This window comes from Scleropages formosus, chromosome 16, assembly GCF_900964775.1.
Source record: "Scleropages formosus chromosome 16, fSclFor1.1, whole genome shotgun sequence".
NCBI classification, from domain to species: domain Eukaryota; kingdom Metazoa; phylum Chordata; class Actinopteri; order Osteoglossiformes; family Osteoglossidae; genus Scleropages; species Scleropages formosus.
Window position 1 is genome coordinate 3,269,982 of NC_041821.1, and position 60,948 is coordinate 3,330,929.

The following is a 60,948-nucleotide window of genomic DNA, read 5'->3' on the forward strand; positions in this document are numbered from 1 at the left end:
AACCTAACAGCTGGTTATGTCAGGCCAAGTTTACAAGAAGAAAAAGTGGGAAATGCACCAGTTTAAGAAAAAAAAAACCTTTTATAGAATAATTTACCTCGGTTGACTCATTCCATGTGGAGTATTCATGTTCTTCCTGTGTTTACATGGGTTTCCTCTAGATGCTCTGGTTTCCTCCCTCAACCCCAAGACAGTTCAGGTGAACTGGTACCACTGAAGTGGCTGTAGTATGTAAATGGGTGAGTATGTGTGTGGCTACCCTGCGATGGACTGGAATCCAATCCAGGATGTACCCCCACCACCTTGCACACAGTTATTATGTGATAGGCTCTGGACCGCCGCAACCCTGATTGGGACAAGTGGTTATCAAAAGTGAAGAGTGAGAATTTGTCAAATAAGCTCTTTTCCAAGAGAAACAAATATGCCTAAACATAGCAGAATTTTATGGTCTCTACGTAATTGACATTACATTAACTTACATCATTAACTTTTCTCACACCTTTGTTCAAAGCACCTTGCTTGCATGTCAGGTTTGTACAATAAGCTATTTACACCGATTTGCCCATTTATACAGCAGGAAAATTTTTTAAGTATTACTTCAGAGTAAGTGGATCAAGCGTACTGCAGCAGGAGCTGGGATTTGAAAGTGGAACTTCTGAGTGCAACACAACAACTCTAAGCACTACACCACCTTGAACCCTCAGTTCAAAAATAATCCCGAGATAAATAGAAATAAACCATCACTCAGTGAAACAAACTGGAACAGCTAGTGTCCTGTGAAATCTGTACTTAAGAGATGAAAGGAGAATTTGGGCTCATCGGCAGTGGCTACAGGAGAAGAATGAGGGCTTGCATCTTCTGCGGGGACTGCTTGAGCTACTGAGGGATCTGAAGAAGGTGCTTCTTTCTGCGTAGACATGGTCGCATGCATAGTGGTGACACTGTCTCATCAGTGATGTCATTCATTCATTCATAATGGAGCACAGTGGAAGTTTTAAGCGTTAACGTAGTAACCCCGGAGCCGTCTTCTGTCCGATGGGCACATAACACATTAAACACATCGATGCCCATCGTCTCCCATTTTGCACATCTGAAGAGCCGTTTAACACCCTTTAATATTGCTTGCATGAATTATGCATGGCCCTGAAATGCTCTCGGAGGCGGGCCACGCGCAAGAATGATGGGGAACTCACACAGGGGCCACGGAGGGCCGGACTGCAGCAGTGCTTGGCAAAAACAAGGGCCTTCAGATCCTTCATTCGTACCGCCCCGTCTCTGCATAATGTGCTCCTGAGGAGCAATTTACCTTTAAACTGGCGGAATAAGAGCAACGGAATCTCACGTTTCCTCCCATTTGGGAATCTGGAGGTGGTCAAGGACTTTGTAGTCCTTGATTGTCCGGTGTTTTTAATATTTTTATGGAATGATTTGGTTAATGATCACTTGAAGCCCTGCATATTTTTCAAAGTGAAATAACTTGGTTTTGGTTTCTATAAATGTTAATGGTCATTTTAAATTGTCATCTGGCTTCACAGGGTTTTGAATGAAAGCTCATATTTGGAGTGAACAGCAATGGATGACACCCTCACATACCTTCAAGCTGCAGCGCCGTAGGGTTGCTTCTCGGTACAGAGATGGTTATCAGTGAGGGATCACCCAGAATGCTGCGGTAAACCTCAGAGAAGTGTTCCTACCTACGTTATTGACCAAAAACACAAATCACAGAATCTTCAACAAAAACATATCGATTGGTCTAGAGTTGTTGGGGCAAAAATTTGTAAACTTTCGGGTGAGGACGCCTTATGGGCATCTCATCTGTCTCCCTTGGCCTTCCTGGGGCCGTTCCTGCTTCAAGCTCCATGTATTTTTGAACGGGTGAAAGTTGAACGCGGTCTTAACATTTCGAAACTTGCTCACTGCGGTCCCAGGAACTGCGGGTCCTGATCTCATACACGCAAGGCTCTTTTCAACAAGTTTACAGAACCGCAAAAATGTGGTGTTTTTTTTTTTTTTGGGGTGGAAGAAGAATGTGGAAGGCTCCAGCGAATTAATTTCCGCCATATTGATTTGCTATAACCCCCGCTGCTCGATATCGGGGCAACATTTCGAAACAAGTGCCGTCTCGTGGTTTATTAATTTATTTCCCTCTGCATCTCTCCTCCGCAGAGCCGTGTGGGGGATGTGCTGGCTGCTCCGGCAGGGCCCGGCTTTGACAGCTCAGGCGGGGGTGGTCACGGGAGACCGGGGGGGTGTTATGATGCAGTACCCCACCCTGCTCCCAAGGGTCTCAGACTTGTAAAATAGATCTGATAAGACTGTTTTAAGCTGATTTTTCGGCATGGCTGGCTTGACATGAAGGAGACGGCTCAAGCAGCAGAACGGGCGCTCTTGTCAAGCGGGAGGCTCGCTGAGGTGTTTCCTCGCAATGAGCTGGAACTCGGGAGAGCGCCGGCACCATCGCTGCCGCCACCGCCGCTGAATATTCAGAGCCCCTCATCTCCAGTGAAAACTTCGATGATCTTGCTAAGCCGCCGGCTGACAGGCGTGACCGACTCAAGCAACAGTTACCGGTGAACTTAAGTGCAGTGCGCCAAGAGCATGAGGCCCGATCCCTCTGATCCCCTCCCATCAACAAAATCGATGTCAACGCTGTCGGCATCTTGCGACTCGGGACAAAAAGGATCTGCTGCAAGACAAATGGTGTAATTATGCACGGTAGCAATCGATAGAGATTAACTGTTTTATGCTATGTACAGCGGCGCGATGAAAGGGGGGAACCGGCAGTTTCCCAATTTGCTGTAACTGTAATTACTGACACCCACAGGGTGTTTCCGCCTTAAAAACGTGGCACTGGCACGTTGGCAAATAAGTCCTCCAGGCAAGTGCTCAGCAATCCATGGCCAGGGCGGCATGTTTTTCATAATTAAGACATTTTAAAGTAATTAGGCCTCATTACATCCACGTAATTACATCTATTGCTTACTGCTGCATAGCGCTTTGTCATCTGATAAATATGTTCAGCAATGCCGTTTCTGCTGATGTCCTGGAACGCATCCGATTGGTAAACAGCAACGCTTCACAGAGGGGAACGGTTGCATTCAGTTCTGGATTTTAAAGAACTGATCATCTTGTGACCAGTCAGTTAACTGTGGGGTTGGGGATTAGATTCCAGAAGCTCTTTAGGAGTGCCAGCCCCAATTCTGAGATGATGCGGAAGCCCCATGTTGTGGCCGAGTGTAAACCCTTTTCATAACAACCACTCAAACAGACTGCAATGTAAACTCTACAGCACCGATGGATTTTTAGTCAGTCAATAATGAACAATAAACACCGAGCCGAACGACTAAAGTACTGCGAGACGCGAAGAAGCATCTGGTCCAACAGGCAGTGACCAGGACTTCATTACTGGGGTAGGCCTACAGCTGATTGTTATTGTTTTCGCTCATATTAGCCTGTCTTAGAACTTACTGACTGCACCATGTGATATTATAATAATAGTAGTAATATGTTAAAGCAGAATACATTGCCACAATTTATCAATAAACACACACACACACATTTTCAGAACCGCTCATCCCATACGGGGTCACGGGGAACCGGAGCCTAACCCGGCAACACAGGGCGTAAGGCTGGAGGGGGAGGGGACACACCCAGGACGGGACGCCAGTCCGCCACAAGGCACCCCTAGTGGGACTCGAACCCCAGACCCACCCGAGAGCAGGACTGCGGTCCAACCCACTGCGCCACCGCACCCCCTTATCAATAAACATTTGAATTTTTTAATTAATATCAGTGGGCACCAAAATTAGAAAGAGAACAAGGAATTAGGATAAACAATGTAAAATATTGTGGAAAAGCACAAAATTCCTTTGTTCAGTTAAACAGCCAAAGCATTTAAAGTTCATTTCAAAACTGCTATTACTTATTGTGAATACTTAAATTCTCTCTCAACGTCAAGCTGCTTCCTCTCCAAACTCCAAAGTCTGTCTGTGAACTCCCTACTTCCAGAAAGTTCTGTCTCTTTACATCATTGGCTTAATTTGGAGCAATGGCTTATTGCTGAGTAAACAGGGTGACCGACCCTCTTTATTCGCCATACTCCGTACACTCAGGACCGGCCTGTGAAGAAGATAGTAAAATTTTCTACCCCAATATGACCGAACACTGTACTTCACCGAAAGCAGCAAAAAACGGGAACAAACACTCATTTCTTACCACTTCTGCAGTTCCGCCCTGTAGATGTGGGAAAGTGTTCGCCATTTACCACGTTCACAGCAGCTCTGCAACAGCACGTCCTTCGGGGTTTACGCTTACATACACGTTCTGTGTTACGTGCATCATGTCATGTTAGGGTATCGGGTCTCTAAACGCGGAATACATCCGCGCTGCATGAGCTCCACACACCTGGGAAGACATGAAAATTTCACGTGGTCTGCGGACGCGGAACATGAGGAGCCTGAGCTCTGTGGACGACTGTCTTACAGAACTGGGGTGAAGAGCTCAAAGCGGCAGTTTAGCAGGAGCCTGTTGAGCTAAATTAGCCATTAAAGGTGGTGTCACAGCCCAGCCCTTTGTCACACACACTATGGGTGAACCTGAACAGCATGTCTTTGAAGTGTGGGAGGAAACAAGAGCACCCAATGTAAACCCATGCAGACATGGGACAAACACGCAAACTTCACAGAGACTGAGTGGGAATCAAACCCACAGCCTCTCACACTAGCACTGTGAGGCAGCAGCACTACTTGCTGTGCCACCCAGGATTTTTGTGACAGCCACACTTTCCCTGGAGATGTCCCACAAAACTGAGAATAGCAGTATATGAAAACAGGGACCTTTTTGCTCACCTTCCTCACATTGACCACACCGGGGTCTTCCACCCCATATCGCTGTATTTTTGGCCATTGTATTGGCTGTTTCTGCCACTCCACTGAGTTTAACTAGGGCAGCAGGGAAAAGAGTGGGAAAAAAACCCAAAATATTCAGACGGCATTCTAGTGTCATCTGTTTCCTCCGGTCTGCCTTTGTTATCGCCATGGTGAAATACCCTCGTCTCTCCCCTGTCCTCAGAAAAGTAAACTGCCTGTTAAGCTTTACACTGTTTCTTTCCCTTTTTTTAAGGATTTGCTCTAATGTTCACAACTGTAAATTTTTACTATGACATTCATAGTCTGAAATTGCGCTTGTCAGCCTCCTCAATATTTTTATTACAATGTGATAATAACCATAAAAATAAACATCTAATCAGCATCATTCTCATAGCACAAGCATCGAGGCCCAGAATAAGGTATGCAGTGTACATCAGCTGCTGTGATGGGAAAAAAAAAATCCAAGATTCTACTTAACACATATATGATCAAATACGTTGTATGATTATTTTACTGCAGAGGCAACTTTTTATAGTGTTACTTATTTTTAGGTGCCACTTGTGTCTGAATGCATTATTTTACATTGCTATGTATTCAATTATCAGACGCTTTTCTCCAAATTGACGTACATCTCACAGAAGATACAATGTGTTCATTACATTAGGGGAAAGACACTTAGACAGACGTGTGATTCTTAAGTGCAGTTAGTTTCTTTCCACCATATGAACCAATGTTCATCACACAAGCAGCTGCATGAAACTTTATGAGAATATCCACGATTCCTATTCACCTTCCTCATAATGTTTTTGAAAAAAAATTTAGTTACATTACAGGAGTAGCTGTGTGAAGGTTTATCCGTTGATCAGCAGTTACAATCTCAAAGTTATAGCGCATGAACATTTACACCATACATGAACTTAAAAGATCATGGGTGAAGTGAGTCTGGGAACGGTGAGTTTTGAGACCCTTCTTAAATGCTGAGAGGGATTCGGCAGTTCTGAGTGAGAGGGGGAGGTCGTTCCACCTCAACGGGGCCAGAACGGAGAACCTTCGTGCTTTACCTCATGTGCGCGGGACCACCAAGCGGGCACATGGAAGAGCGTAGAAGTCTGGTTGGGGTGTAGCAGATGACAGGTATTGTAGGTATCTGGGAGAAGTTCCATAGATGCTTACAAGCCGTAACCAGAGTGTTGAATTTGATCCAGGTAGCTATAGGAAGCCAGTGCAGAGACGAGTAGAGGAGATGTGTGGGAATGCTTCAGAAAGTCAAACACAACTGAGGCAGCAGCATTTTGTATCACCTCCACCCACCATGAGGAATAATAACTGGACCTCTGTACAACATTCACAGTGTGACTTACAGAAAGGAGAGAACCGTTAGCGGGCAAAACTGCGTCCATGTGAACGTGTGTATTAACACACATAAACACGTATATTAACGCACAAAAACCACGCTGAAAAACTGAAACGAGGCTGTTACTAAGTTAAAATTACTTGCACCTCTGTGTGTGTGTGTGTGTGTGTGTGTGTGTGTGTGTATACACGTACGTACTGAGGTGTCCGGGCGCCGCACATTTCAAATCCAACGTACCTCAACGACTCCCGGCGCGCGGACGGACAGACAGAATCTGCGCTCGTGCTCCGAACGCGTCGCGCCGCTTTGAAATTGAGGTGTGAGCGCGCGACGCGTTCCCGCCATTAGCGCGCGCAGCGGGACCCTGATAAACTATTCATGGAAGCCTAATGTAGCGGTAATTAGAAAACGTCTTATTGGATTTTGGCAGCTTAAACAGAGTATTAATAAGGGTCGGGGAAAGAATGTCAGTTTCGACAAATCGCGTTGGGGAAGCGCAGCGCGAGCACGAGCGCGAGCGCGAGACGGAGCGACGTTCCCGTGTATCTGGGGCACGCGGAGGTATCGAGCGCTCTTCTTCTTTCCACAGAGTCGCTCGTTCCCGCCCGAACGCACGTCCTCGAGATGGGCCTCCTTTGCACTTCCGTCCACCTGCAGCGCGCGCCGCCCTCTCAAATTACCTCAGCGCTGCAGTCGCCTCCCAGGCTATATAATAATAATAATAATAATAACAACAACATGATTATAGCTGAAATTATATTGTCTGTAGTAACCCAACAGCTTTGGTTCTAACAACTCTGGAACTCAAAGGTCACAACGTTAAGGCAAACTTTAGCGCAAAGCCTTAAGCAACTGAGCTTAAGTTTGTGAAGAAACAGTGATACACATCCCAAAGTTAAACTTTCTACTGACAACAACAACCTCTTTTTTTAAATAAAATAAACAAATAATTAGTTAAAACTTTTACTGTCCACTCGGTCTTTTGAAGTGGCCGCGCCTGGTGCTCGTTTCGTCCTACGGAGCAGCTGTGACCCCAGAGAGAGTGGCAGGGTCATGCGTGGGTAACAAATACAAAACCTCCTTTATGTCATCAGTTTTTTTTCTTGTTTTATGCTCCGTTACATATTGTGCTCACAGAGCTGTGCACCGTCACACAGCGAGCGATACACCTACAGCGCACTCGTCAACTCATTTGCAGCCACGCACAGCTCATGAAGACAGGCCATGGACATGGTCTACTATGATTATGATCAGAGCTCCCATCCCGACATACTCCAGTCGCCAGCACATATGGAGCAGTCGTGCACAGCTGTGCTCACTGGATCAGTTATAATTATTGCCGATCCCAAAATCCCTCAGTAACTTTTCCAAACCAGTGAGCGACGATCCGATGTCGTAACGGCTCTTGGCCACAAGGTGGCAGCAAAGCGAAGCGTTTTTCGGCCCCAACGTCCTCGTGGCTTCGGGCCGAACAGCCTCATAATCACAAACGCTTGTCGGATGGAAATTAATTTATCATACGAGCAGCTTGGGCTGAAGTACAATGCCAAAAGATTGTTCTTTGCAACGACACATTTGACCTCTTCGTTGCTCTTATCTGCTGATATTTGAACAGGGTCAAAGTGTTGTGAAGGAGTTTAAGTGCAGAGTTGAAGGCATTAAGCGAAGACAAAAAAGTTGTGCTTCCCACATGGACTCTGCCGAGCGCAGCGCATGGAGCCGAACGAATGGAACCTGAGACGAATGATGGAAAAGAGTCATCTGCGAAGCCGGTTGAGCAGGACTCGCCCGATGACACCTGCTGTGCTTGAGCAGCTGGACCTTCTGGCGCTCGGTGCTTTGAGATGAGCAACGCACCGTTACGACGGTGGCGATAATGATGAGGGGGTGGAGGTGTTAGGACTATGAAGCTGGTGAGAAGGTGTTATGATGACAGCGTTGACGACAGGCAGGTGTTGTGCTGATGAAGATGACGGTGAGATGCAATGTTGATGAAAATGAGGATGATGCCCAGGTTTTATGACGACGAAAATGATGTGTTATTCTTTTTTATGAAGCCAACACCTTTCTCCTAGGCAACTTGATGGGGATGATGAGGGGGAGGAGGTGTCATAATGATGAGCATGAGGTTGAAAATGAGGTGGTGTTATGATGACTATGCTGATACTACTGGTGCTGATGAAGACAATGGGAGATATTACAATAATGACGAAGAGGAGGTGTTATGACTGTGATGACGATGGGCTGGTGTTACGTAGATGAAGAAGATAATAAGATGCAATGATTATGAATATGATGATGACGTACAGGTTCTATGGTGATGCAGGTGATGAGTAGGTGTTATTCTTTTTTAGCCAACATTTTGTTTCTAGGCTTCTTACATGATGATGGAGATGATGAAGAAGAGATGTTATACTGATAAATGTAATGATGAAAATGAGGCAGTGTGATGATACCTGTGATAACAGAGGAGATGTGTTATGATGACAGCGATGATGATGACAATGGAGATGCATTATGATGACAATAATGATGAAGAGAAGGTGTTATGATGATGAAAATGATGATGACATTGAGGTGGGGCTGACATTTACGCAGCAGGTTAGCAAGTGTCTCCAGTCTGAACGACATTTTCCTGTTTTAGTAAATTCAGTGTGAGTGAACGTGAGGGGAGGCCAGGCTCTGCCCCCTTCCTCATGCCCCTCCCCCACCACTCGCACATCCTCAATTTATTACCGAGCCAATTAGGGACGAGGAACCCTTATCTGGTGGCGGCCCTCAGCTCCTGGCTCTCGGAGCGCTTTTCCCATGAATGGACGAGGACGCCGTTTAATTGCACGCATCTCACAGTTCATAGTCTTTTAATAAGGGGGGTGCTCCTCCTGTGGGGGGCTGCAATAAGGAAACAGTTTTTTGGAATTAACGCGACAGCAGGATGAACGAGCTGCAACCTGACAGATATGATGTGTCGAGGACACGTCCACACGGGGGAGACCCCCCCCGGGCTATCAGCGGAACGCCTCTGACGGGTCCAGTGCAAGATTCCGGCACTTTCTGCTATAAATCTGGGGTTCAAGGCCGGGCGCTTCCCGCGGGGGTGACTCATGGTGAGAACCTCCCGGCCGCTTATCAGGGCATTCATCATCCCCAGCGGTTGCTCAACACACAGGCCTATTTTTGGAGCAGGAGACGAATTTCTGTCCGTGACCCGGGAATCGTGGGTATGCTGTCCAGTCCTGTCCGCGTCCAAGGAGAAAAACTGGAGAGTAATGGCTCTCAAGGCCAGACTCTGCTGCATGACTAACTCCGTGTTTGTTTTAGGGTTTCCATCAATAAACATGAACGGACAGCGAAGGATCAGCAGCTCTCTCCCTCTCTGCCAGCAGGGGGCGACACCCTCTTGATGGATGTGGAACAGGAGCGTGACGCTTACGAGGCCATCGTATTTCTACCGGACTTCGACGGACCGCTAATTTGCGCCAGATCCCGAATAATTCCATCCGCAGATGGAGCATCTGCTGAGCTCCATCATACGCAGCTCCCGCCATGCTGATCATACAGTAACACAATAACATACACGGTCTTTCATCTCTGCTCTCTGATTGGTTGTTTTCTTTCCTTGCTAAGTCTCCCTGATGTTTTAACAGCTGCAGCACGGGACCAGGGGTCGCTCAGAGAGGAGACTGCATCACCAGAGGTGCAGATGGTGGGTGTGGTCCATCACCACTGCAACGCTGCATAGCAGTCGGCATGCTGTGGAGCAGCAGACAGGGCGTCATGGCAACGAGTTCATCAAGACCTGCCGTGGCTGCGCTCCATAGTACCTTGTTCATAACACTGGATTCGAACCCGGGTCCCTTAGATGTGACACCTCTACATTCATTCACTTAGATGCTTTTCTCCAATTATCCATTTATACAGCTAATTTTTACTGTATCAACTCAGGGTAAGTGTGTGTGTATAACCTTACTCAGTGGCACTATAGCAGGAGGTGGGATTTGAACCCATGTCTTTTGATTGCGATGCACCAGCTCTAATTGCTACGCCACCTGCTGACCACTACACACTCTTACTCACTCACACTCTGACCGCTCTCACACTCACACGCTCTTTCCAGTTAGTTCAGGTTAAGAACCCACCTCTAAATTACAGCACCTTGTTCTGAAATCAAGGTCCTTAACCGTCACACCACCTGTTGCTCTGTGAAGGAATTACACACAGAAATCTCAGCATACGTTTGACACACCTTCAATGAGGGCTGACACAATAAGGCTTGGCAGTTTTAGCGCCGGCCGGGGTGCGTGTCAAGTTCCTTTTCCCCGATGCTAGGCAGAAGGCTGTTGTTTCTACTTGAGAAACTCATCTGGGATATTCCCCAGAGAAGAAGAGACCCGGAGGTGCAACGATTAATGCAGAACAGGGAGCTGCCGGGGAGTGCGTAAGAGACACCTTCCAACACACGGTGTCCCCAAGAGCGTCGGCTCAAAGGGCAGTGGGAAAGCGCGGTAGTGGGCCACGGTTCGAGAGGCAGCAATCGAACCCAGATGTGGGCCATATAAATGGATCCAGCAACATCGGTTTGAAGCAGTTTTAGCTGCATGGATGAAACGTGACCTTACAGCGTCATGTGGTAAAAACAGGTAACCTGCAGTGTTAGTGGTAACCAGCACCAGTATACTGGTTATCAACCCGTTTCCTGGGTCATACTTCGGTGTTCCGCTTGTAGTAAAGCTTTTCTTTACATCCGGAAGGTTGTTGGTTCTAATCCCAGAAACAGACACTCACTCGTGCAGTTGACCTGAAATTCTCCAGGGAAACAGTTAAATATGTGAGTGTATATGAGAGAAAAGTAATAATAGTTATTGATTTTGGTGAAGCCGAATTCAAATCATCTGCTGTGCAAATAAAGAGCGCAATACAACGTAAGTCCTCAGCACCAGGATGGACCGGCAGTTACTGGAGATCGACTGATCAATTGATGAGCTCCCCGGTCACTTGTCCCTTCCCCGGTTCACCCCCCCAGAGCCCCCCCGGGGTGAGACGGGGGAGGAGAGCGGCCTCTGGCCATGTGATGGGCAATTAGGGGTCGGCTCTGGAACGAGAGGTTGTCGCACGGCGGAATCGCATGAAAAATAGAGAGCTGGGTGAAACCTTTGTTGGGCTCTCGTGGGGAGAGGAAGCAAAAGATCCCTGCATGAGAAAAAAGAGCATTAAAGCAAAACTAAACCCAACTGGTGCTTATTTTAGTTAAAGGTTCAAGAGGAGCCTGGAGGGTGTGTGTTTTCCCAAAGTTGTAATATACAGTGTCTCCAGGTGTCCCCATGTGGACAGACAGCATATTTCTTGATCTTGGGTTTGTTGCTGGGCTTCTAAACCTTGGAGGTCCGTGAACAGGCTTGAGGAGTGGGTATGGGGTCCATGTGGTGCAAGCGAGAGTGTATTACTGAAGAAAAGCTGAAAGTAACATGAAAATATTGCTATGGTATTATTATATACAACATAATTCTGTGTGAAGGCGAAGTTCGTGTGCAACTCACAGAGCGTTGTGTCTTCTCCCAATTTATTGATGGACATTTCTTCTATCTGCCTCTGGACTCTGAGATGACAGGTTCAAATTCCACCTTCTTCTATATAGTTCCCTGGATCAAGGTCATTACCCTAAATTGATACAGTAAATGATACAGTATACACTCCTCTATAAATAGGTAAATCACTGTAAGTTGCTGTGTTGAAAAAAATATATTTGTATAAGTGTATATATATATATATATATATATATATATATATATATATACATATACATACACTTACATACATGTACACAGTGCTGCTTAAAAATATGGTAACCCCTTGTGTACCTTAGTTTTACCACCAAATCAGTATTTAATGAGAATCACTGTTTCTCGTGTGACATGATGGGTGTGTAATGATCAGTTACACATGTCGCTTTAGAGGAAATCGTGTGTGGTAGAAACACACAAGTAGTGCAGGTGTAGTAATAAGTGACCAAGCTGCATTGATTAAAGCAAGTAGGTAAGTAGAATCAGGGGTGTAAATCATAGTAATCTTTTTTCCCTTATAAGTTTAAGATTTAACATTTAGATTTTATAGGTTTATTTCAATATTTTGTACAAGAATAATGCCCACAGGGTGCTGTACTTTCAAGATTAATGTCCTGCCTCTGGAACGAGACATGAACACCAGGACTGATATGAAAGTGTGATATGAAGACCACTCACTTCCCACTCGTCCAGCTCTCCAGTTTCGAATGTGCCCTCATTGCAGGAGCAACAACAGGAAAGGAAAACGTGTTGTGCGTCTACCTCCTGAGGTGATGCGAAACAAACGGCATCCATGGAAAGAGGGAGTCACGCAGTCGGCGGAATGTGCTAGAATGGGACCCCAGCAAAGAGGAAACCAACATTAGATGTTTTGACCAAAAAAAAAACAGGGCATCGCAGCCCTAACCCCACCCCCCCACCCCGGGGGACGACCCCGCGGTAAACAAGCGGTGACCAGTGTAGAATGGCATCCCCGGGCCGCCGCGTGAGAACGTCTCGCCGGGAAAAACAGCAGAATTCCAGAGGAATCCCCATGAGCTGGAGGCCACGCTGACATCCAACATGCGCTCACCGCCGCCAAGGGCACCGCCAAACCCAGCCGAACCCGGCCCCCGATCCCCTTACGCACAAAGGACAAAAGTCTCGGTGCAGGGATTCCACGTGGAATGTGCTGGAACTCACCGCCATACGTCTATATAAGCTGTCAGAAAGGGATGCCTATGAGTTTATATAGGGCACATTTTTTTTCTTTTTTTTTTTTTTTTTAATTGTCTGGGGACTTATTCCAGGGAGCCAGGACTCAAAATGTCCCGTTTATAAACAACTTCCTGTAATAGTACCCAGGGCAGGGAAGAGGGACGAGGAAAAAGGACCTTAATGCGAAACAGCTCGTTCGGGAGGGAGATGATGGATACGAGCGTCACGGAAAAATTTAAAGATAAGAGAGTGGGCTGAGCGGCGAGCTCCGAAACAGCGACGAGCGCCGCGTTCCTTCGAGAAACACCCAGCGGCAACGCGGACGCAAACATTTTTGCATAAATATACAAAGGTAGTAAGAAACATGAAATGAGTCAGTTTTAGCAGGGAGGGGAACCCTGGTATTTTAGTGCTGAATCAGGGTCTTTATAGCTGCACGTGGCTCGACTTCAGCAGCTAATATGAGGTTTATCTGACACTTTTCCCCAAAGCAGCTTCGAGCATTTAGGTACCGACAGCTATTCACCCATCTATACACCACTGAATTTTTTACTGGAGTAATTCAGGGTAAGCACCATGCTCAAAGGTACTGTAGCAGTAGGTGAGAATCGAACTAGCAACCTTCAGCCCCATTACACTATCAGCTGCCCCTGTTCGCCTGATGCTTTTCTCCAGAGTGAAAGACAATGTGAGCTTTGTGCACTGAAGCCACGTACACTGATTTACCCGTTTATACATCAGGGTAAGTTTTACTGTATCAGTTCAGGGAAAGTACCTTAATCAAAGGTACTGCAACGGGGAGGAGGGATCAGACCCCGGCTGATCAAATTTGCAAGGCAACAGCTTTAACTACTGCGCCACCTGCTGTCCGGATTGACAGCCTTATTTACACTTACAAAATGCAAATTTAGTTGTACTTCAGCAACGTTTTTCTGAGTCGTGTCTCAGGAGTAGCTGCTGCTCACCACAGTTTCAGTGTAAGTGTTTTTTCCATTCATTTAAAACTGCCCCCTTTACGATGCAGTGATGTGAAGCCGCCGATCGCCGGTCCACTTCCTACCGCTGCGTGAGCCGTCCATGTCTGCTCTCTGGGTGTCGCATCCCCAGCATCGCTTTGCAGCGCGGTGATTTCACCACGGCCTTTCCTCCCGCTTTGCAAATGCACCACAATGTTTGATTGTGCAATAAAATAAGCTGCGTACAAAGTACGACACATTACATAATGCACATTAAAATGTTACATTTCGACATTTATAGGTTTGCGCAGACACTTTGAGACGTCGTCGACGGGGCCGAGACTCCTCCGCCGGCCCTGGCCTAAGCGTGGTGGATCGGCGAGTGGACCCAGGGCGGATTTTAGGGTTTCTAATAAAAGCCTCGCCTGTCCGTGTGGAATTCACCTCTCTGCGCTGTGGGCTCTGCCGCTATTAAGACGCCCGGGGACCCAGTGGAACGGCGCTTCGCTCAGCCCGGTCCAATCTGGAACCGATTGACATTCCATTACATTAATGAACCACTTGTCCTCTCTCTGTTTCTGTTATTTTAATGTCAGAGAGCATAAAAGTATAAAGACTTTTCTTTTCTCCTAACAATGCTCTGGAAATTGGTCATGGTTTTCCAGCGGTCCTGGCTGGGCTGTGTTTCAGGCCATTACTACCTGTTGCAAGAACCCTCAATTTAATGGAACAACGAGACAGAAAAAACTCAAGTCTTTTAAAATTGAGGCCACGGATATTAAACGGAATATCTGATGTGATGTAAGACTCTTTGGCATCTCTTACGCATGAAATTTCCTTGGCTGTGTCACATTGCCATCACACAGCCCGCTCTCCCAATATCTCGGCTTACTGAATTGCACTATGAGGACACTGCAGCATTGTGGGTAGTCATTCCAGTAAGTAACCGTTACAGTCAAATATGTAAACAGGCATCTATAAGTCTTAGGATGTGCCTTGGTACTATTCATTTATGCAGCTTAAATGGGTGATGTTAGAGTAAAAATGTTTTAAAAAAAACTGATGCCAGTAATCACATTACAAATGAAATTAAAGGAGTAATTGTATTTAAAATATAATTACATTTTGTCAACTTTTGAAACACAAGCAAAAATTAAATGCAAACTCGGTTGAATCTGACTGTCTGTGAAAAACACGGACAAAGGTTTCGAACGATAAACTTGCAAAAAGCTGTTTGTTGCTCTTCTGCGGGCAGCGGCGCCTTTGAAAACTTATCCATTTGTGGCAGTGTTTCGAAAACGGGGACGTCTTCACGGTGTCTGGCCTCGAGATCGCCTGGACGTCCAGTTTGTACAGTGGCGGTGTGAGTTGAGTTCACTGGAAATGAGCCAGAGCGGCCGAGTTTCGACAGTCAACGCCCTCAACGTTGCCCTGATGTCGGGTTTGGATCATCAGAACTCAAAACCTGTAAAAAGAGGAGAAATTCAAGTGGACCACAAAGCCTGGTGCTCCTATCCTTACTTTGAATGTAAGACTGGCCAAGACTGGCTATCATTCACCCTTCACCAAGACACTACAACATCACCATCATCATCACCAGGGCCCATCATATGACTTGGAAAAATAAACCCAGTCTAACCAGTAAGACACAGTACAGTTCCTTGTGTGACCCCCCATCCCCACAACCTCCGCACCACCGATGGGGTTGCATAATGTCTGCTAGCATGGGGCAGTATAGCATCCCGACGCCAAAGAGCCCCAGGCCACAATTGCAGACTCCCTGCATTGCAACATGCCCCACTGGGAGTGCAAACTGCCCTGCCCCCGGCCTCTTGGCACGCTCGGCGAGTGCCTGAAATCACATATTTATCAACCTTTTGAAGGAAAGAAAGTCCACGAATTTTAGTGTCGGGGGTGGGGTGGGGTGAGGGGGGGGTTTGACGGGAGGTCAGGCTGCCAAGAAAAACTATGATAGATATAGTGGTGCTATGACAGCTCCCCCCTTCAAGGTCAAAGCCCCAGAGGTGAGTTACCGAAGAGGATTTCTTAAAAAATAATAATATTAATGGTGAGGAAAGCTGGGAAGCGATGGCAGAAGAGCAGCGTGTCGGCCGAGCTCGCAGCGAGGGAAGAGCTGAATGAATTACTGTTTTTTTCACAGGACGAAAGCATCGATGGGCTCCCCATGGGAATGGGACGTTGTCTGGGCCGAGTCCAGAAGGTCCAGTTCCTCTGGCTTGGCTTCCTCTTGTGAGAAGGGATTTGTCAGCCGCAAGCAGCAAATCAATCGGCCATAAGGGACCGAACTGTCCCCGAAAAAGTGCCACCAGCCAGAGCTGAGATGGATCCATCTCTGCGGCATGTTTGTAAATCAGTTAATTTACCCGCAAAGCTTTTCATATTTAATACATTTGCCAGAAGTAAATGAGTTTCATCTTTTCGCAGCCGTCACAGGGGCGAGCGCCTACGGCGATGCTGGGGTCACTCTTAAAACGGGCAGATGTATCGGAAATTCAATAACCATTCAGTTACTTTCAGGGAACAGTTCATGTTTTTGTGTCCGCTAGCTCACCGGCAGCAACTACACCATATCTGAGTGTTTCGAGAGCTTTGTGGACAAAATCTGGTTCCTATGAAACGGCTACATGGGCCAAATAGGAAGTAGTTAACTGCACAGAGCGCAGCGCCGCCCATTAGAGAAGCTAACATTTCCTCTTTATTGCGCCTAACAAGGTCGTGCTCGATGGCCAGTGCCGAAACACAGCTGTGACGTTTGCCAGACACACACCCCTGCCAGACACATGAGATTGATTCAGATGCCCTGACGTCACATTGGAAGTACACGTAGGCCCGGCCTGAGAACGCGTTCGTTTTTAACGCGATGCTTAGCTAATTTAGTTTAGCCCCAGTTTCGCTTTATTTGTTTATATATAATATAAAGGGGGGCGCGGTGGCGCATTGGGTTGGACCGGGTCCTGCTCTCCAGTGAGTCTGGGGTTCGAGTCCCGCTTGGGATGCCTTGCGGCGGACTGGCGTCCCGTCCTGGGTGTGTCCCCTCCCCCTCCGGCCTTGCGCCCTGTGTTACCGGGTAGGCTCCGGTTCCCCGCGACCCCATATGAGACAAGTGATTCTGAAAATGTGTATGTGTGTGTGTGTGTAATATAAATTCTGTTACATTTTGCCAGAATCAAGTGAGAAAAACTGGGAGAAGAGGTGTAAGCAGCAATAAACAGAGGTGGCTGGTAGCTGGTAGCTGGTAGCTGGTAGTGGTTAGAGCTGCTAGCTTTGGACCCACAGGTTCCAATCCAACCTCCAACTGTAGTGTCCTTGAGCAACTTACTGACTCTAAATTACTCCAGTAAAATTATATAGTATTATATAATGGCTAAATAATCATAGTTAACTTGTAACAGCATTGTAAGTAGCTTTGGAGAAAGGTTTCATTTCCATTTACATTATTCATTTAGCAGATGCTTTTGTCCAAAGTGACGTACATCTCAGCAAAAGTACAATTTATACATTAAATGAATGCATAAATTGTACTTTTGCTGAGATGTACTTTAAATGAATGAATGAATAAATGAATGAATGAAAAAAAAATCTGTTTACGCTTTCATTAATCAAAACAAAATTATGCTCTTTATTCCTTATTAAGATGGATGCATGGTTTTTTGTTGTGGAAATGTTATGCCTTTATATGCTGTTGCATATCTTGTGATATCTTTATGTTACCCTATATGGAGGTGGTAGAGTAGACCAAAGCTCTATTTCTGAGATGCTGAAAGATTCAAGCTAAAATTCTGTTAGCAGGACCCTCTGACAAAAACAGGAGTTTTAAAGTGCTTTTAAACATCCGCAGAATTTTTTTCAGACCCAAGGGTTCAGCCTGAAACCTCCGAGCGCCCAGCAGGTGTGACCACATGCTGCTAATATTTCTTTGCAATTTGTGTTTTTGTATTTCTGCGCTAATGTTACCTGGGATATGAGGGGATTCAGTATATGTGCGCAGGAGAAGGAGCACTGACTGGAATGGATGTGATACCACAGACCTCCAAAATGAGCTCCAGACCGTCTGGAGGAGCTCCAATGAATAGTCGCTCCAACCTCAGGAATGACCCCCCAGGCCCCTACAGCCCAGGATACTGAACACTGAACACCTGTGCAGGTTAAAAGTCACTTAGAATATACTGAGCACTCGTGTTATTGTTCCTTATTAAGACTGAGCTCTCACATTATTAACGTCGACAAGGCAATTTCATCTTAATAGCTCTGGCATAAAAAGAACATCCCAGAACCTGGGGCTAATCCTTCATACTCCAGCCAAAGAGGGGTTTCGGTGTTGAACAAGCTACACTTGTGGCTTGTTTGAGCACTGGACAGACATCCTCTATGTTTCTCTTTCTATCATTTGTATGTGTGTGTATAGGACCTGTGTGTATATGTGTTTTACAGCTGAGAGGTGCCGAAAAGGGGATCTGATGGATGGCTGCACTGGGAGCTGACTGCGGCCAACAGCGGCCCAGCTGGGCCGAACAAAACCCGTTTCGGTTCCCGCCCGGTGGCCCCCAAAAGCCCCCCGACTCCAGTTTACCCGGGCCTGCGAGCCCACACCCGACGTATTGATTTACAAGGATTAAAAGCTAAATCTGTTTTATGCGACCCGCACGGTGCCCGAGGCAACTGTTAGCCGCTGTCGTTCAGCTGCCGAGTTACTGCGTCTCGCGTATATAAATCACTCATCTTTTTCAAAACGCTGGGGCTTGTCATAAATATTTGGTGTTTGCTCAGTATGTGTTTAAAAATAAAGGTATGTCCTGTGACAGCACACCATGAACATAATGGCCTGCCCTGTGTAAGAGTTAGCTACCAGAGCCAGAACGCAACACGTGCGCTAGTCCGCTTCTGTTAAGGCCGCGCATCTTAACTGACGTTTGTATACTTGATGGATTAACGGTGCTAATGCAAAAGGTACATTTGACAAAGGCCCTGGATGTAACTCAGTGGCTGAGTCAAATGTCTTGGGTCAATCCAGCCTGTCTCAACTGAGACAGATGAAGATAAAGGTTGATTAAGAGGTCGGGAGAGTAGCGAAAGGTCGTAGCATTGCCTCCTCAAGTGGCACGTTTGTATATCATAAATTCCCCCAAAAGAATGATATTTCTGATCATGCTGAATACTGGAATTTTTGCCAATACCTCAATGTCTCTAAGAGCGTACAACAGCCAGCATATTATTTTGTTTGACTTTCACAAGTGTTTGTACACATTTAATCGAGCCGCAAATTCCAAGCGTTTCGTTAAGTCCGTTAAGAGAAGACTCAAGTGCTTTCTTACAGATGTGACAAGTAAACTTGTGTGCTGATCCTTTAAAGAGAGATAATAAGTGTGTGAAGAGTTTGACGGTGGCACTTTAATCCGCTGTGACATGCGTTTGTGACCCAACAGGCCCCTCAGTGCTCTAATATAGTTAGCGGTACATGGAAGCCACCTTTTAAGCGGTTTAACCATTATGTCACTTTACACACCGAGCCCTTGAGGAATTAGTTCAAGAAGACTGTTACCCATGAGGGCCGTCATCTCGGTGACAAACCTCTGAAATCAGTCGGTGTGTGGTAGCGTAGCCAAACACTCAGGTAAAAGCACTGTTACTTTCAAAAAGCACTAATTTACTCAAGTAAAAGTCCTAAAAAATAGTGATGTCAGAAATAATTCCGAAAAGTACAATTTTCCGCAAATTTGCTTAAAATACAAGTAACAGGGTAAATGTCACTCGTTACGACTCACCTCTGGAACCCTTGTACTTATTCCCAGCTGTTAGCTATCAACGCAAAGCATATTATTTACAGAAAATGTAAGCACTGTGTTTTACTGGCATGGAGGATGTCGACAGTGTGTTTAGTCCTGATAACAGCTACAGTTAGAAGAGGGTCATCGAAATTTGCTGGTATTTGAACTGCCGTGATGTATCTCATCTGATCTCCATGCAGGATTTGTTTTATTTTCCTCTGGATGTGGAATGCGGCACACGGGACACAATGACGGCATCATGCATGGATATCGGTTTCTTCAACCTGCAAAACAAGGCTCCGTCCTCCAGCCAAACAACATAAATACATGCTGTAGAGTTTCACCCTCGGATTTGGTCCAAGATAACAAAACTCAGACTAATTGAGGTAAGGTAAACACACAATTGTCCATTACGGAGAAATGTGTCCTAGGCTGTTTGGACAGAGTGAAGTAAAACAAGATGAGCAGTGACACAAAGGCCTTTACCATCCATTATCTTGTTGATGACCCTAAGCTGACAGTGATTTACGAGTTGGGGAGGCCCAAGGACAATCCGTCAGTGCTAAACACGCTATCCTTCAGCCATCTACTACAACACTGAGTTCTCCATCAGCCACATAAGCGCGGTTCGGTTCGGTTCCCGCACAGATTTGGGTCGCCACTTTCTGTGTGATTGTGTGTCATTCTTATGCTCACGTAAAAGATGAACATATGCTGAACTGATTCATTTACGTTTGCATTGTTTTCGAATTATTTAATCAGCAGAAATTCAAGCAAAGGAGGCACAACATCAGCCCAACCGTGGACTCTTAAAGACAATATACATTTCACAATAAGCCCCAGCAGTGAATCGCACTTGTGTATTCATAGGAACACTCCCTTTCTCCCATGGAAGGTCAGGGCAAGAATTTCTAAGTTCTGAAGAATGGCTTGAGTGGTGGCATGATTTCTCCCAGGGGATTAGCCCGACAAATTTGGCAGACCTTCCTGGGAAAAGGACTACATGCCTATTCCCCTCTCTCCCTGTGGCAGGCTGAAGTAACCGTCCAGTGTCAGTGGGGATCCACTCCATCTTGGTAACTGGCATTCGTCTAGCAGGCATACAGGCAGGCAGGGCACTTATCCTAAATTGCCTCTTGATCCCCATTAAGCACTGTCCAGTTCCCATTCTTGGGACCGGATGAGAAACACTAGTTTGTTGGTTTCTCCCAGTAGTTTTGCTAAGACATATGATCCCATAACCTTATCAAGGTCGTAAGGTCAAAGAGCACTGCTGTTTCACATATTTACATTATTAAATAAATCTACCAACTAGCCACTCCCAGCCCAGACTCAGTTCAGGCCCTTTCTAAGTCCGAGTCCTAGTGCAGTCCCAGTCCTTTTCCCAGTCCCTCCCCAGATCCATTCTCGAGCCAGTTCCACTCCTGGTTCCAGTCGTTTTCCCAGAACAATCACAGTCCTGGTTCTTTCACTTCCAGCACAACTCATTTCAAGCTCAGAGCTTTACTGGCTACTTAGGTTTTCTGACTTTATATTAAAGGCACTGGCTTTAAATGGGGAAACATACTTACAGCTGCCATCGGGGGGTCTAATGGCTCAAGAATTACATTTGTTACCTTAGGGCTGCTTGTTTAAGTCCTATGTGGAGATCTTTTGATTTATTTTACAGCATAATAACCTTAAAAGCTTATTATTAATGACTTCAAGTGAAATATCGAGCTATAAAAAAGGACCGAGCTCTTCGAAAGCCTCATCGGTTAAAGTCATATTAGATTAAGTCTTCTTTCCTGTTGGTAACAGATTTAGTCTTTAGTAGATGATTGACATCCCTGCTTTGGAGCTTAATTGGGTTTAAATGAACATGTCTGTCCTACAGCCACAGGAAGCTGTCAATCTGAACCAGCAGGGGTGCTTATACAGCTGCTGGCTTATGCTGAGGTTCTACGGTTCAGCTGAGTCCTGGAAGGGCCCATCTTGGACATGCAGTGTAGAGAAGGTCAACGTATTTACAATAGACACCCACAAGGATGTGACAGTCCAACTCTGGAGCAGCGATGGCATCGCCTTTGCATCACAGAGATGGTTTTTTGGCAATGTCATTTTTCGATTTCGCATGAGTTCCATTCGGTATTTCTGCATCCCCGTTGCTCAACTCTGTCGGTCAGGCAGGGTGACGGCACATTTTGACCTTTTCTTTTGACTTATAATCTCTGTCTGAAGCTTGATGGCTCAGTAGAACACTGTGTTGCAACTTCCATTCTTAATATACTACTATCATTTGCATTAAAATACATTTGTAGACATGCAATTTCTGGTATTCCAACAGATAACCCTGGAATGACCCTATATAGTCCATCTTTATCAAAACTGTTTTATTTTCCTGGGTTCCGCTTACAGTGAGCATTGTTCTTGGTATTTTTCAAAGTCATCCTAATTAAATAATATGCCATCCAATTACTCATCTTCAGAGCTGCTCTGGTAGAAAGACTAATTTAGTTCCGTAGAAGATGGTGTTCTTTGGACACCACAGTAAAATTGCAACACATGTATGGTACTAAATGTTGGAACTGGACATCCAGGGCCGCACATCCCCCTCCACATTCCCATCCTGCCTCACACCGACGTTGAGGTCATTGTACGAGCAGCTCCTTCACCCCAAGTTCCCTGTGGATGATTTATGCTCCATGTCATTGTAAAACTACTCATGAAAGTGAGAGAGAGCACTTGTGCGACTGTTTGCGTCTCTGTGTACGCATGTGCGTGTTTGTTTGTGTCTGTGTATTTGCATCTCTGTGCATTTTTTCCTTGTGTGTGTGTGTGTGTGTGTGTGTGTACCCGCGTGTGGTCCACCTTGTGTCCTTGCTGTTGGTCTAGTTTGTTATCAGTACAAACTGTTTTGACCTAGAAAGACATAAATCAGGTGTCCAACTAGTGTTTCTTAGTCTTCAGGACAGCAATGTATCAAAGTCTAAAGACATGCCGTTCAGGTTCACCCATAGTGTGTGAGTGACGAACAGAGAGAGTGTGTGTGTTCCACTGATGTATGGATGAGTGACCCAGTGTAAGTAGTGTATCTAGCAGTGTAAGTCACCACGGTGAATAAGGCATGTGGGATGATAACACTGCATAGTGTTCATTGGATGCTTTGGAGAAAAGCGTCTGCTAAATAAATAAATGTAAATGTAATCAAGGATACAAAAGCAGATGGTGGGATTCGAACCCATGACCTTTGCTTGCGATACGTGAATATAATTTCAGCAAGGTCTTTGTCCCTCGTGACCCCAGTTGGGAAGCAATATCCTCTCTTTAAATTATTCTAAATTGTCCTCGCCAGTCGAACCCTTCGAACATCAGTTTGTGGGAAAAGAATTCGTTTTACATCAAAGAGGAAAAACTCATAAGCAGGTTGTTTTGTTTTCCCCTTCTTGTTTACATAGGAAACGGGACCTGATGTTTTTCACTTGCTGTCAAACAAGAGACTCTGGTGCACCTAGTCGAGGAGCCCCGCTGCGATACGGGGCCTTGCAGCGTAAACACGTGGAGAAATATGGGGGCGCACCGCTGGTAAAGACCTCTTTAATGTGCCCCGGTCCGAGGGGCCCCGAAGCGCACCGGCTGTCGGGACTCTTAAGCTTAAGCTAAACATTGAAACTGTGAACACGCACCCGTGTGTTTTGTGTAACCGCTACGCAGTTCTTAACATTCGTGTAAACAGTGTGACATCCTCGCTCTCGTTATCGCACGGCCTTGCGGAGGAGATGCCGCAGCGCCGGTGATTACCGCGCCGAAGCGTCGTCTGGCCAAGACCCTTCTCTGAGAGCAAAGGCACCACATTTGTTTTGCATTTTGAAGCTCGCTCACCATGTTTACACGATTTGAATCCCGGAACGTGGGCAAGCGACCGTGATCCCGGAATTCCGCAGATGTTTCTGACGGTTGTTCTGCTCTGAGCCTTAATGACATAACTGGATCAGCCAGGAGGCTCCATAAATATAAATATAGGAGGCCTGCTCTCGAGATGCTCAGTGGTATTGTAGCACTGGGAAGCCATATAAAACAAATCCACCACTGCCTTGCGCCTGTAATGTTGGTTTTTTCATCGTGCAACATATGACAAATTCGTTGTGTGTCATCATGGCTCCTCTGGAAGCGACGCAACACTTTGTCTAGGGCTTTTGACTCATTTCCCAGGATGCCCTGCAACGAGGGATGCCAGTCTGCGCTGTGTGGGCTTTTTGGAAGCTGCTCACTGTGAGTAATTGGCCCCATAAACATATCAATGGCGTGCGGGTCAAGCGTCTTAAAAGGCTGCAACCTCAGAACCAGCTATTCGGAGTCTTACAATGACCGATAGCGCCATGTTTTTGAGAGAAGCTTCCTTTCTCAAACTGATACCCACGCTCAAATCAGGTCCTTAACCACATTATTCTTTCGTAAGCAGACGTCGTTACTCAGAGCAACTTACTTAGTTCACCGTCTTATTCAGCTAGATGTTTTACTGCACCAAGTTGGGCTCGATACCCCAGTCATGGATGGAAACTGCAGCTCCTCACAATGTACTTGGGACCACACATCCAGCTCCATAACCACTGCGCCACCTGTGGTCATTTCTACGAACTGCGACAAAGACCCGGGCGCAACAGTTCCCTAATATCCCTCGTTGTCTGAGAGGAGCAGGGATTAAGAAGCAGAAGCAGTGTTGACAAAGCAGTCGGGTTGGCCTTCTGCACCGTTTAATCTAGGATTGCAAGTGTTTGCTCAGGCATTAGGATGTGTATGCAAACGATAAATGGAATCATGCTTTTTTCTCCAAAACATAAGAACAGCTGCCTGTCAGGCGCCTGTAAGAGAAAAAAATGTTGATGGAAAATTGAAACAATTCTGCTTGTATGTGGTTGCTACCAACCCTGGAAGATGGCAAGTTTGATCATGTTTATAGAAGATGACACTTGTCAAAAATTGTCTCATTGTTTTTTGGGGAGTGTTGGGTGTACAGACCTCTTACAACTGTATTATTGCACCTCTGGGTATTACCATGTTTACATTTATTTGTTTTACTGATGGTTTTCTCCAAAGAAATCTAATTGCAGTTATTTACCCTATCATGGAGCAGGGTAATTTTACTGGAGCAACTGAGGGCAAGTACCTTGCTCAGGGATACTACAGCTGGAGGGGGGATATGAACCTGCAGCCTTGGGGTCTAAGGGCACTAGCTCTAACTACCACACTGCCAATGTGCCCTTTTGGTCAAAACGGGTGGCTAGAGTCATGTTCCAGAATTTTCCTTGCAACCCAGGACACACCTTTCCCATACTGCCCCTGTTCTAGGCAGTGAGCTGTGCTATTTGTCCGCATCATCCAAGTCCATGACAACATCCTCTCCAACACGGTACACTCTCTCCCACAGACCATCACATACACTGCCACGCTTCTGCTGCCTGGAAGCGCTCTTGCCGCAAAACAGCGCTGCAGCGGGCAGCATCCAAAACACAAATTATTCTGCCAAATCACAACTCAGGCGCGTAATTTCCTCCAATATTCACCACAGTCTCCTTGGCAACTGGATGAGCGAGAGAAAGGACTCCAAATGAGGACAAACATATTGAGCCAGGCCTGTTGCACATCTCCTCTTTACCATCTAAGGACCCTGGATTCCTGGGCCAAATGCAATGTCTTGGTGTTGAGTATGGGTGTGAACTTAAGAACCATGAGCTGCACGTTGATAGAAGTTTCTTCAGAACACGAACGCCGCTTACTCATCCTCGTGTTGTTTGGCTGTTTAAATCACTAAATTCACATAAAATCCAGCAGGTGAAGTAGCAGTTAGAGTTGCCACCTTTAGACTCAAAGTACTTGAAGGACCCAGGGTTGAATTCTGCTTTTGCAGAATCCAGAATCCTGCTCTTCCTGTAGCACCATGCAAAATCCAGGAAGATGAAAGTAATTCATCATCCTGAACCGGCAAAGTAAAAATTACCCACCTGTATACATCAGTATACCATCAAACATCAGTTTGGAGGAAAGCATCAATGTAAAATGAAAGACCCTTCATGTTACTCAGATTCTTATCATTCCATTTATTCTTATTAACCATTATTTATCTATTAATTAACACGGTCCTTTACATTAAATCTGTAAGCAAAGCTGAAGCGTTTCACTCATTCATAGAGCAGGGTACTTTTTACTGTATCAGTTCAGGGTACTGGAGCACAATTAGGGATTCCAACCCAGGACCTCCAGCTGCACCTTTAAGCACAGCTGTGCCTGTTGTTACACTAATGATTAAGTTTGTGTCTCTGAAAAACACATTATTCTATATTTTTATTGTTTGATTCTTTGGATCGTAACTGATCTACATCGTGTTGGACTCTAAGAGAGCTTGTTGCTCCCATCTCTCACAAACTCTCTAGGAATCATCTGCGGAGCAAGATTACCCAGGTCCCCACACCACCCTCAACCACCCCCCCCACCTTGAATCGTGGTCGAACACTAATGTCGTTACGCCCCAAAATTCCTCGTTTGACAGGGGCCACCGGTTCCGAAAGCAGAGGCCTCGGTCGGGCACGGCCCCCCCATTGTTGGCCGGTGCCGCCAGGGGGTGGGGGGGCTCCTACATGGGAACACTCATCCCCAGTGCAAAGGGGAGGTCTGGCTTCACTGCACCAGGGGTCCACAAGTGCCCTCATATAAATTCCTATAGGGCTTCTCTCTTTGCTGCCCATGTTAGCTCAAGTGCTGATGGTTAATAGCATGTGACACTCGATCCCCATCGTTTTGCGTCGTCAGTTTGCAGAGGTGGGACCACTAATCACTGGGCTGGAAACAGGCAGTCATATGAGAGAGCCAAAGGAAAGACTTTCCCTGCCTCCCTGTTTGAGCGACTGACCCGATGTGCCCTGCTTTGGGAGTAGGGTACAGCTCCTAGACATCTTATCCCCAGATGCACACAAGTCAGAATAGATGTTCACCTGAAATATCTGCCTATTGCAAAGTTATTATTCACACATGTATTTGTGACTATTTAGGCTTCCCATCGGTAAGCCCTCTAAGATTTTGGAAACGATGAGTCACGAGGTAAAAATATCTCTCTCATCGCACTTCACAAGAAAAGGTTATTTTCAGACGAGGACTACGCTTTTTAAATCGTTGAAAGTCTTGCGGCTTTACAGTAGGAAAGCTGCTCTGCTGAAGGGTTTGGACATCTGCGCGATGGCCGTCTGGCTCCTCCGAAAGGAGGTTTGATCCGGTGCCATGTCGCGTGAAGCCATCGAGCTCCGAAGCATCCCGCCGCTCTGTCCGTGTGCATGGCCTACTTCAGCTGGCTGACGCGCACAACACATATTAAAGAGATTTACGGGGAGAAATAAGAAATACATCCATAAATGTGGGAAATACAGTCAACACCAATGTACTTTAAGGTGACAGCTATGCCCCCCCATTGACAGGAAACTCGACGCAGACTCCGACCCACGCCACTGCCCTTGAGAAAAACACGTCGCTCGTAAAGTATGAAAACAGTGCAGTGGAAAGCGGCAGGAGTGGAATATCAAAGCGAGAAAAGCTGACGCTCGGGCTCACCCGTCGTCCAAACGTTAATCCGATCCTACCGTTCACCTCCACAGAACCGTTGAGCATCTGAGGCGTAGCAAAAAAATAATAACAGAAAGAGTTATCACCATGTTCTTGAGCAGAATAGTGATATTTCACATGTGTGAAGGTTAAAAAGAGACAGCTGAGGTCGTGGGGTACTGGATGACCGCTGTTAGGAAAGCAAGGACTCATTGTTTCAACTCCTTGTTCCCCAGCCCTACGGGGTGGCACAGCGCTCTGGTTTCCATTCTACGTTTGCCCTTAATCGTTTCACTGAACTCATTATGGGGTTCATGCTACACCTGCTGCCCCTGCCACAAATCAGCATCTAACCGAAAGGTGACTCTGAAAGCAGCAGGATGATGACCCTTGATGTTCACTCTCAGTGTTCTAGAGAAGTCTTCCAAAGGCCTTGAAAGAACTGGAATTAATACGTCCTACAGGACACCTTCCCCCAACCCAACCGACTGACGTTTCAACTCATGGATCGAGCAAGGTTACCCCAAGACCACTGAAAGGAGGCCACTTAAGGACCAAGATGACTTTGTCATCATTACTATGGACCACATATAGATCAATGAAAGAGGAAAGTGTGTTTCCAGAGTAGTAAAGTGGGCAAGTTTTTACCAACCAAGTATAAAATTCCAATCACCCAAGTGTCATTAAAAAACACTCTTCTTCCTGTCTAGAGTGAATTGTCATAAATCAGACTTTAGTTTAAATGGTGAAAATTCCTGTGCTCCTCAGCCCCAAAAGTGACACCCATTTATAGTAAAATATCACCAAACACTATTAAAAAGAGCACAAATACTGCAGTTCACAAAAATGAAACAAAAATGTCACTTCTGCTTAGAAGCAAACCTGAGGCCTTCTGTGTCCTTGGAAATAACACTCAGAATACAACACTTGTTAGAAACACATGAAAGGTGTTTTTGTTCACATTTTGCTGTGTGAAGAAAGAAGAAAATCAAAAGCACGCAAAACTACAAATGCGCGGGACTCGAATGGAAATGAGTTTTGTCTCACATGGACGCGCGCCTTTGCGCACCATCTAAATAATCTAAATAGAAATAAATCTAAATAATCTAAGTCGAGATCGGTGGTGGAAGAGAGGCGCCAGGGTCTGGACGGGGCTCCCAGGAATACGAAACGGCTGGGGAAAGAGTGAAGGAGAAAAGTGTCCTGGAGAAGGCGCACGTGTCCCGACGCATATTTCTCGCCCCAAAAACGTCCCGCTTTGTGCGGACGGTGCGCGCCGGAGGGGAGAAAGTGGGAGGGGAGGCGGGAGGAGTGGAGCCCAACCTGCCCCGAGTGCGTGCGCACTTCGGACCTGCGACCAGCCGCACTGTCCAGAGTGCTGGAGCTCGAGCGCACCGACTGAGCACCTGGGAACATCTGGAGGACACCTGGGGACGGGCGCTGGAGCATGCGCTGAGTGAGGGTCCCGGAGCGAGTGCAGTGAGAGAAGCCGGGACGACCACCTCCCCCCTCCCACTCCCACCGCGCTCCGAACCTCCTGCGGGAAGAGCCGCCAGAGAGAGCCGTCAGAAGCCGTCGGAGAAGGAAGGTGGCGGCGCGCGCGCGCGGGACCCCCGAGCTCCGGCAAAAATGCGCCTTCGTGGATTATCGGTGCTGCTCCTGCACGCGGTGCTCTTGTGCAGAAACCTGGCGACGGAACCTGTGCCCGATGACTATGATGAAGATGAGGAGCTGGACGAAGGAGACTTGAAGGTGCGTGTCCGCGCTCCGTCCCCGCGCGCGCATCGTAACGCACCATGTGTCACATGTTCACTGCTATATATATTCGTATTTACAATCATTGTTGTTCAGGAACGGCTGAAAAGTAGTTAAGGTGCAGCCTCGTCCGGGGTTTCGGGAAGAAAAACTCCTGAACCGATCTGCGCGAGGTATTACGTGCGTAAATGAAAGCCACTATTTGTGTTTCTCATCCATCCGGCTCATTTCCAGCATCGCCTCGGGGGACGGAATTATAACCGTCTTAAATTATTATGATACAATTATACATATATATATATATATGTATGATTTTGTTACACAATGAATGACAAAAGTGGCCTTTTTTCTTGTAAAGTCGCATATCTCATAATAATGACATTCCTTAAGGACAGGCTGCAAGGACATGAATTCAACTGTATGGAAAAATCGCGGAGAAAAACTGAATGAATTCCATATGTTCTGTTTATTCTTGAATAAGTAATGTTCCAGTGCACGCGGCGTGAAAAAAATTCAGTGTGAAAAAGAGTACATTCGCGCGAATTTAATTTATTTTCTCTGGAGTAATTCGTGTAGATGTGTAATGCACCGCGCGGTAGTGGGTTCGCATCCCCGGACGCGCTGCGGAGGGTCCGCAGTCGGGGGGAGTCGGGAGAGGGGCTACCAGGAAAAAAGCCCCCTATAAAGCGGGTGGACACGGGTGTCAGAGGGTCAGACTGCGGGTCACGAGAGGGTGTGTGGAGGAAGGGGAACCGGGAACGACACATCGTGCTCTTTCCCAAGTGGGTGTTGGATCACACAAAAACTTTCACACATGTGCTCCCCCCCCCCCCCACTTTTAATGTCACTTTTCGCATTTCCCTTAATGCACATCTGTCGATTTGTGCGTGAAGAAGCCTGTTTAGTTTCGACTCCATCCCCTAAGTTTGTTTGGAGCGTTGCTCGCTTCCAGGCTCCAAGGGACCATGAACCCACCATTTCCACAGAACCGCCAGGGTTTCCTACAGGAATGTATGAACGATAACTCCAAGGGTCAAGTTCACTTTTTAAGCCCCCTTTAAATACTTAAGCCCTTTACTCACACTGTGGTTCACCACGGCCTTGAGATCTTTCACATACACACCATCTCACACACACACACACACACCATCTCGCCGCTGCTCTTATCCTCCCACGAACCCTCCATCAGGCCTCAGCTGATTCATCCTGCACCCATGTGCACTGGTTTGAAAGAGCCCTTCTGCTGCTTTTACATCTTCGCTCTTCATGCGAGGGCTGCTGGTACTTCTCATTTCACCATTTCCAACATTTTCCAGCAAAAACCCAGAAGAACAGGGTACTTCAAGAAGTGTTAGATGTTTTTATCGCATCGCTAACCAGAGTACAATCCATCCCACTTTCACCTCCCCCGGTGCATAATGAATATAAATTATTCAGTGTGGTGCTGAAAGGCTGACAGTCTCACAGATGTCCCTACGGTTTTTACCGCGTGTTCCTGTATGCGTACCCTGTTAATCATGCGCTGCGACCGAAATTATACAGCATTTTTTTTTTGCCTGCTTTACCCTCTGAAGTCACTGTAAAATCTTAACTTAATTATGAAGAATTTCTTAGGAATTCATGGAACATGGGTGAAGCGGCTGAAAAAAAACAATGTGAGCTCTTAAATCTGATATCCGCTCTCTTTCTGTTTTACACGGGGAGTATTTACCTTTTCAGCCAGGGGTGCAGTTTGGAATATTTTTGCAACAATTACTCTCAAACCCGAAGCATGTGCTGCAGTAAAAATGTCCAAGTGAGGATCATTGTCGGTTTTAGGTTTGTTCGTAATTCATCTCGGCTCGCCAGCCACCCGTAGCGGGGCTGGTCGTGCGGCTCCACAGGGCTGATTCTCTGCAGAATGGTGTTTATGAGATGCAGCCACTCAGAGATGGGTGAACTTGGGCAGCATGCCATCATCTCCTATGAATAAATGATTCTGAGGAAGCCTCTTCGGATCTGTTAGGAAACCCTGGAGAACTTCGTGAAGATACTTCACCAAGCAGGGTAACCAACTTATGGACGTGCAATGATAAACCTCGAGATCTTCCAAGTGGAAGAATCCTGACTTCCATCAAGTCTACAGAACTTAGCCAAATGGGTCATTATGCTTGAAATACCACCTTAACGGTTTGTAAATTCAGCGTCTGAACACCATCGAAGGTGGGGGGCGGAGCTCGTTTCTCACAACCCGTGACTATTCCAAAGTGAAGTTGGCAGCACGTTGCCGTCTTGCGGCTCTTAAATTGTTTCCCTTGAAGCAATAAAATTTGAAAGTTAATGAGTGTATTTATGGGTACGTTTAATTTTCTGATGCCGTTCCTTTTCTTTCTTGCACCTTTGGCTGAGTTTTCGGCGCAAAGGGAACACACACGTATGCTCGTGTTTATAGCTACCAGAGGAAGCATGATAATGGGATGAGCCATGAGGTGTGCGGTGCTTGACGTCATCTCAGAAACTCTCAGACTCCATGACTCTCCAGGGAAGGGGTTGCCTTGGGGCTCCTGTGAAAAGCTGGATTCTCCAGAACAATGTCATGAGGTCCAAACCCACTTCCTGACTTTAAGATCACAGGTGCTCAGCCCACACCCGACTGATGCAGAAACTGGGTGTTGGGTGAGTCAGTGGCCTGGTGCCATGTGGTTCTGGGTTATCATTTTTAATGAAAAACACAAAGTTATTTGTTTATCCTTCAGATAATGAATCTCCTGAAAGTCACATGACCCTTCAGGTATTGCAGAACAGTATGAGGAAATATGGACCAGCATGTGGCCATGTGATCATCACACAACAAGCTCATCAACTCAATGAGATTTTAATAAAAAGTAAATACTTTCTAAAACATATTACAGTAATCTTTTTTTTACTATATGACTAAGGCTCTTGTATTCAAAGAGGCTTCTCTTATAATATTGATTTCGGTTATGCTGTATTTTAAGTGGCTAGAGATTTTTCTGAGTCCTGCTCAAGGGGCCTGAACTTACAACTTTTTGTTGATCTGCTGCCACTCGTGGTGCAAGAAGGTCAAACGGGGTGATTTAACAAAATAAGAGTAGAAGCTGGTGAGGAAGTAGAGGCCAGAGGTCCTTGGGGTTCTTCAGCAGCATCTGTGATGTTCAAGGGTCCAGTTGGTCACAAGAGTGTCTTCCTGGGGTCATCTTGGTCACTCTGGGGTCTAGATGGTCATTCTAGGGACCAGGTCGCTCACTCTCGAGAGTGAGTCTAGCGTGATAAGTGTCTCGGAAAGCTTTCATTGCTGTTCTTGCAAGGTCTGGGCCTGAACACCTGGCCAAGGCACTCGCCAGTGTTTCTAAGCCCCAGCTGTTTCCTGGGAAGTCTGTTCCTGGAACACAAAGCCATGCATTCTGGTCACTAGTCAAAACAAGTGATGCGGCGCTCCCGGGAGACCGCATCTGGGCCAGCCACTTCCAAAGGCATTGAGACGTCACACTGGGCCATTCGACGTGGCGCGTCAGCGGCCACAAGCAGAGACCTTCAAGTACTGTGGCTAACTCAGAGACGTGGGAGCAAAGTCCATGAAGTTCCTACCATCAGGGAAATGTAATAACTAACCTCCCCGAAAGGCCCTCCCAAGGCAGACAAGCTACCGTCTTTATCTAGAAAGTTGTCACAGCACAGACACTAAATTTTTATATGTTTGACCTTGCAAGAAGCTTTTGGGTGTTAAAATACATATATTTTACAATGTAGCCCACAATCTTTTCCTATTTGCATCCTGCATCCTGCTGTGTAGCTGCCTAATCCTATCATGACCGTACTTTGGCAAACATTAATACTATAATCCGCTTCATTCACCACGTTTTGCACAGACGGTTTAACAAAGAACACACTGCCCTGTTAATAATGAAACACCAAAATGCACTCTGTCCGCAGGGTATTAGTGCACTGAGGTTTTCAAACAGGCAAACATAACAAAATATTTAAAAAACCAAAACCTGATTGAGATCGGTCCCAGGTTGTGCCGGATTTTTGTGATGCTATGCTTTTGATCTCAGCCAACCTTTGACCTTCTTGCACATTTATTTGGAAGATCTTTGAAAGGTGCCGAAACACGCACCCTACTAGCGTTCAAGAACGCTCACAAAAGGAATTTTTAATACAGTTGAACTATCCATCCCGCAGCAAGCTGGAGCCTTACCCGGCAGCACAGGGCACAGGGCCGAAGGGACGCACCCAGGACGGGACGCCAGTCCGTCACAAGGCACCCCAAGCTGGGCTCGAATCCCACATCCGCCACACACCAGGCACTGGTCAAACCAGCTGCTCCACCGCATTCCTGGTTAAATGGTTATGACACTATTATTGCATTATGTTATTGCTCAGCGGATTCCTTTATCTTGCATGATTTATGTAGCTTCCATTTTAGTGCTTCCTGAGTGTTATTTTTTTTGAGTAGCTTAAGTACCTTGTTCAAAGGCACACCAGCAGAGTATTTTCTGGTTACCGTTGCAGCACCTTCATTACTAACCTGCTCGCTCTGAAAATTACCTCTTGCACCCTTTTCAATAGGCACGTTCATAGTAATTAACATCATACGATTACATAAATACACATTACAGATGCTCCTCGACTTACGATGGTTCGACTTACGATTTTTTGACTTTACGATGGTGAGCTGGCGACAGACATTGAGACTTTGAATTTCGAATTTAGATTTTTTTTCCCAGGCAAGCGATATGCAGTGCGATACTCTCTTGTGATGCTGGGCAGCGGCAGCGATCCTCATCTCCCAGTCTGCGACGCGGTCGCTATACAGATACCCCCCCCCCTCCCCCGTATCTACATTGTGTTTTGCGCATCCATAATGTCACAGAGAAGCCCGTCTGTGTCTTCTGCTACTGGTGCGAAGAAGAAGTGGAGGGCAATTACTCTTGAGGACAAACTCAGGATAATTGTCCAGCATGAAGGTGGCAAGCCCGTAATGGTCATCGCACGTCTGCTAGGCTATGATGTTCGCTAGGTCAGGTGCATTAAATGCATTTTCGACTTACGATATTTTCGACTCGCGATGGGTTTCGCGGAACGTAACCGCATTGTGAGTCAGGGACAATCTGTATATATTTCTTCTTGACGCCTCTAGTTACATTCACAGTGAAACCAGATATTATTCTATTTATTTTCCTTTGTGGTGATTTGTGTGGTCTTGGACACACCATAGCAGCTGTTGAAGGGTTCCCTTTTCAGTCAACATCCAACATGTATAGGAGTCTAATCCCCTAACTGAAGTAATTTAGTGTTTTACCCCATGCTCACACTCCAGATTACTTCAATAATCACTGGGTTAATTCGACTACAACAGCAGATGCCCTACAATGGCTAGTATTTGGACCAGCAACCCTCAGGTTAGAAGCCAGTGTCCTTCACATTTTTCCATAGATAGTCAGATTTCAACATTTCAGCATTTCTCTAACTAGCTGGATAATAGCCAAAAGTGATGATCAGAAAGCAAACTCCCAACGTCTGGAAACCAGCAAGTGCAGAAATCCTTCACACGCCAAGAGAAGAGAAACAATGGCATCCCTGCCGAGGATGTGGGGGCGAAATTGTCTGAAAGTAGAACATTTATTAACAGATTTACACAGCAGCTGCTAATGCTCCTTGCTCCACCAGACGTTGTACGGCACCCTTCCATTTTTTTCTTTTTGGGTTCTTTTTGCCGCTATGCAGTGCCCAGTACAACCAGTGCAGGCCACCGGTTATTGTGCATTGCAATGGACACCTGATCAGCATCAGCAGAAATGGTCATTCCACACACGCATGTAGCATACGCTTGGGCTACTGCAGACCCCTGCTGTCTGGTCTCCTGCCTTCTGCTATCCAGCTCATCCAGAATATTGCAGCCTGAATTGTGTTTGACCTGCCAAAACACTTCCACGTCTCTACCCTTCACTGCTCTGTCTTTTGGCTTCCTGTAGCTGGCCATATGAAATCCAACGCTCTGGGTACGGTCTACAAAACCTGTCAAAGGATGTGAACCCTAATATCTCCAGGACCTCATCACTCCCTACACCCCAGCAAGATCTCAGTGCTCCTACACTTCTGGCTGTATGGTGGTCCCACTCACAAGGGGTCCAAAATCAAAAGTCTGCAGGTTCTCAATTTCGTCTCCCATGTGGCGGAATGAGATTCCACTGTCCCTCAGCGTTGGTGAATCACTTTCAGTATCCAAGAAGGGTCTCCAAATTTGTGGCTTCAGACCCATTTCTCTCTTGATCCACAGCCCTGCATCACACCTTCTGTCACAGTCACATTTGTAATTCCTGTCAGTTCCATAGACAGCTATTAATGCATGTAATGTGCCACATTTGCTGAGTAACATATTCAGCTCCTCCAGTTTTCGCTGTTGCATACAAAATTTGGTCATGAGGAATGTTGCTGAACAATGTCATGTTCGCCTCGGTCGGCCACAGGGAAGGACCTCAGAAATAGGTTTCAACCCATCTGATCAAAGAGGGTTTGACCCTTGCGGTAAATTCTGCCCGCATCGACAGCGGGTGGCCTCTGTGGAGGGTCTATTTAAAGGCTCCCCTCATCTGACCCTCGACCGACTGTTTGAATACGCGATGCTTGTGCTTACATTTTTGGCTTGACCGAAAATAAAGGGAGTCAGGAGTCCCTTGGTCTGGGGGAGGTCAGCTTGCAGTGAACCAAAGTCCCCTGTCACTTGGAAACAAGGCCAGCGGATCCGGCCAAACTCCGCTTCGCTGGCAAAACGACCCATTTTCTGACAGCCCGATGTCTGATTTACAAAGCAGCCGCCATTCTTCTCTCTCTCTGTCAGCTATAATTCTGTTCATACCTCTCAAGACATTTTATGCTAAAATGCATAAAATATAATTGCCCCATACCGCCGGCGTGTGCAGCCGCATGCCTGAGTTCTTTCTCCGCGAAGGCTTTGATAGGACGCGACTCCTCTCATGAAAAGCCGTGTGAAGTCAAATCAAGGGAAATTACCCTTAAAAGCTTAGTTGCATTCAGATGTCCAAAGGTTTCTTTTTCAATTAATGCACCCATCTGGGATTTTTTGCCAAATGTAACGTTACTTTATTTTTTACGTTTTGTAAAGTTTTGGATTTGAATGGAAAGTGAGAGTTGCTGCGGGACAGATACACACGAGGGTGGCCTCTAATCCTGCTTTGTGCATTTATCCCCATGGAGTGGAGTGCAGTGTTTCAAGCCTCCACACGTGTGTGCAGTAAATCACATGGCTAAGGCCCCGGAAAGTGGAATCTCTACAAAGGAGTCACCGTCTATAGAGCATCACTCGACGACAAAACCAAAAACTTTTTCATTTGATTTCACTGTGATACAGAGTTTTTGTGCAAGTTGAGCTGCCTACTAGTTGTTTGCACTGGTTGCAGCAGATAATGTAGTTGCTAGAGCTTCTGCCCTACTCTTCAAGGACCCAGGTTTGAACCCCACCTCCTGCTGTAGTGCACCTGATGAGGTACATTATTCTGAATTATTACAGTAAAAATGGCCTAGTTGTATAAACAGGTAAATCATTGCAAGGCATGTAGATGGAGAAAAGTGGGAGGCCCAGAACTGAGCCCTGTGGAACACCAGTTGAGGCGTATAAATGGTTAAATCATTGTGAGTCACTTTGGCGAAAAGTGTTGTGAGAACAAATGAGTTTAAATGTAATGTAAATGAAGCAGGATTCAGTCGCCACAAGTCCGGCTGCTGCGCACAGGATCTAATGGACCCCAAACTCATCGTATTCATCTACATACATTCATACACAGCTGTGTGTTTAATATGCAAGGGAAACCAGTGTTTTGAAATGTGCTCTTGGCAGGCAGAGCGCTATTTACCAAGAGCTCATAATGTATGGTACATTTCCACTGCTGTCCCCACGGACTAAGAAGAGGAGGTGGAGGCTTTAGGCTGGTTGCTTTATAGCACCACATCAGACCCGGCCGCTGTGGTGCTTGCTGTAGACCTGTGTAATGATGCGACAACACGACCCCAGACATCGCGGCATCCCTACGACCAAAGTTGGGAGTTCAGTTATGCAAGCACATACTGCTCTATATAAAGCCAATCTCCCTCTGGCAGGTGGTTTCGGTATAATTTAGTGAACGATACACATCTGTAAGTGTTCCCGTGTTTATGTTCGGATCGACGTTGATTAAACCGTTCCGAATCCGCCCGCCGTTCCGTCCCTCCTCTATGTGTGTGTGCTGATGGGTGTAGCAGCCATTTATTTTCAGGCTGGAAAACACATTTCCCGCAAAAAACAGGATCGCTTGCCTGATCCCTGGCATGTCATCTGTATGGGGTATGTTCAGGTTTCCCAAGAAACATCTCAATAACATCAGAGGAAGCCCTAAACCGTCCACGGTTTGAGTGACTCGCTGGAATCGATGAAGAATTCCCCTCGATGGCAACCTGGGCGGCTGCAAAAGCACTTCCTCCCTGCACGCACATGGACACCCTAAATCAGTCAAAGTAGAAGAAAGACTAAGACTCATAGCATGTCCCGAGGGCTTAAATAAGAGCCTTTCATACTGCCCGTTTGCATCCTGCATTTCGTATTTGTCCAAGAATTGATGAGTGATGAACATTACTGCGTTTTCCAGGTGCTGAATGCATTCCTGCACAATACTGCATGCATACACTGTGTGGTAAAGAAGCATTAGGTCATGCATTACTACAATGTATGCAATCTATTATTAACTATTTCTGGAAGAGTGTTAGGAATAGGGCTGGAAGTAAGGCTAGGGTATGCATGCATTAATAGACATGTTCAGCAAACAACTATTTAGTATATATGCTGTGTATAGCTATGGTGCATTAACCGCATTAATGCATGCTTTCGTTTTCCATGCATGAATATGGTTTTGGTGCCAGAGCTGTACATGTAAATGCACGTGTTCCTGCTGCATACCGAATGCATATTCAGCCTCTTTGCATGCTTCCCTACAAGAGAAGCAGCCCTGCTACGTGTGGCCGTCGTCTGTTTGCTTGGCTTTGCAGTATTTGCAGAGATAAGTGCGTTTAAGCAAAGTTTTGCTCCTTTGCATGTGTGTGTGTGTGTGTGTGTGTGTGTGTGTGTGCATGTATGTGTGTGTGTGTGTGGCTTTGCCGTTTGTTTTTCTAATCTGCATGCCAGGCCTCCGCAGCCGTGGCTAGCGGACGTCAGACTTAACTTCACCTGATGGGCAGCCGCTGCAGGCGCCTCCATCTGCCTCGGTCGGCCGCAGGGACGGAAAAAAGGAGGGCCGCACTGAGATGCGAGAAAGGTTGCGCTGATTTGATGCAGGCAGCATCTTGTTGTGCTGGAAGGGGAAAAAACGCTCACATTTCTGCTCAAATCTGCTGAAACAATTGGATGTTTTTGGACGAGGAACAGCTCGGGGGAACGCTCTTTTTCGGACTGAGTGGAAATCAAAATAAACGTGCTGAAAAAAGACGCGGAGAGGCCTCCCGCCAAACACGTGCAGACCGGTGGAGAGCTTGTAACACGGCACGCTGTGGTCATAACCGTCACCTGGCTGCGGTGCTCATGAATAAAATATGTTTTCGCCCCCCCCGCTTGCCCTCCTGGACCGTTTCAGTGAAGTGACTCACTAATAGAAAGTGTGGTGCACAGGAATCTCTATTACTCTTCTAAATTTCTGCTTGGACCAACGGGTAATACAGTGGTTAGCGCTGTCAGCTTGCGATTCAAAAATCTCCGTTTGAACCCCACTCCAGCTGTAGTACCCTTAGTCGAGGTACTCACCCTGAGCCGATACAGTAAAAATTACCCTACTGTATAAATAGGTAAACTGTTTTAAGCAATTTACTATGCAACCCTAACATTCTAAGTCACCTTGGTGAAAAGTGTCAGTTAAATGAATAAAGAAGCACAGTAGTAACTTGATCACAATCTACCCATCTAGTATAAGTTGTCTTTTTGGTAAAGTATGTGTCTCATCAAAAAAAAACTCCGCTGCCACAAAAGTAGAAGCAGCGTCTTCCAGTACATGATTATGTAGACCACGATGACAGAACATGTGTTTTGTATTAAAATGTGGAAAGAGTCAAAATGAGGGAACAGGTTTGCTGTGGATCCGAACACCATAGGAAAGGGTCAAAGGTCAGGAGGTGGGTAAAGACTTGTAGAAGGACCATGTTCCTCAGAAACGTCTCCATAGGCAGACACAAGTATTACATTGTGCTGATTGGAGTTTGCAATCAGGGTGAAGAGCAGACGACCCGTGACGAGCAGAGGTGACGGTTGCCACTCCATCTCCTAAATATCGCTGAAATTCATGGAAAGCAGAAATCATTAATAGCTCCTAGGATTTTTACACCTTTAAAGTCCTTACAGATAGGCAGTGAACACGGTGAACTCACAGCGGTGTATCTCTCTGTGGAGAATTCACAGTAACTCGTGTTCTAATTCCAGACATGTTGGTATTAAGAGATTCGTACAAATGTTATTTCGGCCATAAAGCATAAACATAGAAACTCAGTTGTACCAAATACTTCAATTGCACTCTGTAGGGTGACGCCCGCCCACGGCGCGAGGTGCGGACACGCATGGGAGGTCCAGTTCATTAACCAAACAGCTTGTTGCGAGTTTGTCTGCCAAAAGCACCTGCGAGGGGCGCCGTGCAGTCGTGACTCATGGCCCCGCACCGTTTCACCGCACGTTACAGTGCCGTGAGACCTTCTCGAACCTTGCTCGTGCGCCACCGTCCAGTGGCCTACGTGCGTTAATCGCAACCGGGTGCGGACCGTCAGTCGAACCTCCGCAGTCGCGTACGGCCGTGTTTTATTACATGCAAAGCACTCCAATACCTTCCACTGCGATATCCAGCACTTATATTCGGTTTCCGGCCTGGCTGCAACAGCTCAGCTGTAAAATAAAAAACCACACATCAGTCGCTGATATTGAAAATAGAATGGACGTTAAACTTCTTTTGCCTGATTTTTTTTTTTTTAAAGTCTCGTAGTTATTATAGTCAATAAAACGAATGGCTGGGTAATAGCGCGTGCGTAAGGGACTACGGCGGAGTGCTTGAATTGAATTGAAATAGATTTTTCCATTCATGATTATTCACTGAAAGTCCTTGTTTAATATAATGCATTCTGCTGTAACTGGCAGGTGAGTAATGCAGGAAAGTTTTAACTGTGTTCAATGTTCAAATCTGGCCCTGTTGGTGTAATTCAGTCCTACAGTTGTGTATATTGCCTGTTCTCAGTTTTGTTTTCCGTATCTATAAAAGAAAATAAAAACAGGCCTTCTGTATTGTCATTTAACTCTCCCACACATACCGAAATAACAATACTTACTATTTTCCCTTTAAGCTAAACCAAAGTTGCCACAAGTGGTATTAAATTTTTAAATGGACTTATCGTGCGACACAGCAAAGAAAATAGCAGATTGTGTTGGAACAATAAAAGAAAAATACAAGTAAACCGCTCAACTGGGGAACTGGGATTGCGAGCGGTGTGTGAGTGTGTTTGTACTGCCTCGTTCCCATTGTACCCCCGTAGGAAACGGACTGTAAGAGTTATTTCAGGAGCCGTAATAAACAAAGACATGGAAGAAACGTGCACAATGGTGCAGCTCGGCCTCCTTCTCAGCACTTTGGTTTCCTGAACAAATAATGGCAAAATATGTGGGAAGTAATGTTTCGCCTCCTATCCCTCTCACCTCACCCCTTCAAAGTGCTTCCGAAGAGAGAGGGCTGAAGAAAAGCCTTTTTTTTTCCTCTGTAGCTGTTCAAAGGGTCCGTATGTGCACGATGGAAATGTTAGATAAATGTTTGAATGCACAACCTCGACATTCTGGACTCATTGATCCATTAAGGGTTCACACCAGGCCATGGTTCATGGTCCATGTGTTGAGGTTACTGATCACCCAGATGCGTTTCACTCGTTTTCTCCAGTAAAGTCCAATTGAGAAAAGAAAATTTGCACATCAAAGGAGTCAAGAAAATAAATATGATAAAATAAAGCCAAAGAAATTGTATCTTCCCCTCCTGATCAGTGTGGACTGCAAAGAAAAACAAGTTATTTACATTATGTCACTCTTTTTCCAAGGCCACTATGTTTCTGAGCTACTCTTTTTACAATAAATTCCCCATTCATACAACTCTGTGATTTTTACTGTCGCAAGAGTAAGTACCTTGCTCAAGACTACTGCAGTCTGAGTGGAAATTTGAACCCAGGTTCTTTGATTGTAAAGCGGTGGTTCTAATCACTCGACCAGAGTCTGGCCCTATTTAAAGATTTTGCCTTAGAATTTGAAGGCTGGAATCAGCGTTTCTGTAATTTTATTAATTTCATATTTTGTCCTTCTATTCACTGCCCTAAAGGTACAAGATTAGCACTGCCAGTATGTCAGCAAAACAGAAAAATAATAGGACTCCTTGTATTTCAGTGCAGGACCTTCTGGGCATTTCTTCCTGGACGGATCAAGCAGTAAAACACATCAGTGTATTTGTGATGAATTATGGGCGGATATGTACCGAACTCCAGACCGCTTGGACCATGTGCTTCGGGCCCAGGACCGTGATTTAAGCGTGGAGCAGAGCCATAACGCTGAACATGTATGTGTTACACATGTGGATTCTGCCTCCTCCGCTTGAACGGAGATTCTGGATGCGGTAGTTATAATACAGAGCCAGCAAACTTTCGGCACGGGCTCATAACCGCGTGGGAGGACCGTCACGCTTAATGAGGCCTAATTGTTCCGATTACAAAGGAGGAATCTACTCGGGGTTTTATGTTTCTCCCCCTCCTCTTTTTTTCTGACACCTCGGAGACAAATCTCAGGCTTTTTTTTATCAGCGAAACCCATCGGTCACGGGGGGTAACCGGGCGCGCTTCCTGGAATGTTCCAGACAGGAGTATCGCTTTTCATCGGCCGCCTGCAGACGGTGCTCGTGTTTTCGCACTTTGCGTATCGGCAATCCCGAAGCTGGGGGGGGGGGGGGTCCCAGGGCACGGCTTCACAACAAGCCTTGTTTTCACGCCTAACCCCCCCCAAAACCTAGGGGAAATCCCCTCCCCCGCCCCTCAGCCTAACCATCATGTGTGCTTTTAATTGCCCAAACCAGGGAAGGGAACTGGGTGTGAAAGTGTGCCGGTAGCAGTAGGCTGCTCTCCTGGGTCACTGTGCTTCGTTCAGACCTGAACCTAACACAATCTGCATGAACCCAAAAACAGATGGAAACATGTCAGTAGCCAGGTCTTCCCCTGCCTTACATTTATTCATTTAGCTGATGCTTTTCTCCAAAGTGACTTACAATTATTTATCCATTCATACTAGAGCAATTTAGGGTGAGTACCTTGCTTAAGGGCACTACAGCCAGAGGTGGGGATCAAACCTGCAACCTTTGGGTCCAAAGTTGGACCCAAGGCATTGGGTTCACAGGCAGCAAAGCTAACCATTACACTACCAGCTGTCCCCAGCTTCCAAAAGTAATTTGTCCCTGAAAACCCTTTTTTGGGTAAATTCTAATAAGTCAAAGAATAAGTCACCATTAGTTCCAATGTATAACATTTTCATGTGTTCCTGGCTGTCTTCTTGCGCTCGTTCAGCTCTTTCGTACCGACTACGTCCTGCACACATAGCAGACGAAACATACGTTTGATGTTTGCTGTTTATCCATCAATACAACATTTAGTAGAAAAAAAATACAAGCAGAAAACGGAAAACTGAAAGTCGGTGGAAACAAAGATTCACATTCACAGAACAGGACAATCCAGAGCTATTGCAGCTTGAGAACTTAATGCATCATGAACCAAAACTGTAGCTGAGAAGAAGACCACACGGTGGTTGTGGTCTCGCGCCATTCGGATGTCCGGAGGGGCACGAAATCCAATGCCTTGTAAACCGAAATAGAAGTATCGAATGTAAATCCTTGTAAAGCTGAATTCTCATAGGCTGAATGGTCATGTCTTAGGTATGACTCTACTAACTTCGCCACATATATTGCATCCTCTGGATTGAAATCATGCCAAATTCATAGCACATTTTAGCACATAGCACAGATCTCGACTGATTCTGCAGTTTTCAGATGCTGTTTCAGGTGAACTGGTGACTCTAAATCACCCTTAGTGTGTGAGATTCCCCTCCGATGGACTGGTTCCTGTCAGGGGTAAAGCCTACCTTGCACCCTATAATTCCAGGATCGCCCGTGGACCATCACGACCCTGCCTTAGAAGAAGGGGTTTTCAATAATGAACGAGCATGATGTGTCATAATTTCATATCTAGTGTCACAAGGTCAAATCTAGAGTAAGTGGTGTCAGAACTGAGGATGTTGCGGTTTGGACCGTGGACCTATCGCTGTTACTCTCGTTGTGCAGGAGCATTCGGAGCCCGACCTGGAGCAGCAGCTGCGCTCGGCGTCCAGCGTGGACGAGCTGCTGCGCATCATCTACCCGGGCTACTGGGCCATGCTGAGGTGCCGCTCGAAGCGCGGCCAGCGATTTCACGGGAGGAGCTCGACGGGGGGCGATGAGCCCGTCGCCTTCGCCGCGGCCTTCCACAACTTGGAGATCTATAAAAGTACGTTGCCCACCGTCGTTTCCCACTGCATGAGTTTTTAGACAAGTAGTTAACTACGTTTTTACACAAATAGGAGAAGACCTTCCACGGTCTTCTCTGTAGGCTCTTTATGGGGAGAAATACCATGGTCAATCATGCTAAAGTTACTGTAGCTAGAACAAGCTAAGTGCAGCACGAACAAGGCCTGCTACACATGGCCGCATGTAGAAAGTCTAATGGCATCTTTTGTATTGTTCAGATGCAGAGAAGGATTACTTGTACTTGCATGTATGGTGTCAGAATGAAGGAAGTGCGTCATTTGCTGTCGTTCTAACGCTTCTCGTCTCCCTTTCTTGGTTCTCTCAACGTGCATCCAACAGGTATAGAGTCTGAGTGGAGAAAGACGCTGTGCATGCCGCGGGAAGTGTGTTTAGATGTGGGGAAAGAGCTTGGGGCGCCTACAAACACCTTCTATAAACCACCCTGCGTGTCTGTCTACAGATGTGGAGGCTGCTGCAACAGCGAGGAGCTGCAGTGCATGAACACCAGCACCTCCTACGTCAGCAAAACGGTGAGCGGCATCTCCTTCCTCTGGTCGTGTTATCAGCGCACAATAAGGCTAGAGAACTGTACTCCCAGTGTCCTCCACGGTCGGGGATGTACACATTCCTCCGTATGTCCATTTAAATAGCAAAGCCGAGCTACAGCACACCACGGTAGATCTTTCAGCTACGGTAAAATATAATTATGGTACCTAGCAAGCAAGGCTTCTCAGATGCATTGTGTCATCACTTCAGATGTCTTTTTTAGGTCATCAGGTCAGGTTATAGCTGTACGTAGAACCATCAGGAAACAGTATTCCAGTCCTTACCTACGGCTATAAATAGAATGCAAATATTTTTAAATATGAGTTCAGAAATTGCTGTCTGCAGGTGATGAGATCCTAACATGAGCTCTGCGAGCTTTGGTGTCCTTTCCCGTTGTGTTTAAGCGTCGACATCTTGGGCTGTTGCCGGGATTCCCTCATCACTTTGCATGCTCTTGTTAAGCTTCCCCAAACAATTTATTTGTGAATCGGAGAAAACAAAGGACTGGACTGCGGAGTGATCCGGTTAGTGGCCGACACGGTTCTTTTCACACCCCGCTCATTTGGGCTTTGCTCCAGCAGTGTTCGTACCCTCCAAGCAGAGTCCCTCTCTGCCTGCGCCTTGGTGTTGGCCTTGCTCAAACTTGTTCGTACTGCTGTGCTGCAAATTCACAGTCCATAAGGCGGAAAATTGACTGAGGGACTTAACCCGCCCCCTCTATTTTTTTTTTCCCCAACTGCCACATGCAGCTGGTGTTTCTTTTTAGGCCGCAGACAACTTTGGAGTCCAAATCAGTAAACATGAACCAAACACTGACACAACAAAGACGCCACCATAAATGTAGCGGTTGAATTGCCAGGCCGATGCTGGAACGGAGGCTTCAACTTCGCGCCAAACAGATTGACGTTGGGTTGGTGTGATCAAAGGCGCGGAGCAGCACTAGCATGGAACCCTAAAGACAAGATCCGCTCCACAGTGACAGGCCTCTTAGTCGTTAAAAATCCTGTTATTGCCTGCCTCTAAGTTGTTGTTACTTGCCGAGTTTACGAGATGGTAAATTTTGCGGAAATGGAAAATGTCGGTTGTAGAGGATTAAGGCAAGTCATACAGCTTCCATCCTGTGGGAACGTTTCTGTGTTTGCGAATCAGTGAAGGTCCTCGAGGGAAGTTCTCAACGCTCCCGCGCTCATGCTGACACCGGGGTTCGCGGGCAGGAGATTATCTCACTGTCGAGCTTTTGTATCCTCGGCTAAACGGGGCACCCGCTGGAGTAGTTCTGCTATTGTCTGACTGTGGGCTCGCCTGGAACTTGACAATACGGCCACGAATAAAAGGGAGCCTTTGAAGTGAGTCAAATTCAGTCATTTCGAATGAAAGTGCGGACAGAACTGGAGCACGAAAAGGACAGACACTTTTTTTAGTTTTAACGGACCGAATGTTGCAACAGGAACATCGGAGACCGACAGCTTTTGGAAGCCCGTTGTTTGTCTTCCATAGAAGCTGATTAGGGCAGAGGAGGATGTTTTGAAGTGTTTGGATCTCTTCCCGGAGTAACGAAAAGGCGAGCCGCTGACGCCTTTATCACGGCAACGCGAGGCAGCGGAAGGGCGATCCCCATGCGCGACCGCCGCCGAAGGAGATGGTAAAAGGAAGGGCGAGACCCTTGCTTGATGGGCGGTGGTCGGTCGGTCAAGGACGCGGGAGGTTGCATTAACCCGCAGCCCCTGCGGCCCCCCGTTGGGGACAGAGACGCGGTTTTAATAGAAACAGCAGGCGCTGCGAGCAAAAGCCAGCTCTCTGTGGCTGCAAAACTCTGTTGTTCTGCCAAAGCAGGGGAGTGCTGTGACAGGCGGGTGGGGCTGCGGGGGGCGGCTCTCAAATGGAGCCGGGATGAGGTCCGCCCGGTCCTTTTCCAGCACGAGCCGGGAATCTGCATGCAACGAGAAAAAATATCTAACGCAAATAAAAATGATCGGGGCAGAGAAAAGCAGCATGGCTGGAGTCATGAAGACTCCCCAGGTAAACTGGACACAATGAGCATTAACATTATTTTTTGCTGCTGTCTCGCGCCCAAGATATTGTGCTATGACCTTCAGTAGCGTGGTTGTTTGCTTCATCAGGCATGTTTGATTGCAAGATTTTAACGTCACCGGATGCGTCCCTCTCAGATAGTGCGGTGCCCTTAGCTGTCGTTCTATCTGCAGGACACCGTCGCTTCCTTTCCAAACCAGCGTTTAAAACACTCACGATACGTAGATGACTCTTTCTGTCACATTTTAATCACTTGCCTTTTACAGACTCTTTCTGTTCTTCTTTCCCTCTTTTTTTCTGAGTGCCGGGGTCTGCGACCCGACTTCGTGCACGCTGTGGTTTTGCGAGTTCGCTGTTGCTCAATTTCTGTTTTTCGGTGGCCCGTTATCAAGGTTCTTTCCAGATTACATCTGCAGCACAGCTAATAGTCCTGGCACGTATGCTGCAAGAAACTCAACAAACAACTTCACTGCTCTTATTGTTATTACTATTATGTTTGCTTACAAGAAATCAAAACATGCTTTCAAGAAGGGCTGCGTTTAATGTAATTTTATTTGGTCTTCCTCTGCCCCCCACCTGTTGTTTTCTGCATTATAGCTGTTTGAAATCACGATACCCATCACCCAGGGCATGAAGCCAGTCACCGTGAGCTTTGCCAACCATACCTTGTGCCGCTGCCTGTCCAAGCTGGATGTTTACAGACAGGTCCACGCTATCATCCGCCGGGCTCTCCCAGAGTAAGTGTGCCCTTCGAACGCCTCCTCGCTCGCTCGGACTCGGCCTCTGTCTTGAGCTTTCCCCGAACAGCTCGCGTTTCTCTTCCTCATCTGTGGATTTCTCCATTGCACATCATTTTGAATTTGAAAAAGGGTGTGGAGAACATAGCAGGACCATTTAGCTTGACTGCTCGGGTTGAAGAAGTGAAACAGCTTACCAGGTTTTAAGGGGCCCAAAAATATTGACAGAAGTAGTTAGTGCTGTCGGTGGAGCTGTGGTTAGGGTCACCACCTTGAATTCTAAAGTACCTGGGTTCACATGTCACTCCTGATGCAGTGTCCTTGACCAAGGCATTTACCCTGAATTTATTTAGTAAAAATGCGTGGGAGAGTGTGAAGTAGGTTTTCTGACAGTGTAAGTCAATTTGGACAAAAGGAGTAAAATAAGTAGAGCTTAATGGCTCTCAGTGGAGTTATGTGCAAATGTAATGGGAACTTTGCCTGTTTGAGCACTGGAGGGACATACACCTGTCTTAGGATATAAGAAAATAATTAGTTTCAAAAGGAAGCTCCATTTAAATTTGTGTTCTAACCAACAGGTGAGATAGTATTACACTGTACAAGCAGTCCTCGGGTTACGAACATTCAACTTACATACAATCTTTAGTGACGAACCACCTCCGTTAAGCCTACTATATTAAAAATCTGAGTTACGTACAATGATTCGTAATAACAAACGGGCGCTACTTTGCGACGCTCGTCAAAACATCGAGCATCTACAGCTGTTCTTCGGCTCGTGAGTCAAAGGCAGGGCAGACTTGGTTATTTTAGTCGGACCACGTTGCTGTTAACAGTGGCTCGTGTGTTACTATATTTGGCTTTAATTTTTCTTTGTTTTTACCCTCCTAACTATGGCACCAAAGCGTAAACGTGATGCAAGTGAAGGTGATGCATCAAAGAAAAGGAAAACGATGGTGACTGAAAATAAAGCAGAAATAATAAAGCGATCGGAAAAAAATCGAAACGACAGCAAACATTTGAAAAGTAAACATTAAAGTTTCTTTAGTGTTTTTTATATCCACACTGTCTCTCTTCCTCCTCCTCTCTCTAAATACTGTAGTTACATTTATTATTATCATTATGATTATTATTGTTGTTGCTCTTGTTGCTGTTATTACTGTATTATTATGTTGGGGATGTTTTAGTGTACCTGGAAGTGTTTCTTTAATGTTTTTTATGCATAGATAGGTACACAACATACTATATACTAAGACAAACATTTAACTAACTGATGTTAGATACGAACCGTACTAAACTTTTCCGACTTACATACAAATTCAACTTACGAACGGAACACGTTCGTAACCCAGAGACTGCCTTTATATGTAGAAACTCGGGCATCTCACTGTAAAAATCAACCAAACATCTTCACTTGTAGCTTTTCAGAATATGAAATGTGTGTTTTGTTGCTGTCGGCACCTAAAAAGGCGTGCAGCTGCTTTTCATGTTAAACAGCTTTAATTGCTCGTACAGGAGTGCAGTTCATTGCCGTTTTCTTCACAGCAAATAACTGTTTCATATAGGGTAATTTACCACGGATATTCATTGTTCTCACTCTGAGGACTTCCTGCCCATGTGTTATTGTAGGATACGGTAGTTGAGGAAGTTCCTGTATAGATTATGATTAACTTTCCATTCTGGGCAGCGCATCGGGGGAACTTAATGAACTCTACTGTACTTACGAGGAGGAAACTTTTTAATTTTCTCTCTGATGTTTCTCCCTTTTTTGAGAGCTGGGAAAGTTTTAAAACTATTTCCATTGTGATTAGTTCCATAGCCGTCGTGCATTTCCAGTTTGTGGCGGCGCTGTATTGTTTGCTGTTATGACAGAAGTGTTTAGTTGCCATAGCTGGAGGCAGCCGCTCAAAGCCTGTACGTTCTCATGTGCCTCGTGACTCAAACTTGGCTTCATCCGCCACCCTCTGCTAAAGCTTACAAATGTTTTTTTTTTTCTTTAATTTTTCATCGGAAATCATGCTTACTGTTTAGTAAATGGGAACAAGCAGGGTCGGCGCAGCACTGGCAATGGCGAACAGCGCAACTGGTGGCGAAGACACGTTGGTAGGGAAGCGGAGCTCGTGTGTGTGTCCCAGCAGCGTCAGAATGTAGAATAATCCAGAAACGTGCCAAATAACCAGCACACTCCTGGGCTCTTATTTGTTTCCAGTCGCAGGCCTTTGTGATGAAGTGTGCGAAAACGTGACGGCGCGATCGGAGTGCAACACGAACGCGGAGCGATGCCCTGACACGCACTAATTGCTCCGTGTTCTGCAGAAAAGCAACAGCCAAGCGATTCAAGTGGCGAGCGCTTATCCAGCCGCTCGGCGGGAGGGCGTTTGTGCCGTTTGGCCGCGCGCACTGTTTTCTTTGGGTCGCGTCCTCACAAAGGATAAGGAGATTAACATTGGACTGAGATTTATTCCCCTGGAGGATGAGGTGTTGCATGGTGCTTGGCACACGTTCACGGTAGACGTTGACGTGCGACTTTCTGGTTTCTTCCGCACGCCGCAGCTGCCGTCCTCTAGCGTGTTCACGTCCTGAAGGATTGGGTTTCTACACGCCTCTACACACCCAAGAACAGGTCGCCCCCTGAGGACATGTGCAGTGGTAACACTACTGATGGGTTCGGTAACTGGCCGTGTCAGCGGCCCTCAACCTGAGATCCGTGGAACCCCAACCCGAAGGAGGTCGCAAAGCCTCGCAAGAGGGGTTACGTGACATCAGGGAGCAAAAAGTGCGCGACGATCGCCTGTACCTGCTATGCATCAGATGCCATAAGCATGTGTCGCCATTGAGAGAAGCGAGAGAGCAGCTGGAGACCAAGTTAGTGTGAAATTTAAGGACCACATGTTCAGAACCAATATGCTTCTTAGCCTTGGTTATAAATGTTGATAGAGTTTAATAAAATCCAGCGCAGCCAAGTTCTCTGCAGTGTTTTTTGTTTTGTTCTTAAATGAATTACACAGGTAAATTCCTGTCTAATTATATAACTGGGTCCCAGCCCTGTTTTGGGCGTATGTCATACCTGATGCAATACACACTGTACTAGAGAAACAAATACAGGGAAGGGAAACACTGAACCACCAGTCTCAATGGGCTGAGTCACCGAGGCTCCGGTGGCATTACTTTTAGGGTGACTGTGGTCCGACGCTCAAGAGGTCCGAAATCAAAGCCCAAAGGTACTCAGCTTCGGTACCAATGTGGTGGAATGAGCTCCCTCTGTCCCTCGGAGCTGCTGAATGCCTTCGACATTCAAAACACATTACTTTCAGACCTACTTCTCTTCTGATCTCCTAGCAGCTCCATAAATTTAAATTATATAAAAAAAACTTTTCAATTGCCTCTCAGTTCTTTATACAGCTGCTCATCTAACGTATGCTGGCAAAACCAGTAGTTTTGCACTGAACGACTGTACTTGAAGAATCACGTGTCTGTATCTGTATGTTTGTTGGCGAAATACTATACATTGGCCTGGAGCAAAGTGCCTGCTAAATGAATAAATGAAAATGTAAGAGTAAATTTATAGCAGCCAAAACGGAGACCCTTTTCAAGTGGTGATGAACGACTGTAATTGAGAACTCCATTTGTTTCCCAGAATGTGGCCCATGTGCAAACTAAGTTGCTTCCAATTGTGCTTCTTATACAATCATCCATCCACCCTGTGCTCTAGTCGGAGGAGCCACATTCCCAGTGAGTGCCGCTGTAGGCCGGCCTTGAAAAAACAAAACCAGATGTGTCCCGGACCAGCAAGTGATGCACATTTTTCCATTTTCTTTCTTTTTAAAACACTCCATATAACAAACTGCATCCCTGCAGTTACACACATAGTGGTGAGCTGTGCTTAAGTGTACAGTCACAGGTCATAGGTGATATGTCGGAGAGGTCACACCGCATGCGGCAGAACGGTTCTAGGGTACCGGGTGATTCGTTTGTGTGCAGATGCTCAGCAGCCTCACAAAATGCAAAGAATATTCTCCAGTTTCACTTAACTGCTTTGACCTGGCAGATCTGCAATCATAGAAATATGTATCTGAGAACTGAGACCTTTGGGCTCTCCCATCTGCTCCTGAACTTTCACTTAAAAATAGCAGAGGGCAAAGAAGAATTACTGCTGTTACAAATTAAAAAGCCATTAAAAAATACAAGTTCAGGTTCATTTGTATATTATTTTGCACTGGATGCCAAAAGAAGGTCTTCTTTGTAGGAAGCGAACATCAATATTTGTCGTATATGCTGATTATTATGATAACTGTCCAGAAAAGGATGTATGGAAAGGATGGTGAACATCTCAACAATTTGGTCAAAGTGAAACATTGTGCCGCGGTGCAAAGCATCTGTGTTGGTGATGGAGAGGAGTGTCAGAAGCCCATGACAGGATATAAACCAGGGGCAATGAAATGTGAAACTGCTCAAGTTATTATTATTTACTGATTTATGTGACGCTTACAGTGTGAGGTTTGCACACTAAGCTGCAGTGATTTACCCATTTGCACTGTTGGGTATTGAATTAATTCAGGTTAAGTACCATGATCAAGGGTACTACAACAGGAAGAGGATTCCAACTTGGCTACTTTCAGTGGAAGGTAGAAGCGCTAATCACTACGCCCCCTACTGACCATGTGGTAATTCCCTTTCGGGAAGTTTTGAGGAATTCCTAAAGACATTCACAGAGCGCTTTCCAAAGTCTTATAAGACTTTTAATAATATGCTTCCTCGCCAGTACCAACCCCTGAAACCCGATGCCCAAGTGCCAGCGCCAGGATAGTGTTCGAACCTTTTGCCGTCAAGCCAAAAAAATCACTTTTAAGTTTGTGAAGAGGAGCATGAAACACATAATAGTCCCTTGTTTGACCTACAGCTTCCCTTTGACTGCAGAAATCTGATTTGTTGTTTTCCAGAACACACACACACACACACACACTTCTGTGGACCAGCAGAATTATAAATTAACCAGGGGCCCTCCAGCTTGTTCATATCTGAAAAACGTGCTCTGAAAATGTAATTTTCATGCGTCCCCCGGCTGTTACGGATTAGTCCCGGCGCAGGTGCACGCGGTAGCCATGGGCTGACATGCAGAGAACATCCGTGCTAAAAGCTTTGGGATCTTTTTCCCTCTGTGGGCAGGAGTGTGTTGACCATCTGAGCTGTGAAGTGCAGGGTAATTGGAACCACACAGCGGACCCCTGGAAGTGCAGCCCGCCACTGAGTCACGCCTGTCGCTCTGTGTCTTTCGGTGTGTGTTCTGTGGTCTCCGAAGCCATAAGTCTGTGTTGGCTTCTCTGAGCAAACAACAAAACAAATGCCAAGCGCTCCCGTAATGTGTCCCGATGGGATACGAAGCGTAAAGTGTGGAAATACGCAGAAGAGATGCGACGGATGTGCGAAGAACTCGCTGTTCCAGAACGTTCCCTGTGTCTGAGGTGTCGCCCAATGGGAGACCACCCTGCGGCGCACAACTTCTGAGACGAAACACCAAAACAGAATAACAGGCCATCAGACCCCTTTAAATCACACAAATGGTCTTCCGTTGCCTTGGACGACAGCACATCTTCAGATTATTACTATTAATTCAGCTATAAAAAGGTTAGGTTTGTACAATAAGGTACTTACACTGATTAACTCGTTTATAGAGCCAGGAAATTTTTACTGTACCAGTTCAGGATAAGGGTATTACAGCAGGGCATCAAACACAGGATCTTAAATTACATGGAAATGGCTGTAACCATTGTACTAATACCTCCTACAAGTATCTCGATCCAGACTGGCACACGATACACCTTGACTTCATCGTTGCGCGATCCTGATGTCGTGTAGTTTCATCGCACCTCCTCACTTTCGTAACAACATCAGAGATGGACTGCATACCTTGAGGAGCAGATTGCTCATGTTGAGGATGAGAGGGTTAATGCCCTAGTGGACCCCGAACCCATCGAAGGATGTGTGTGTCCAATGTGGTAGTAAAGCACAGGATTCATCTCGAATGGCGGGGTGGGGGGTGGGGTGGGTGTGGAGGGAGGTTAGCCAGTGGTACTTGGACCCCCAGAGGTTTTTTTTTTCTTTGCCTTTCAGTTGGGAGGTTTCTTGTATCCCTTTCTTCTGTGGCCAGTTGGCATACTTACTACTTTAATAATTGGACAGTTATTATAGTAGTTTAATGTATAGCCAACCTTTTATTTATATTATGAATGTGATCCTTGGTTCAGTGCTCCGTGTCACTGTGAGACGAGCGCTCTATAAAAATAAATTGAATTCAACTGAATTGCATTGGATCCAATCTTTCCTCTCTATATTTCCTAAGATGTGGTGCCTTGGTCTTCCCAGCAGTTCTTTCTCTTGCTATCACAGGCTGTAACAGACAGTCTGATGTGTGTCATTGTGGATCAGCCCCATGCTATGGTGCTTGATCTCAGCCGTCACACAGCTGTTGAGGCAGAGGACAGTGGCAGCGGTGAGGTCACTGCCCCCACTGCCTGCAGACTGGAATCGCAGCACAAGAAGACCTATAAATCACGAGCAGAATAGGTAGACCTGTGTTTTCACTTCCAAAACAAAATTATCCACGTTTTTTTTTTTTTTTTTTACCTTAAGTACCTTACCTTACATCTGAGCGCTCACCTCTGACTTCTGGCTTCCTGTAGGTAGGTTCATAGAAAGGGGTCCAACAGAGGATCCCTTCGAGGGTCTCACTGGGCCTTTTAGATCAGAGACAGGTTCGATTCATAGTGAAACGTGGTAAATGCCATGGGATTGCATTGGCTAGGCAGGTATATGAGCAGAATCTGGAATTTTTCATTGCGCTAAACACTGTCAGTACCTGTAGAGGAAGCCATATTTCAGCCACTGAGCCATGCGCGTGAAATATTCCTGGGTCCCACAGGGTGATGACTCAACGATACATGTTTTTCTTACCATAAACAAATATGTTGATTGCATCCGGCTCCATCATGTCTTCCTGATTTTTTTTAAGGAGAGCTTTAGCTACTCTTCCAGGAAGTACATTAAACTGTCCTGGGCTTCTTCTCGTGGGTTTCATAGGCTGCGGTAAACACTGCAAGGTTCAGACTTGGGGATATAATAAATCCGCACGGCAGTGCTGCTTTAAGGCAATATTGACTCAAAGTAGAGACTGGAAGAAGAAAAAATGTTGGATTTGGATTTTCTTATACAGTCACAGCTTATAAAATTCAAAGTAAAGTTTCATTCAATGCGAAGGGTATCACTTCAGAGTGATAACACTGCCATAATCCCCTATTCCCTGGCTATTTTTACTATTTAAAGAAAATAATTGTCTTAATATCTGCCAGATACAAAAGGTCAAGGCTGAAATGGTTTCCTAAAATTAGGCCTGGAAGTAATGATGCGGAGGTGGGCGACCGAGGATTCGTTACTCAGGATGGAGCAGAAAGCCAGACTGGACGCCAGCATTCATGAGGCCATGTCATGAAAAGATGGTTATTGGAACTTCGTGATGATTTTGTAAGCCATCATATTGTCGTATTCATATTGTTTCTCACCCGACGGGTTCATACTTTTCACATTTCATCTGGCATATGTGAGATGCTGTCAGAAACATCTTGTGCATTACACCAGGTATTTATAAAACAGAGAGAGGAATGCTGGCTCTTTTACTGCCGTTGAGCGCGAGTAAAAATCGGCGAGCGCTTTGAGAACATAGGCGCGCAGCCAAGAGACATCAACGTGCAATGATGCGCGGTTTTATTGCTGCAGTATTATCAGCTGCTGTGGTCGGCATCTCTGATGACAGCTGGCAGTGCGTTTATGAGAAAAAACCTAAAAAAAACTCAGACCATATGCGTCTGTCCAGCTGGTTAAACAGTAGATATGCATATTCGGACCATATTTAGCCCATGTTGTGAATCGATTCGACGCTCGCCATATTTTTGTCCGCTCTTTTGAGGAAACAAAGAGTGCACAACGTGGAGCAGGGTAACTGAATCTTGGACAACCAAAACCCTCCTTGGTTAACTGAAATCCTGCATGTTTGCTTTTGTTATTCTTTTTGCTGCTGTTCAGCAACTCTTTGAAAGCCAATTGGTTGCAGGTCCTGGCATCGCATCCCACAGCTCCAGAAGGTCAAGTTGGACACGAAAGACAGGAGCTGAATGTCAAACGCCGAGATCTTTCAGGACACACCAGTACAGTTTTTAAACCACACACCTAAGATGGAAGTGTCCTCTAAGCAGACCTTCTTTTGCAGGTGCCACGTCGCAAATAGAACGTGTCCGAAGAACCAGATGTGGGACGACTACCTGTGCAGATGTGTGCCGCAGCCAGATGGTGCGTTTCCATCCTCAGGCTCTGGTAAGTATCTCAGTGTGTTCAAAATGCACCATACTGTTCCTAACTCCAAACCGCAATGTGCTTCTAATTATATCAGGTGTAGTTGTTTTACAAGTACACGTCCCTTCCTGGATTGGGGCCTTGGCGTGGCGAAAGGGCTTGCGTGATCTAGGGATCTCCAGGGCTATGTTGTCGGGAGCACTATGCTCCTGGTAGGGTCTCCCAAGGCAAACAGGTCTGGAGTGAAGAGCCAGACTAACATGATCAAAAAACCCCTATGGAAAATGGTAACAAAAGAACGTTTACCTTGCCCAGAATAGGATCACCGGGACCTACCCCTGGAGCCTGGCATGGGGGTAGTGATCCTAGGTTAGCGCCTGGTGGCTAGGCAGCCCACGTAACTCGGCCGGGCTCAGCCCGAAAAGGCATCGTGGGGGGGCCACGTGGGCCCACCACCCGCAAGGTCCAACATGGGGGTTGGGTGCAATGTGTACCAGGCGGCGGGAGAGGGCGGGGTGGCGCATGGCGTCGCGGCCCTTCGCGACAGAAACTGGCTCTTGGCATGTGGAATGTTGGCACAAGTACACATTCTGAAGTGTTGAGGTCACGAAAGAGAACATGTGATCTTGAGATGTTTCTCCAACTTGCATGTTAACATGTGCAGATTTGTCTGCACTGTTCAACCACACCACCAAGTTGTGCACCACACCAGTCAGTCCTGGCACTTTTCTTGCGGTTCGGGAACAAAGAGGCGCCCGCAGAAGGCATTCCCCTGCTTCTCTTGCCTCCAAGGACCAATCGCTCATTTGATGGGCATCCAGGGAAAAAATATGTGAATTGAAAACAGTAGGAGGAAAAAAATACTTATACTATTGCTAGTGGGGGGGGATTCATGGTTTTCTTCCATCTTTAGGGTAATCAGAGCTGACAAGAAAAATCTGAAATCAATACAAACCCCAGTGGGGCATGTTTTCAGGTCCAAAATGCAAGCACGAGTGAGTCATCAGTTTTCTCTGGAGATGTTCCCTGCTTTCTGCTGGAAGCAGCAGAGGCTCGATGTGCCTTATGAGAGAAACTGTACAGCCACATATATCATCACCAGGGGCTCATGGTCATCTAAATACTTCCAGCTACTCTAACCCTTCCGATTAACGGATAGAATGTTTAACTAAAACCAATGAACTGTGAACTGATGACGGAGCACAATCAGTGGTGGGGTGCACCAGGGACCAGTTCATGGGTCAACACTTGTACGGAGCAATTAGCAAATGTCATAATAACAATAGTAGCTAAAATATGAGGGTTTTGTGACTTTTGTTATTAGATTTTTCAGCTGTTGTCCTCGTACTGGCTGCCTGCTACATTCCCTTACAATCAGCAATGTCTCATGGCTTTGGCCACAAAGCTAATGGGTAATATTCTGAAATTGACTGATTATAAGAAGTAGTGAATAGGGTCCAGTGAAAAATTGTTTTTTCTCCTCTTCTGTTTTCATCTAAACTGGCCATGTCCTCGAGCGTAGTATTACTTCACACTCTCCAACTTCTAGAGGAACGCTCAAAAACAACTCATCCTTCCTTGCCGTGGTAACGTGAAGATGTGTGTCTGAGGACACAAACATTGCTGCAGCGGGGGTCTGCATCCCATTACAACCAAATTCCTGAGCTGTTTTATAGTTGCATAGAAACGGAGTAATAGAATTAGCTATTGAGTTAAACGATTTGCCAGGATCCAAAGGAAAACATCTGTTTGTACTACAGGACGGAATGCATCGAGAGGAATTTAAACTAGGAATGTTCTATTTTAAATAGTTTATCAGAAAGTCAAACAACAACAACAGGGCGCTCTCGTACCCTGGATCAAGGAACTTGAGTTCTGCATGCGCTGCTCTTGAGAAAACGCTCAGGACGTCCCTGCTAAGCATTCCGTAAGACCGGACTGCTTATTACCACATCTTTAGACATTAATAAGGCTAAACTGCAAATATGCAAGCTGTCATCGAGACACATCCAATGCCAAATTTATACACACATACACACACACACAGTACGATTTTAAAGACGCTTAAAAGCAAAAGCAGACAAAGAGTTTTAACATTATGCAATTTGCAGAATTGTAGGGTATGTAAATAATCAACGAACGGTGTTGTTCTTGCCCTCGGCAGACTCATTTGGGGACGATTTTTGTGGACCGGACAAGGAGCTGGACGAAGACACGTGCCAGTGCGCGTGCAAGAGGCCGCCGAAGGTATCCGGCTGCGGGCCGTATCGCGTGAGGGACAAGCACACCTGCAAGTGTGTCTGCAAAATGTTGCCCTCTAGTTGCGGGCCCAACCAGGTGTTCAACAAGGATACCTGCCAGTGCACCTGCGCCAAGGTGTGTCCCCGGCACCAGCCCTTGAATCGCACCAAATGCGCCTGCGAGTGCACAGAGTCGCCCAACCGCTGCTTCCTGCGGGGACGACGCTTTCATCAAGCCACCTGCAGGTAACCGAGCGTCCCGGATGGTAAAACGTCGAATCACCTTTGTAACAGCCAATAGAGATGAAAGACAGTAATTAAGAGCTCGCCTGAACCAAAACGCTGGAAAGTCTGCTTGCTTGACCTAGGTGCGAAGACCTGTGGTCTGTTGGTCTCTTATATGGAAGGATGTCATGGAGCGTATTGTAGGGTATTAAACCTTGAAAAGCCCTTAAAAAATTAAATGCATGCAATACTTCTCTTAGAACTATATGACTGAGCTAATCATATTTTTATTGTTATGATTATTTACCATTATTCATCAGATATCTTTATACTAGTAGACAGATTTATAGGCTTTTGTGCTCATCTTTTTGCAGTGATTTGCATATTTAAACAGCAGGGTAATTTTTACTGCTTAAATTCAGGCTAATTTAGACTACCTTCATCAACAGTCATACAACAAGATCATGCATTCGAACCTTGGTCTTTTTATGGTAAGATGAATGCTCTCCCCATCGCCTTTGTTTTACATACTGGAAAGTCTTAAAACACATTTAGCCATTTTATGCAAATCACAAATTCTGCCCATGAAGCAGATGATATAGAATCATTGATAGAAACAGCGGATTAGCACTAGTGATCGGAAATAAGGGCTTTCCCCGTATCTTTGTGGGCTTCATGGTGAGTGGGCTGATTTACCGCCTAGGCGCGGGTTGGCATTCATATTCAGAGGCAGGCCGAGGCTAATCCTCCCATTCACTCCGCTTTTTCTGTTTGCCGACCTGAATTCCTTCAGCGAGCGACCTGAACGTTCAAGGTGTTTATGTGTATTGTGGCAAGGAACCGTGCCAAAATGGTAATTCTCTCCAGCACGTTTCAAGTAAGAAACACACACATTTACACCCACGGATGGTGTTACATGTTCTCGGAACTAGGCCGTGTTATAAGAAATTGCATGCAGGCTTTATTTGTTTAATCCAAAATACGAACATGCCCAAACAATCCAGGGTAGAGCCAAGTGTTACTCTTCCAATATAAGGCTGTGCGAAGCAATTCGATCGTCTGATGGGTTATATGACAGCTCAGCATCTTCTCATACCGTGTCACAGCTGTGTCGTGTGGCTTCGCTTAGCTACTGGGCAGCTACTTTGGCATAAAGGCCGACGTTTATTTATTGTATTTAGCGTTATTTGCTTAGCTGATGCTTTAATCAGAGTGGGTTTATGAAGCTCATACTTTTGTAAAACATGGATTTGAGCAGAGCCTCAGACATCCTGCGTCTCATGTCGTAAGATGTTCCGTGTTACATGGTTCCCTAATAAATGTGCATGTGGAAGAGCGTAATTCAACGGGAGGTTATGTCAGCCTCTCCGTCTCCCACCCAGCTGAGGTTCTGTGGTCTGGTTTTACTGCCTTACGGGAGAACAACGCTGTCATGATGTGTCTCATTTTATCTTCCTGGTGTTTGTTAACTATCAAAAAGCAAACACAAATTTACCGCAAAAACACCACAAAAATACCATTTTGTGAGGCTATCAGTAGGGTCTGTCCTATACGGCAATTAAATTTTCCTTCGGTTACTGAACAATGAACGCTGTCGTCAGGTGTCGTAGTGGTAAGAGCATCTGCCTTGCGCTAGAAGGATCCAGGTTTGAATCCCATCTCCTGCTGCAATACCTCTCAGCAAGGTACTGGTCAATGATAAGGTCAGCATGTACTATGTGTCGACTTAGAATAAGATAGCAGGAGCAGGTGGTAGTGTATGGGTTAGAGCTATTGCCTTGTAATCAAAGGACCTGGGCTTGATTCCCCGCTCCTGCTCTCGTACCCTGGATCGAGGAACCTAAGATGAATTTTTCCAGTAAAAATTACCCAGCTACATAGATAGATACATCAGTCAAAGTCACTTCATTAAAAAGCATCAGTAAAATAAATAAATGTAAATGTCAGTACAGGCGTGATGTGTGCCAGGACTGACTCAAAACTTTCTTTAGATCTGATTGTATTACTAGTTAGATTTACGTTTCTCATCACGTCTTGCTGAGACGGAGACTGAGAGCATTTCGCTGAAGGCACATACTGCACAAGAACAGATCGATGAGTCGGGAATTGATCTCTTCTTTGTTTGATCGACAGCTGTTACCGGCCCCCCTGTGAAGTGAGGAGGAGGAAGTGCGAAGCGGGATTTTACTTCAGCGAGGAGGTCTGCCGCTGTATACCCACATACTGGAGAAGACTGGATTAAGCAGAACTCGCGTGGCTGTTGGACACGCTGGGTCGATTTATTTGAAAAGAGCGGACCGTGGCCCTTTGCAAAAAGGCCACAATCCCACTGGACACAGTGTGTGCAGGACCTTGGGGGAAAAATTGATCACAAGCATCAACAGCAACATCAGCATCATCATTGTCAACTTGGAGGAACCATCACAAAAATTTGGGTGGACCTGAGCGTGACATTAAGTACTTTTTAAGGACTTGCGTGTTCGAGGAGAGAGCAGTTTTTTTTTTTAATGGTTATCGTTTTGTTATTTGTATGTGTCAAATAATGATTTTATAATTTATTGCCACCAATTGTTTTTTTTTTTTTGCAACATTCCTGTTCATAGTAATTCAGCCTTTCAGAAAAATACACTGTGATCAATATTTTTGTATCATGTGAAGTATCTTTAAAATAAAATATAAAGTTGTATTATGTATTCTTAACTTATTTGTCAGCTAGTGTAGTGCTGTATGAGTTTTCAAGATGGTGTATTCATGCGCATATTTATTTTATCGCTCTAACAGACCATATTAACAAACTGAATTCAAATTGCATTAGAAATCCTTTGTATTTTGATTGTATTTTCAAATTGCTAGTTGGAAGCACGCAGATACAGGTTATTGCTTTATAGATGTCAGTTCTATCACCTTATCCTGTTATTTTGCTGTCAATAATTAGAAAAATCTACTTTTTTTGAGTTTCACACAGAAAGCCACCATGCAGTACAGCGAAAGGGTGCGATGGCATTTGACTGGACCGTGTACGAGAACTGAGCTGTTCTGCATCTCCAGAACGTGACCCGCAGCGCCGTTGCCGGCATCGGCAAGGTGTTGAGAGCTGGCGGCGTCATAATCAACAGCAGGCCACGCAGGAGGAGTCCTAAGGGGGGGAACCTGCCCTAGAAAATATTTGGTGAAAGTCAAAGTCAGAGA

The 60,948-nt window shown here is 45.9% G+C and overlaps 1 protein-coding gene across 1 annotated transcript; it reads left to right on the forward strand.

Annotated features, from left to right (window-relative positions):
* The first annotated feature begins 28,608 nt into the window (after positions 1–28,608).
* On the forward strand, positions 28,609–60,401 carry vegfc (vascular endothelial growth factor c). Its single transcript, XM_018735633.2, has 7 exons — positions 28,609–29,043; positions 43,419–43,620; positions 43,980–44,170; positions 46,815–46,954; positions 55,212–55,315; positions 57,459–57,780; positions 59,893–60,401. The coding sequence occupies exons 1-7, from the start codon at positions 28,921–28,923 to the stop codon at positions 59,999–60,001; spliced, it is 1,191 nt and encodes a 396-aa protein (XP_018591149.1). The 5' UTR covers positions 28,609–28,920; the 3' UTR covers positions 60,002–60,401.
* The last annotated feature ends 547 nt before the right edge of the window (positions 60,402–60,948 follow it).

Coding starts and splice junctions, on each gene's coding strand:
- vegfc (XM_018735633.2), top strand. CDS start 28,921: ATGCGCCTTCGTGGATTATCGGTGCTGCTCCTGCACGCGGTGCTCTTG. Junction 44,171..46,814: donor CCTCCTACGTCAGCAAAACG/GTGAGCGGCATC, acceptor TCTGCATTATAG/CTGTTTGAAATCACGATACC. Junction 57,781..59,892: donor TTTCATCAAGCCACCTGCAG/GTAACCGAGCGT, acceptor TTTGATCGACAG/CTGTTACCGGCCCCCCTGTG.